Source organism: Diadema setosum, chromosome 15, assembly GCF_964275005.1.
Source record: "Diadema setosum chromosome 15, eeDiaSeto1, whole genome shotgun sequence".
NCBI classification, from domain to species: domain Eukaryota; kingdom Metazoa; phylum Echinodermata; class Echinoidea; order Diadematoida; family Diadematidae; genus Diadema; species Diadema setosum.
In genome coordinates, this window is record NC_092699.1 from 32,243,415 (window position 1) to 32,315,503 (window position 72,089).

A 72,089-nucleotide genomic window follows, 5' to 3' on the forward strand; every position below is an offset into this window, starting at 1 on the left:
ACTGTTCCGGGTCAAAAATGACTTGGAATTTGGTCATGAAGAACCCGACTGGGGTCACCCTGACCCAATTCATGACTCTGAATGGGTCATATCTGACCCCATTTCTTGTCATTTCTGACCCGGAACGGTGTGTGACCCCAAACGGACCCATAGTTCCGGGTCGCGGGTCAGTTCTGACCCGGATGTTTTAAGAGTGTTCGATATAGGCCTACTTGTCTGCGTCAAAAAGTGAAATATAGGCATACCGGTATTCATGGAAATGTGCAGGGAAGGTTTTTGCATTTTCAGACTTAAAATTCAGATATTTCGTGCACTCTTTTGTGAATTTGATTTTGTTTCAAGTAGGCTTATAAAGGTATAAGGACCTTTAGGGGAAAAATAATGTGCGGGGGAATGTGTGGGAGGAGGGGATAAATACATCTTCCCACACGAGAGAGATTATGCATTTTCAGACTCAAATTAAGATTCGAAGATCTGATTCACCCTTATGGTGAAATATTGGATTTGTTATTGAAAAAAAAAACACAAACAAAAAAGGAAAATAGGGCTTAGATAGGCCTATTCAAGATAGTGTGGGGGTGCGTGGGAGGGGAACTCCCTCCCACACCTGTGTGGGAGATTTGTGCATTTTCGTGCTTCAAATTCAGATTTCTGGAGAACTCGGATTTTTAGACTTAAAAATTCTGAGATCTTGCGCACCCTTTTGATGAAATATTCTATTTATGTTTTTTAGTATAAGAGTAAGAACATTAAAATTTTTATGTAACTCAGGGAAATGTGCGAGGGGAGGGTGTGCATGGGCGCAGGGATTATCCCCCCCCCCCCACACACACACACATATACTTACACGCACACACACACACACATACTTACACACACGAGGGGGGTTTTCCATTCTCAGACTTGAAATTCAGAGATCTAATATGATACTTTATTGGTGAAATATTCTGTTATGTTTGTGAGTTCACTTGAGCCGAAATAAAGACAGTTCAAAGTCATGATTTGAAGCCAATCACAAGAGTATGTCTGTACTCCTTTATTAGTTCAGTTGCAGTCCCATTGTGTATACAAAACATATGGATACATGTATGTCAGTATACTGTACTATCATATAGTCTGTGTCTTCAGACCTTGTATGATTAGTCTACAACTCAATCTCCTATATAACATTCCTCCCCCTTTAGATAATTATACCCGGGGATTTGTTTTGTTTTGTTTTGTTTTGTTTTTGTTTGTTTTTTAACTTGTGAAGCTTGAGGTAGCATACTCCTCATAATGTATGTGTATCCTGATATACAATCACATTATATTTTCTTTTTTCATCATACCATTAGTACCTGAAATCACTGACAAAAAACATAACTTTCACATTTCCTGGCAAACTGAGACTTACTTCTCACCAGTGCAAATAATTGAATACAACAATAACTTTGTATCTTCTTTAACCTCATAACCATTAATCCTTCACTTCCTTTCAACTTATACTCAATGTAACACATCAAAACGTTACACAACTCTTTGTACAACTCTTTTCACAATAACACTTAGTGTTTTTACTTGTACATAACATATTCATCAAATCGTTTGGGTGTTTTTGTGTTTCTGTTGGAAGTGCGTCTCTCTGTTTGGGGTGTGTGTGTCATGCCTGGCATGTCTGTATCTGTGGGTGAGGGTATTTCCTCCACGTTCCTGTCTGAGGGTGCTGCACTTGTTGGAGCTTCACCTGCTGGAGCTTCGTCGAGCAGCTCTCCAGTCATGCCTGGCGCTTCTATCGGCAACCCGACTGGCGGTTCCTCAGGTGGTTGAAATGCCTCTGCAGGCTGTGGGATCGCACGTTCCTCTGTGGTGTATTTCCTGATCTGGTCGATGTGGCGTCGGACCACTCTCCCATCATCAAGCTCAACGTTACACATGACAGGATTGATGATTTCCGCGACCTTTCCATACAGCCATGTGGGGCCTGCATAGAAATTCTTTACCATCACGTGGTCACCAATACGGAAGATTCTCTCCTTCCTCCCTCGATCCCGTGTCTGCTTCATCAACGCTTGCTTCCGCCTCACCGACTTGTTGAGATCTGGCCGCATATTGTCAAGTCTCGTGCGGACTTTCCTCTTGAACATCAGCTCACTGGGCGACTTCCCCGTGGTTTCCTGGGGTGTAACACGATATCTCAGCAAGAACTTTTGCAGCTTCTTCTCCAGGTCAGGATCTGTTCCTTTCCTCATTCCTGCTTTGACAGTCTGCACAGCTCTTTCAGCTAATCCATTGCTGGATGGGTGTTTCGGGGGCGTTTGGATGTGGCAAATACCATTGTTTGTCATGAATGTGGCAAAGTCTTCCGACACAAATTGTGTACCGTTGTCGGTAACCAACGTCTCCGGAATGCCATGTGTGGCAAAAACTCTTCTCAAGGCCGTCACTGTGGCTGTAGTTGTTGCTCGTTTTACCCGAACAGCTTCGATCCACTTGCTGTGGGCATCGACTATGATCAGGACATTCTCATCTCCGATGGTGGCATAATCACAGTGAATACGACTCCATGGCTTGTCTGGAAATTCCCATGGGTGGATAGGCGATGCAGCAGGGCTGTGTTGACTCTGCTGGCAACTTGGACAACTCTTCACTTGCTGTTCCAGTTGGCTGTCTATTCCTGGCCACCATACATAGGACCTAGCAAGAGCTTTCATCTTTACGATGCCTGGATGGGTGCTATGTAGCTCTTTGAGAATCCTTTCTCTCATGTCAGGATTGTTGGGTATGACCACTCGTGGTCCCCACAGGATGACGTCGTCTTCTACCGTCAACTCATCCTTCTTGTAGGAGTATGCCTTGATTTCTTCAGGTAGATTCCTTGTGTTTGGCCACCCTTCCTGGATATATCTCTTCACCTGCGTAAGAACTTTGTCTTTCCTGGTGGCACTCTTCACTTCTTGAGCATTAACTGGGCTCGTTTCGATGTCAGTTAACAGGTTGATGCGTGCCCTTCGAGTTTCATCCAGCTCCGCCAGATCTGGATGATCCCATGAACTTCCATCTTCTGGGATAGGCAGGCGTGACAACGCATCAGCGTTTTGGTGATGTTTTCCCTCACGATGAACAATGTCGTAGCTGTATGCCGACAGGATCATATGCCATCTTGCCACTCGTGCGGACGCCATCGGACTTGCAGGCTTGTGCTCCCCAAAAAGTCCTATCAAGGGCTTATGGTCTGTGACAATTGTAAAGTGTCGGCCATGCAGCTGTTTGTGGAACCTTTTCAACCCGAAAATGATAGACAGGCCTTCTTTCTCATATTGAGCATAGTTCATCTCACTTGGCTTCAGTGTACGAGATGCAAAGGCAACTGGGCGTTCCTCACCATCTGCATCCACTTGGCTTATTACCGCACCGAGCCCATACGGGCTAGCGTCCGTCTGTAGCAACAGCGGCTTTGACGTGTCGTAGTGTGTTAAGACACAGTTTCTCTCCAATAGATGCTTGGATCTTTGGAAGGCAGCTTCTTCCTTTTTCCCCCACTTGAACTTCGGGTCGGGCTTGCTGCTTCGTTTTCCATTGGCGTTTGACCTGTAGTCAGCCTTCAGCAGCTCAGTCAACGGCGCGATCTCCTGGGACAGATTGGGGATAAACTTTCTGTAATAACCGAGCAATCCCAGATAGGCCTGAAGTTGACTCTGGTTCACTGGCTGTTCTGCTTGGCGTATGGCATCTACCTTGTCTTGTAGGGGTCGAAGGCCGTTCTTGTCCAGGTAATGACCTAGATACTCTACTGAATCTTTCATCAGTGCACACTTTTCCTTCTTCAAGCGCAATCCATTGCTCTGTAGCCTGGACAGAACTGCTTCCAGATGTTTCAGGTGGTCTTCATCAGTCTTTCCGCTAATGATTATGTCATCCAAGTAGGGCTTGCACATTGGGATATCTGCTAAGAGGCTTTCCATTGTCCTCTGGAACAAGGCTGGAGCACTTGCTATCCCGAAAGGCAGTCTTGTGTACTCAAATAGACCTCTATGAGTGTTGATTGTCGTATACTTGCGAGCCTCAGGGTCTAACTCTATCTGATGATAGGCGTGGCTTAGATCTAGCTTAGAGAACTTTTCTCCACCTTCAAGTTCCTGTAGAAGATCTTCCAGTGTTGGCAGGGGATACTGTTCTACCTTCAACATCTTGTTTGCTGTCAACTTGAAATTACCGCAAATTCTCATACTCCCATCTGGCTTGGGTACTGCGATGATTGGGCAGGCGACATCTGCAGTCTTCACAGGCGTGATGATGCCTTCCTCCAACAATTCATCGATTGCGGCATCTATCTGCTTCTTGGCAGCATAGGAAACAGGGGCTGCTTTGTAGAAACTTCCTTTCTCTCCACCTTCCTGTGGGTGAACTTTCGCTTGGTATCCTTGCAGCTTTCCAAGCTTTGTACAGTCAAATGTCTCTTTGTGTTTGTCAAGGATGTCCTGTAGGCTGCTCTGTACATTGTGGACAGTTCCATCACGGACTGGGACTTGGCTGTGCAGTTCAATACACGACTGCAACACTTCAGGGGCTTCCTGTATCCAATCTCTACCTAACAGGTTAACACCCTTCTCTACTACAAGGAGTGAGAGTTTCTTTGATGCTTGGCTGTTGTCAAACTCAACATCCACTTTGACTTCTCCAACGATTGGAACACTGCTGCCGGTGTATGTCTTCAGAGACAGACGAGATCGAGTCAGTTCTCCTGGACTTCCCACTTTGCGATACACTCCACTGGATATCATCGTCCATGGGCTACCAGTGTCTACTTCCATTTTCGTCTGATATCCGTTGAGCTTTACCTTGGCCTGGTAAGGCTCGCGATATCCTATCCTGTTTACTGTAGCATCTTGGATATGACTCATCTCGTTCTCTGATTGTTCCAGTTCCTCGGGAGAATCACTGTTACTATCATCATTGTTCATGTGATGAGCTGCTTTTGTTTGCTTGTACTTCCGTACTTTGTCGCATTGACTCTTTGTGTGCCCAGTCTTGGCACACTTGAAGCATGTTTCGTCCTTGAAACGGCATGTCCATGGGGTATGGTAACCACCGCATCTCCAACATCTAGTTGTAGTGGAGCTTCCACTTGGGTTGCTTGGCTTTTTAAGTGTCTTTTTCACTTGCTTGGGCTGACGTGACTTCTTGTCTTGGATCTTTCCAACCGTGGACTCAGGCGTTTTACTTAGCACTTTCAATCTCTCCACATCTTGGTTAGCCACTTCCATTGCTGTAGCTGTTTGAAGTGCTTTCTTCAACGTTAGCGATGGTTCGCTCAGCAACTTGCGCTGGATACCAACATCTCGGCATCCCACCACTAGCCGATCTCGGATCATGTTATCGAGTTCTTTGAAGTTGCAGCCTTCGCTTTGCTGTCTCAAGTTTGCAACAAACTGTGGAATTGTTTCGCCTGGGTTCTGGACAGTTGTATAGAACTTGTACCTCTGGACTATCTCGGTTGGTTTAGGCGAAAAATGCGATTGCAGTGTCTCTTTGCACACTTCATATGTCTGCTCCGTTGGCTTGTTCGGTTGTAGCAGTGCTCTAAGTGTGTGATAGTTCTTACAACCAACATTCGTCAAGAAAATTGCCCTTTTCTTTTCACTATCAGACACAGTATTGGCAGAAAACCAAGCCTCCAAGAGCTCAATCCACTCATCATAGGTATATCCCTCTTCTAACTGGGGCACGTTACCGATCATAGTCTGCGGGGTTGCCATCGTTAATTCACAGTGCGTACGTGAACAAGACTATTCTGCTTGTGCTACTTCGTTTGCTTTGCCCACATAAAACGAATGTGTAGTTGGTACCGTATCTATACACATATATTAACAATCAGTAATTTCACTGAACCACTGCCAATTGTACAAAACCATTTAGTTCACAGTGCTTACAAACTGCAACTATAGACCGACTATAGGGCCTACCAATCAGCTCATAGACTTGTAGTGTACACGTACCACGTATCAACTTACAACCCGTAACCGTTGGGCCTATGCACTATCATTGGTATAGTACATTATGAATGAAAATACACACAGTATTTGTCTGGTCCAATTACAAGGCTAGGCTTGGACCAATTTGAGCTGGTAGGCTATTTGGTTTAGACCATTCACGGGCTTGTACTTAAACTAGAACACCTTCAGGACTAATTAGGCTGAACTTTGGTCTAGTGTAATCAATTTGGTCCTACTTTGATAGGGCTTGGACTAACTCTTGTCCACTTAATTCACTCGAGCTATAGGACTTGCATGGTCCTATATGACTAGGGCTAGAACTTTGCGGTCCTTTATCATGTGGGCTTAATCTTTACCACTGGACTAGGACTAAATCGTCCTTTACGGGCTTACCACTTAGTCTTGAAAATGATGGACCAATTACTTGTATCTTTGGTCCTACTTTGGCTTATCAAGCCTAAACTCAAGACTTAGCAACTAAACTTTAAATTGCTGAACCAAAATCGTCGTATATTGTTCAACAAACTTACCACCTTGTTGCACTAGGCTGGTGTTGCATACATTATGTCTGTACCGGTACCTGTAACAAAAGTTTACAACTTTGCATCCATGCAACAATAAACATCAAGCAATACAACTTGTTACAAAACTATGTTCAACTGAGTCCATTGCTTAGTTCATCAGATAGAACTGCATGCTGTAACAGTTAACATTAGAGTCTATGTCACTATGTGTATGTTGCATGACTTGGCTGGGCTGGCTGGACCCGTTGTACGGTACTAGGCTCGGCTGGTCCTAGGCTGGGCTGGGCTTAACAGCTGGGTCCTCGTTGCACTAGGCTCGGCTGGTCCTAGGCTGGGCTGGGCTCCGGCTGGGCTGGACCTTGCTGGGTCTCCGTTGCACTAGGCTCGGCTGGTCCTAGGCTGGGCTGGGCTTCGGCTGGGCTGGACCTTGCTGGGTCTTCACTGCACTAGGCTCGGCTGGTCCTAGGCTGGGCTGGGCTGGCTTCGGCTGGGCTGGCTTCAGCTGGGCTGTCTTCGGCTCGGCTTTATAGCTGGGTCTTACTCTTGGCCTTCCCAACTATGCTGGGCCTGGAACTGCTTTGGACCTCTGTGGACTTGGGCTTGGGCTGGACCTCAGATTAGATCGAACAAACTACCGTTGGAGTTAGACTTCCATCTGCAAAGCGTCTCTGAACTACACAAGTTCTATCAAACAAGTCTAGACACTCCAACATTCCTAGCTAGGCATGCATGTAGCTTACTGGATTCTGTTAGATCTAGCTTAATTAGGGTCTAGCCTTTTAACATAGAAACCTACTGCAAAGCGTCCATAGCCTAAACCGCTGTGGTGTCTATATATGATTATGAATGGATACTGTGTAGCCTTTGTATCAAATGCTGCAAAGCGTTCATGACACAATCTCGTATAGCTGGGACTGTTCATAGGCCACCACTGACTGGATCACAAATTTCCCGTTGCACGATCCAATCTAAATCCATTCAAATCCACCTTTTCTCTTGGTCATCCACAAAATTGAGTTGTTCCAGGCAATTCTCTGAAGAAATCCCATCCTCGTCGCCAAATTTGTTATGTTTGTGAGTTCACTTGAGCCGAAATAAAGACAGTTCAAAGTCATGATTTGAAGCCAATCACAAGAGTATGTCTGTACTCCTTTATTAGTTCAGTTGCAGTCCCATTGTGTATACAAAACATATGGATACATGTATGTCAGTATACTGTACTATCATATAGTCTGTGTCTTCAGACCTTGTATGATTAGTCTACAACTCAATCTCCTATATAACATATTCGAATTTTGTTTCTATCAAGAAAGTAAGAAAATATTCAGGGAAATATGCGGGAAGAGTGTGAGAGGTGATTTCCTCTCTCACTGACGACGACAATGTTGCATTTTCAGACCAGAAAATGTCAGTCGGTGCACATTGTTGGTGAAGTTTTGTTGCTGTATCAAAGGAAATTAACCTGTTCCATACGGGAACCTCGTAATCTGTGTATTAAGTCTAGATATGCGGATTTCAGAATTCAGGATGGAACAGGTTAAATGGACCCAAAGTTAAATTTACGTGGATTGAATGACAGTATTTATCAACATTGGTAGAACACATAGTGAAAGTTTGAGTTTGAAAAGCGGACAATCTATGCAAAAGTTATAATGAATTTTTAAAGTTTTGGTATTGGAACCGCTGGATGAGGAGGATACTATAGGGGTTATGACGTCATTGCGTGGACAACAATATAAAGAAAATATAAATGGAATTCACACTTAATTTTCATGAAAGTTACACATGCCACCAATATGATACTGACATAATATGTTAAGGGTACCAGAACTTTGAAAATTCATAACTTTTTGCATCAATTGTCCGCTTTTCCTCAAACTTTCACTATAATGATTGTGTTCTACAATGAAGAGTTTGTTCGCAAAACCCGATAAGTCCATTTTTGAAGATTTTGAAGTACGGTCTTTGTCATAAAGTACAAAATAATACCTTTTAAATGATATATTGGTCACTACATATAAAAAGGTACATTTTTGAAGTTATGGTCAAAAGAAGCAAAAATTTTCTTATTATTCTCTTTATTTTTCTTGACCGTTAATCGCAAATCTCTCCATTTGGCAAATATGGACTTATCGGTTTTTGCGAACAAACTCTTCAAATTATTTTGTGCTTATACTCAATCCACATTTCTCTTTGGGTTTGGGTTTTCGTTAAAATTGTAAGTAGCTATACATTAGAATAAATATCATCACGTATGCGGTGAGCTGGGGGAGGTTGTTGGAGGTACCCCTTGCAATAATTATTACTGGTCCTTATTTGTAACTAATCCTCCGAGTTAAATAAACATTTCCCAAATAATATACACCAAAAGTCTGCAGGAGCATGAGAATATGTTCCATTCAGTTATACAAAATGCATAAGCTCGAGTAGAATTGGAGTTGAATAATCCCTCCTATACATCACTCTCCCCCTTATAGTTTGAATGTACAGCCCCCCCCCCCCCCCAAGAAAAAAAAACCAACAACAACAAAACAAAACAAAACAAAGAACAAAACAACGAACATGAGTTGCACCCCATGAAACATTTTCTGAGTATAGAAAGGACAGGGCCCTCTGCCACTGACATTGCATGGCTATACCGTTTCTATGATATCATAGCATGATAATTATTATAATCTTTCGCGTTCTTTACCAGGAAGTGCTCAAACCCGTTACTGCTGAAAGAAGTATTGATGTTTGTTTGTTTTTGTTTGTTTGTTTGTTTGTTTGTTTTTTCAGCAGCATAAATCCATCAAGGATGATGCCGAACATAGCAAATACTCAGTAGTTCTTCATCATGTGCAATACAATATGATAGGCCCCGGAAGATGTAAACTTCACTTTATGGCTAATACACACGTCAACTCCCCCCACCCCCCTCCCGAAACAAAAAATGAAATAAAATGATTTTACATCTTTAATGCCCCAAAATCGCTGTACGGTCTAGGAAAGGATATTGATACATACTTACAATCATGCATACTTATATTCTGTATTCTTGTATACTAATGATGCATTTATAATTATGTTTTAACATTGTTATTGTTATTTTTATTGCTATTATTATTATCATTATCATCATCATCATCATCATCATCATCATCATCATCATTATTTCGGTGGTTATCATAGAAAGGTCTGCTATTACCGATTTTGACCCCCCCCCCCCTCCCTCCCGTGTATTACAAAAGATGGAAACAAACAAAATGGTAGCCTCAGGTCTGGTTCGTAAGTTGCAAAACCCATTAAACTGTCCTTGAAAAAAAAATGACTTGAATCATTTAACAATCACGAAACTTCCACGTCACAAGCTCCACGAATTCATAGGTATACATAAAAAGTGTACTACAGAAGAATGATATAACAGGAAGGTACACTCTGACTAATAATAGGCGGACTGCCAATCTTATGAATCGGAAGTACACGCACTAAAGTGTATTTGAAACCGCACCGTTCTGTTGAGGCAAAGGTTCCCCTGAATGGAGCACTGCAAGTTACATGTTAATGGCTGTGCAACCGGAACATGAATGTTCCAGGCCTAATTAGGAGACACAGTTTTGCCCTCCCTTATAAAAAAGTACCATGGTTTTACCATAGTACTTTTACAATGGTAATACCATAGTATTACTATAGGATGGTAAATTGACAGATGAAGGCAGTACATTTACCATGGATTTACCATGGTAAAAATACCATGGTAATACCATAGTATTACCATATATTACCATGGTTTTACCATAGTACTTTTACAATGGTAATACCATAGTATTACCATAGGATGGTAAATTGACAGATGAAGGCAGTACATTTACCATGGATTTACCATGGTAAAAATACCATGGTAATACCATAGTATTACCATGTATTACCATGGTTTTACCATAGTACTTTTACAATGGTAATACCATAGTATTACCATAGGATGGTAAATTGACAGATGAAGGCAGTACATTTACCATGGATTTACCATGGTAAAAATACCATGGTAATACCATAGTATTACCATGGTTGTACCACGGTAGTACCATTCATTACCATGGTACTTCCATGCCATGAGTACCATTCTTTCATGGTAGCACTTCCACGGTAGTACCACGGTAGTACCACGGTACTACCACGGTACATCCATGGTAGTACCACGGTAGTACCACGGTACATCTATGGTACTACCGCAGTACTTCCACGGTACTACCACGGTAGTACCACGGTACATCCAGACGGTAGTACCACGGTTCTTCCATGGTGGTACCACGGTCCTTCCATGCACAGTACTTCAAGTATCACATAGTATCACATCATCCACAGAACTACACTAGTATATAACTGTACTAGCACAAAATAATACTTTAAGTTCAACCCACTCACCTCATATCTTATCATATATGCTTTGCATGGCTAATTGTGGTAGCTTGAATGAAATGCTCATTATAAGCAATAATCTATGCCATTGCACGTCTGCATGACCTTGTGGAGATCATTATGAAGTAATATGATTTAGTGGGTTTGGTGCTGTTGTATTTCGATGTACTATGAGATACCTAGCAAGTATTAAATGAGTGTGTGATGTCAGATGAAACGTAACCAAAAGTATTGATCACTGACTTCAATAAATTCACACACACACACACCATTCACATGTTTTCTCAGTGCAGCTCAAAGTAAAAAAAAAAAAAACAACTAAAATCCAAGGACTCCACATGCCCATTCACCCCACACTTTTGATCACGGGATTCACAGGTAGATTTCTAGGCTTTACACTAAATGTTACACCACGCAAACGAAGGCTTTGGTACTGGTCGGTATACTGTTCAAGATATCTGGCTTAAACCATTTTTATTTATGAGGCATCAGCCATCAAAAATAAATCCAGAGAAAACACAGCGTGTCTACAGAGTTCTTAAATTGTGGTTGACAAGTAAGCTGTGGCTCTGTTTATATAGCGGAAGGCCGCCGCTTAACCTTAAAACTGGTTGACAAGTATACAGCTGTGGCACTGTTTATATAGCGGAAGGCCGCCGCTTAAACTGTAACATTAACGTACATATGTTCTAATCACAATGGCCGACAAAACTGAGACTAAAACAGTATAGACTAACGTTAGATAGCCTATCTATACCAGGATACAGACTGTAGGCCCTACACTACAGTACGCACGTTAACCAGCAGGGACTGTTACTTGGTATAGTAGTACAGCTTAACTACAGGCACTGTTTATATATAAGCGGGAGGCCGCCGCTGTTTACAAACATGGATTGTAGTACATGGTTGTACCAAGTAGGATCTATAAATCTAAGACCTAATAATAAAAGCTACCTGCTAGGATAGTCCAGCACTAGCGCGGTAGTCGATATGTCGGTAGCAGTCCCGTCGACAGTTAGATCTGACAGTAACACAGCCACAGGAGCTAGAAATCATCCGTAAAATCTTGGAAGAAAACTCTGGCCGCTGACGATGAAACTAGGAGGGTGGTATTCACTGTTCACTGATGTTCACTGCCGTGCTGGGCGCCCGCGTCGTCGAAAGAAACAGCTTGAAACCAAGAAGGGACCCTGCTGTGCACGAGTACTGCAATGATGGCAGGTTCAGACGTCAGTGTAGGGACCAATGCGAGGTTAGCTCCCTACGCCACGGAGATAGCCTAGCCTGATGTGATACTAGTACTGCATACTACTGTCAATGTCCAATCAGAAGTCTACGCAGTGCGTAGGCTAGGGCGATGTACGACTGATAAAAAACCTTGGTAGATTCTAGCAGTAATCTAGCGTCACAGGAGTGCCTGCTATTCCGGGGTTGGAATGATCCAAAAATAATGCTCAGTCCAAAATATGAATCCACCAGTGTAGGCCTATAGGCAACTGTGCAGAACACAACTGAGGTCTACGTAGACCGATCGAGTAAATGACCTACAGTGAAGTAGCTAATCTCAAAGTCATTAAAAAAATCATCACTGACAGTATCGTGTGCCCGAGTCACAAGCACGTGCCAGATCTATTAAAGCAGAATAGAGACGCACTGGTCATCACTCTATGAAAGTTGCAGCAGGACTGACTAAATTTTGGGGCCTGCATGTACCCTGCAAGCGCAAGCGCAGCTCTCAATGGCCACAAAGGCAAAACTATGTTGATTGGCTAAAGAATACTGAATATATTACGTAACTTAAAATGATTGGCTGTCATAAAGATAATTATTCATTATTACCTCATTTGCATAAAAACCAGACATCACATGACATTGCAGACAGGAAGTGACCTGGGCATCCAGGGTACGTCTAGCCTGCAATGCCTGTACAATGTATACACACAAATAAGCATCCATCTACAGTAGATGTTGAAAAGCTATGTACACTTGTAACTGTGTATGTGTGTGTTAGAAAAAACCTACAGCAGTGTATATACATATGCACACTGCATATCACACTGTATATTACAACTACAACAAAAAATATGCACTGTATGCATATCCTCTTCATGTATTATCATAATAGATACTAGTAGACAAATGTTGAGCTACTACAACCTTAACTCATGCATTCATCAACCTCATGCAGGTCCACTCATTAGGATTCTTTGAGGAAAACTGGCATTTCGAACTTAATAATTCTTTTCTTAATGTAAATTGCACAAAGGAGATTGGCGATGAGGTGGATGAAAGCACTGTACGATAAGATATGATGGTTTCACCAACATCACACCATGAGCCGTTTCAAAATCAACACAGACAGCAACAGTCCTTAGGAATCTGCAAAATAATCCACAAACCCCAAAAAAAAAAGTAATTTTCTGTTTTTAATAAAGACTTACTTTAACGTTGTAATACAACTGCAGAAAAACAAGATTTGATATTTTGAATGATTTCATGACAAATAGAACACAGTGAATACTTTGGTGGCACTTGGCAGTTGGCACATAATACTGGTGTTTCATTTAGCACACAAAGTTACAATACTCATGGTAATTCCCGTAATCCTGGCCTTAAAATTACACACACACATACATATTAAGAAAAGTGCATTTCAATTATGCAACTGTATCTAAGCAACAAATAACAAGACTCTAGTGGGTCTTGTACTCATACATTTCACTCAAAGGGGAAAACTTGATTTCACGCATCCAACCCAGTTGATAAAGTACAGTAAACCTTGCCTAAGTCAAATCGAAAGGGACTTGAAGAAATCCTTCGAGTTGCGCGCATTTCAACTATTTGAAGTAAAACAGGGCCTGACACAATCACTTGCACACTTTCCCGGGGCTAGTAAAATCTTATATCGGGCAAGTGAACAAATTAAAATGAAGAAATTCACTTACCCATAGGCAAGTAAAATGTAATAAAAAAATGAGGAAAAATGTGGAAATCTTTAGGCTGTTCAATGCCTAATTCATAGTTTTTGCAAACTACAGAATCACTTGTATAACAATATTCCAATGCTATGAAAGGCCAAGCTTAAGTGATTAGATTATTAAAGAGGAAATTATCATTTTCAATGTTTTTGACTTTCTTGGGGCAATTGTACAGTCAACTTTGCAAGATTATGGTAGCAGTACCATATGCCAGTCAAACAAGTACCATAAGGTACCATGAAAGTACCATAGAGAACTGTGAAAGTACCACAAAGTGCAATGAAAATGTCCAAGAGTACCATGGAGTACTATGAAAGTATCACAGAGAACCATGAAAGTACTATGGAGAACCAGGAAAGTATCACGTGTGAGGATGGCACTCTGTTCAGTATAACATCAACCATATAATAAATATTGTAATTTCATTGTAATACCGTAACATCTATGGTACATTCATGGTAGTACTATGGTACATTATGGTACTTCTATATTTTCAAATAGTACTTTCCTATTCCGTACGGTACTTCTGTGGTAGTACTATGGTAGTACTATGGTACAAATGAATTTACCATGGTTACTATGGTAATACCATGGTAATACCATAGTAATACCATGGTACTTAATGGTACTTTTTTACAAGGGCTTCTTTCTTTTGTTTTATTTGCCGACTATAGTCTCATTGGGCATTCTCTTTAAACGGTACTTTGAACGGTATTTTGAAATTGGTAAAGTATCACGTTGGTTTAAGTCCTATAAACTTTCTTTAAATGCTTGTAATTTGTATACATATACGCCGATAAACAGTAAGATTGATCATATGACATTTGAAAAGAAAACAAATTCTAAATTCATGGGAGTAAAATGTACACGATTGATAAAACTTTGACGCACACTTAAATGTCTTAATAAAAGGTTGGATTAGGTACCACTTTGGTTTGTTTTGTTTGGGGATATCTTAAAGCCTTTTCAATACCGATTTTTATCAAATTTCTCTTACTTGTATAATTATGTCCTCTAATATTTCATATAAGTAGTTTCTTGCACAAATTTTAAACCTGAATCCCAATCTCAACCAAAACAATACCTTTAAAAAAGGGGGAAGGTATATTTTGGAGAGAGCAGACTGCAACCGGGCTGTAAGAATATTTGACCAAAAGATCGGTCTGTAATCTGGCTGTCGGGGATAAATCACAGAACTAAGAGTTCTGTGGGATAAATACCGGTATAATACAATGTACATTATGTATTAGGTTCCGCGGAGACTGCGTACTCAGTTTATTGGACTGGCTACAGAACGGGGCCTCCAACCACGGAGGTGGAAGAGAGGTCTCCCTGCTCCAACGTCAAAAATGAAATACTCCTCCGGACAGACGGATTTTTTTTTCTGTCAACAAGAATATACAATTCATCAAACGCATAACATTATGATTTTTTTTTTTTTACCCCTGAGATTGTGCACGTGCATCGTTAGGGATTCTTCGTTGAACCAAGGAGGTATGGTTCTCTCATACCTCCTTGATTGTACATAATAGCACCGCATGATTGCAGCCTGATTGAGCGTTCGGCGTAGATGGCGCCATACACTCCGGCATAATCAAGATGGCGACTTGCAGGGGCTCCTCGTTCTTTCAATTCATCGTGGTAGCAGTCATTTTCGGAGCTGCTTGTGCCCTTTATGAGGATCAGACAGGAAAGTTTGATTGGTGAGTGACTAGAAACGTGTACTAATTTGTACATTGTAATGAACTGTGCGGATAGGAATGCTGATTAGCAAATGCGCATGGCCTATCTTCTCGGCAGTCACTTCGGCATACTCGTGAAATAGGCCCCACCACTGCGTATCCGTACAAATACTACGGCGGCTCGCCTGTTTATACTCGTGAATTCAGCCCCACCGTGTGGCGTTCATCGGTAGATAAGCACGGCGGTGGGGCTTTCTTCCACAGTATGATACTCGTGAATGCGGCCCCACCAAACGGGGTTTACGCGAGATACATACGGCGGTGGGGCCGATTTCCACAGCATAGCATCGCACGGGTGCACGCGCACTGCGGTGGGGCCTATTTCACGATTTTGCCGTCACTTCTAAGTTAGCTCGCTTAGCTCGCCTCAATACTCTAATACTAGTGGCCATGCATGTGTCTGCACTTGCTGTTCTACCGGGCACTGCACTGCACTGCGAGCGAGCCTGTGTGTGCATGCTGTGTCTGTGTTCGCAGTCAGCCGGCGGTCGCGGTCACGGTCCGTCCCCATGGCCATGGCCATGCTATATCCGATACTGTCCTAGCTAGTAGTAGTAGTGAACATGGTGAAGCAGTGTTTGGTAACAAGCAACCTGTGTAGCTGTGCGTAGAGCCAAAATCTGCTGTGGTAAAAACAGGAATCAGGCAAAATTGTGAAATGGGCCCCACCACTCGCTGCCTAGCGGCCGCAGTGCGTGCGCGTGCATCCATGCGTTAGCAAGCAAGGTTTTATGTTACAAATGTAGGGTAACATCCCCAGTATTCGGTCACTTAAGCTTTTTTGCAATATTTTTCAAACTAAAATAATACATACATACATCATATCTACAGCAATGTATGTGAAATATATCAAATTTCTTTAATCTCAACTTTCATTTCGTTAAATATCTCACAGAATTGCACAAAATCGCGAAATATTTCACCTTGAAAATTCCCCAGTATACGGTCATCGGCTCCAGTATTCGGTCACGCGATGTGCGCGTTCAAAGTCAATGCGTGTTCAAGGCAGCTGAAAAACGCGCGCGCGCGCTACCTTGTTGGCGCAAAATTGCATCGGGGAAGTTGCGGCGACCGTTGGTGACCGAATACTGGGGCCTCGGCACTTGCATTCAACCCTTGTACATTGGGACACTGTATCGGCACGTACGGACATTTTATTTTTCTTTTGCGTTTTTGAGGATACCATTACACTCCAAGCTTGCGATAAGCGAAAAATCCCGCGAGAGAACGGCATATTTCTCGATTTTTAGCGCTTTTTCGGCGACCGTACTCTTAAAACTGGGCCTCATCCACGCGCGCTTTTGGAAAGTAGCGCCGATTCTGCACTTTTGACGGTAAAATTTGGGATTTTGGATGGATTTTTGGAGGAGGCTAAGGGAGTTTCCTGTTGTGAATGAGTGTGTAAGTATGTGAATTAGTGTGATTTGCGTGTGTTGTGACAGTTGAACTTACTAGCTGGTGACTAGTGATAAGTGACCGAATACCGGTGCCTGACCGAATACTGGTGCCCTTACCCTAGGTATAATATAGGTTTAGATTAGGGTTATAAATTAGAATGGATCTAGTAAATTACTAATACTAGGGTTGTAAAGCAAGTGGCCCAATGTTCGTCATCATAAGCAGCGGAAGCATAATAGCGTGCATAATCCGAACGCTTGCGCTGCAACCATGGTTCGGCCCCCTGTACTCATTGTTCGGCCCCATATGTCCGTGCATCAACATGCGCGACGTACCGCGCTGTGCGCTCGCCCTGCCTATGTGAATGTATCAGCGCGCGGGCTACGCGGGGGCGAAACCGTATACATACTGTAGTACATCGCACTACGAGAGCGCGGTACTATCCTTATACTCGCACGCTGCAGCTGTGCGAGAGATTCAATGCATTCACGACACGTTGCGTCCGAACCTTGGTGATGCAGGAAATTCTGGCACGGGTGGCATGCAAAATATAAATATCGCGTAAACGCTCAAGTTATCTCAGAAACGGTTGCAATCATGGCTGTAAGTGTACTTGTTGTATAGATTCAATGCAGATAAACGGACTAGTAACTTTAAAACTTGGAATGAAACGAGTCTATATGTGTTGCTATGCAACTTTACTTACCTGTTACTTACCCGTTGAACTGCTTGTGCGAGTTGACCCGGGAGGGTTCAACAACGATTTCGGGGGTCCGGCGACGTGGCCCACTGTTGTGCTCTTCGGAACACGTGTGGAGATAGTTGCATAGTTTGAATTTCGCACTTGATATGCGCCATTTTTTATTCATGAATTTCAGTGAATTTTTATTTGTAAGAGTGGTTGATTCATGGAACCCTGCCGAATCATGGACCACTTGCTTTATTTATGGTTGAATTAGTCGAGGGACTTTGTCATTAGGAAGTCTTTCCGAGAATGATAGGGAGAAAGAAAAGAAAGAATAAAGGAAAAAAAGGGAGAAAGGAAGGTCGAATTATGCATGCTGTGCTGTGGAAATCGGCCCCACCGCTGTATCAATTGTGCACAGACTTTTCTAGATACCCTAGTCTAGATGCCGTTTGGTGGGGCTGCATTCATGAGTATTGTGCTGTGAAAGAAAGTCCCTCCGCTGTGCTTGTCTACCGTTGAACGCTAGAGTAGCGGACCCAGTTTGCGGCAGGTTAAGGTCTTTTCAAGGGTATCGTAGTATTCTGGTAAAACAGGCAACAGAAATTAAATAATTTGTTCTTTTATTGGAAGAAGTACCAAAGGCCTTTGACACTGCATCACAATTTTGTATGGTGGACAATTACCCTAGTCATAATAATCAATTTTGTGTAGAAAATTTGCAACCACCAAGAGGACCCGGTTTGCGGCAGGGGGGGGGGGGGTCCAGTTTGCAGCACCCCACACAAAAATGTCCCCTGGTTTCTTCAAACATTAAAATTTTGCAAAAACCAAATATTTTCTGATGGTCCAACTAGTTTTCAGCTTGTTAGAACTTTATTTGGATTCATTATCTCGATCCTTCACGATTTCATAGTTTTTCAAGATCGCATGTATTTCATCAATTTCCACCCATTTTGACGTAAAATAGCACTATGTGTGTAAATCCCATAGGGGTGCCGCAAACCGGACCCATCCCCGACATTTTGGTCACTGTTGCAATCCTCAAAACTGACAAAGGAAATTAATTTTAGAATATTTAACACAGTTACACAAGGAATCCTTACCATGCCAGGCCTCTTTTCATAGTAAGATTTTGTATAAAGATACAAACAAGGGATGATGGTGGTTGCCTAGCAACAGAACAAAATCTTAACGTTTTGTTAAGAAAGTCATACTTTTTTAAAAACAGTGTGACACAGATGGTTTAAATTAGAATTATGAAGGCCACCATCCAAATTATTTCATGATTCTGGTATCAAAAGAAAGCTCTTCAGTTGCTCTTCAAATAAAACAATTTAGGAAAAAAAAAATACCCTTCTACTTTTGAAGATATGGTTAGATATTCCTAGGGGTGCCACAAACTGGACCCCTGCAGCTAACTGGTGCCCCAACTCTACTTGATGGGGCTGAATTTATTAGTATAAACAGGCAAGCCGCCGTAGTATTAGTACATACACGCAGTGGAATGGTATCACGAGTATGACCAGGGATCTAGGGATTTAACGGCGATCGCTGTCATCACTGTCCTACTCCTGCTTAGCTGAGTCCTGCACAGGGCTGCTGCACTAGCTGGTACACCATGATTTCTATGCATTCAACCATGGCCATAGAAATCTAGGGCCCAGAGATGGTCCATGCCTTGGACAAGTCAGTTCTGAATTCTGCTAACTCATGCTCCCTGAATTGCTGAATGAAACTATGATTGAACTTGAAAATGTCAGCTTTTTAGTTTTATTTTCATATCCTCAAGATCTAGACTCTCTGCTCAGCTAATTTGAGGTTACAGTCCCTACACAGTACATATGTAAGACCATGTCTCTAAATCTAGCCAACATTGAACAGAGCAATCAATATTTATTTGCTGATGAGCAACTCAATTCTTGTAGGCCTGCACTAGTCATGGTTTTTGAGCATATCCCAGTGGGCTGCGAACAAAGACTGATTCAACTGGGCAAACATTTTCCCCCTTGTGCAGACAACAAAGGACCCACATCACACGTCATGCTGTTCTGTCCATGCTCTCATGCAATAGTGAACTGTCCCTTTCACATCTTGCACATTATCTGTCACACATACAGGAGGCACCAGTATGTTGGAAGTGTGAAGTTCTCTGCCTTTGAACAGAGCAAGCACAAGCGTCAGATCTTCGTCGCCACAGAATCCAACGTCCTCGCCAGCATCAACCTTGCAGGTCAGCTGAACTGGCGGCACATTTTGCGCAGAGGTCAGGATGGGGTCATCAGCACCATGATTTACTCCCCTGCAGATGGTAAGGAGATTATGTGTTTTATTTTACTTTTGACTTCAGCAACTTTTTTTTTAAATGCTCTCTACACTGCAACATAATAATTAACAAATGAGCCAACTAGCAATAGATTTTGGTCACCAAGAGATAAGAAGATACTCAGTATAACAACATGATATGGTAACAGCACTGTTAAATAAACGATATTTTCAAAATGGGATATATGTGTTTGAGTAAACCATTCAGTAAACAGTGAGCATCGTAGTTGTAGTTATCTTGATAATGACAGCATGTTTCTCAAATCTTCTGTACGCTTGACTTTATGTCTTTTTCATGCCTTTGGACATCATCTTAAGCTCAGCCAGCAAATTTTAATGATTTCTGAAATTTAGCCACCATATTGTTAAATGGTGTCTTTTAATAGACATCCTTAAGATGTGTTATGCATACAGGCAAGGCCCGTTGCAACAAAGTCCTCGGGACCAGTAGTTTTCTTTTGTTATTTCAAAATTTTGTTGCAGCTGAACAAATAAAGTATGTAAATAGTAATAATAACTTGGGGACCAGCATTCACGCTTTGTTGTAATGAAATTTTGTTATTACTGTGCTAGATATAGCATGAGTGCACTGTATAATACATATATTAAGCAATAAGGAAAAATAACAAAAGAGACATTTTTTTTTTCTTTTAATATAGTGTCTTATCACGTTAGGGCAGGTCTGAGTTACAATCCAGCTCAAAGCCACCAGATTGTAACGTGCCAACAAATGCATTTTAGATTTCCTGAAATATGAACAACACAGGTGATTGTGTTAGGTTTTACAATTTCAAATCACAAAGTCTTGAAATGTCACGGAGATCCAGCACAAACAGAAAAGGCAAATGGCAACATTATGCTGTAGAAGTCCATTCATTTATCCTGCATGTGCTGGTGTCTCTCCCGCCCCCCAGCTGGTATCGTGACGCTGTCTGGTCGAGGTCGTCTCCTTCGAGTGTGGAATTCGACGACGGGATACCTGAAGTGGGAAACCCCTGTCTCACCGGGAAGCTCATCACTCCTCAGGTAAAACTCGGATGGGATCCATGGCAAATGACTCTCTCTCAAAAAAATAAGAAAATAATTAATCAAGATGGCCCTCTAAATATGATTAGGATTTCAAGAGAGGGGTATTCTTGTGACCACTTGTTCAATGACATTTACCTGCAATTCACACATTTTAGATAAAGACAATCCCTTCACTGCGTTTTTAGGTTTCATCAGCAATGATAAATCTTTTGCATCTCTGTACAGTAGTGCATCTCTGAGGCATTAAACATTATATTTTCAACCATGGTTACCTGAGATGCACACATCACACCACAGCTGTGAACTGACTGTTGTGATGTCATCATTCATTCATTCCCAATTACAATTCCAGTCCCTCGGTAGTTGCATCCTGCGATTATGTCCTCTCTCATGAGGGCATAATGAATTTTGAGAATCACTGTTAGACTGCAGATTTTACAACACACAAAAAACTTTGCAAACGGACAGCCATTAATGCACCTACAATAGCCTTGGTGTCAAATCTTGCAAACATCATCTCGCCAAAATGTGTACAACTTCATTCATGAATATATCTGTATGCGAAAATAAAAGATTTTACAGTAGTTCTTTGAAGAGGACTTAGAGTCATTGGTCCCTTAGTGGCATGCTTATAAGCACTCATTGCTTCTTTAGCTGCCATGTATCAAAAACAAATCATAGTACAAGTAGCAGATATTAATACAAGGGCTGAAGGGAGAGTACAGACAGAACATTTAAAATGCATACACTACAACTGTTTTCTTCTACTGTCCTTTTTACAGTGATGGAGCAACTGCTATGCTTGCGGTAGCTGACTCAAAGAACATCATGATGGCAGTGAAAAATCATGTCTTCAGCTACTCCTTTAAGACCGGAAAGAGGGCCTGGATGTATGCTCACCAAGAGAGGTGAGATTACAGCTCTGCGTTCCAGTGTGCAAACATGTCACATTAAAAATATGACAGTGCTTCGTACCAACCACAAATGTCACATGAAGTGTCACCCAACCCCTTGTGTCCCTTAGGCGGTGATAGATGAAAGTTTGTTTGCAATGGTATAGCACGTTGACATCAGAGTGTGTTTTCTGTCATTATGCTTATCAGAGTAGAAATAGATGTGATGGAGACTGTATAGTGTACGTATGCAATCAGGTGCACAGAAATATATCGGTGACAACTTCGATCTGGACTTGTATAATTACTCTTTTTTTCTTTTGCCTCTTTGGTAACTTCAATAACAAAATTGTACAATAAAGTCAGCTGCCAGATATTTTACATTCAAGCCATATTCATTTTCTTTCACCTCTTATGAAATTATGTCCAGTTGTGCTTTCTCTCTACAGAATATACCTGATTTTGTGGAAGCGTTTCCTGGATTCATTAGCCCCATGAATCATATAATTTCCAATACTGTGCCATCATTGGATAAAGAAAAATTATTTTTGTTTCAAAGCAATTAAAGTACGTCATTGATTTTATAGTCAGCTTGTCTTGTGAATTTACAGAATTTCTTATGTACTCAACACATGTCACAAATTTATATTTGTGCATTGCACATCAAATGGATTATTTACAATGGAAGGCCTCAGAGAATATGAACTGACAAATTACTGTTGTGATCTTCTACCTTCTTCTCCAGTGACTCCATTGATTTCCAGTGGCTGTACTATGACAACCAGCCAGAATCTCCATTGTATGCCATCGGAGTGGTGGAGAATTCACACTTTGTTATCGCCGCGCTCGACGCTCAGAATGGTGACCCCATCTCACAGGTATTATAGTGACACATGTTGTTGGAAGAGTGAACAAAAGAGCTTGTTATTCATTAGTTTGTGCAGACTATGAAAGTTGATGCATGTCAAGTTGACAAAGTCTGTGCTACCTCCTCGGTCTTTGATGATCCAAAATACTAAGAGACAAAAGAGAGATTTGATATAACAAAATAACTGATGTAACAAACAGTTTTCTCATTGCCCAGATGGAGCAAATTCTGTTTTCCTGTGATAAGTGATATAGCAAATTACAGGATTCAGTAAATCATTTTCATAAGTCTATCTAGAACATATTCCTTCGAGTTTTGTTGTTGTTGCAAACTCATACAGTATACCTGTAATACCCGATTTTATGATCATAATTTGTCAGTTTGAAGGATCTCATTATACAAAGTGCTACTGCTGGGTTGAATTGATTTTCTTACAACATGCAACTTTCATTTAGAGAAGATTATTTTGAAAAAAGATTAAAGGGTTGACAAACAACTGCTATACTTTGCGAGTGAGGTCTGACGATATTCTTTGCTTGGCCAATCCCCCCTTCGTCTCCAGACTCCAGTCTCGGCCGTGTGGGTGGGCAAGTCGCCAAACTGCATCGTGGTCTCCGGTGGCTACTTTGTGTGCGTGGAGTCGGCCTCGGGCACCCTGCAGTACCTCTCCATCGGGGAACAGAACAGCTTCCTGGCAAATTCACCAGCGGTGAGTGGTTGATATTCTCGTCCTGTTTTTGTGGACATTCTCCTGTTTGTATTCAAGTGCTTTGCATTGGTTTTTGTCGTCATGTTATCGCAGTGTCTGCGCATCGAGAACGCTAGAGTATGTTGTATCTTTTGTTGTCTCTTTCATTCTGAATGAAGAAGTTCCCATTGTGATTTCTAATAAACCTTGGGTAAAGACAGAATATGACAAGGGAAATGACAGCAGAAATTGAGTTAAAATCAGCAAAGGTCACAGGCGAAGGTCAGATTCTGACACCTCGCAAATGATAGATGTACTGTGTTTGAAGTAATAGCATTAGACTAGGTACACGACTGTTGTGAATTTTTTTGTACTTAAGTTCAGCCTACTTCATATGGGCTGGAAAGCTGGAAAAATGACACAACCTTTATAAAGCCAGTCAGGTTTTGAGTGTATGCCTTTCACCATCATAGATCCATTTTTCTTAATTTATTTTTGTTTTTAAGGATTGTTGTTTTATGTAAATGTCTCAAGAAAAGGAACGGCATAACTCTTTTCTTCTTTTTTTTCCAGGTTGTTTTCATTTATTTGTCTGATTTCAAGCCTGCCTCCTCCTTGCATATGCACAAATTCTTTCCTGTTGCTTTCATCTGTACCCAATCTTATCCGGCTAGCTGAGACTGAGATTTGATTTCTTTTGCCTGTTTGAATCATTTTGTTATGTTTTGCTATTTTCTTCCCCCAATCTCCAGGGATTGGGCCTGGCCCAGCAGTCCAACTCCCCTTTCCTCATCAGAGGGCTGTACTCTTCCGTCTCCGGTCCATCCGTATTCGCCCTCCAACTGGCTGCGGACCATCATGCACTGCTGGAGGTCGAAGGTCAGAGCTTGTCTCTCCTCAGGGACCTCCCAAAGGTGAGTTACAGTGGTTTTACAAAGTTTTGTGTCACGACTTGTAGTCACATACCTCAGAAAGTTTGCAAAAGATTCTGTTTGATGCTTCGCTTTCTCGATTTGGAAAAAAAAAAGAGAACTTTTTAGACTGAGCGATATGCTGTGAAAGCAGAATTTTTTTGCATGAGTATTTTGTGTGTGTGTGCTAAGCCAGGTAAGACTGAATTAAGCTTTAGATTCTGCAGAAGTCAGATATGTAGAATAGTATTGCATATAACAAGAAAAACAATTCTGTGCTTGTATTTTTGCACTAGTTTCATGTTGCCCAAAGTGTGCAAAATTTTCCACTCTGAAAAATTCCACTGTTAGAGTAGATATTTTCAAATGGATTAAAAAAGCAGTGTGTAACCTGGCTTCTAGGTGACAAGGATAACAGCAATGCACACTCCTCCGTAGAAAAGAAAAAGAAGAAAAAAGAAAAATTATGTGGATGTATGTTGTATGTCTAATCTTGACTTTACAGTGTTAAAAAGGCCTGGGATATCCCAATTTTAAAAACAAAAATTATATATCTGTCTATTCCTTCTATATTTACTCCAGACAACTGCTGTCAGTGGCACTACTCTGGGGGAGAGATTTGTGATATCAACAGCTGCGAGCAAGGAAAAGGTGAGATTAATGATGTTTTGTGTCTGTTATTATTCTAATTTTGATGCACAAAAAAAAAAGTAATTTCAAAAGCAAGATTGGCAATGTGAATATTAGCTTGCCCTTGGCTAGGTGTTGTTGTTGTTATTTTGATTTTTAAGGTGCTTGTCATTCAATTGTGAATATTTACACCATGCTGGAAAGGGGCTTAGCCTTTGTCCAAGGCCTTCTTTGCTGTCGTGATTGCAAAAGAAGCAAGTAGAGTGTCTCATACTGGACAAGTCAAGCCACTATTTGAGAGGCAAGTTCTAGGGAGTTGAAATTGTCAAGTTGTCACCTGGGCTGACAACTTTCATAAAACAGTCCCCTGACCTTTAGGCATCGGGTGAGGAGATTTCGGAAGTCACGACTTGAACACGGCAAATGTCTGGCAAATGATAAGACTATTCATTTTGATGATTAGAAATAGCTCTTGGGGTACCCTTTTTCAACAGAGCGCTTGAACGCACCTGTAGCTTGACTATGTGAATCAATCATTTTGCCCTGTTTTTGTATTACAGATCATAGAACTACGGTCAGAATATTTGGATGGAAGTGACATTCTTTATAGCAACGACGTTACCTTGCCTGGAAGCCACGGATCAGCAATTCAGGTATTTAAACTTTTTAGACAATTTTCAGTTCACCAGCATGCACCTTGAAATCCTCAAACACGAGTAAATTTTACATGCACTTGGTTTTTTAGGTGTAAGAGTCTTGAAAACAGCTTACTGTAAAAGTGGAAATTTTCGCGGTGTGGAAATTTTCGTGCATTTCGCGCAATCAGAAACTAGCGTGAAAATAAAAGCATGCCAATACTTTTGCTTGCCAATTATGTTCCTCATATGTTCCTGTAGTTGATGTCTTGATACCGCGGAATTAAAAACGTGCGAAACTCTTCTTATCCTGCTGAGCACGAAAATTAGTCGCACGAAAATATCCACTTTTACAGTATATTATCAAATTAGATTATAATAAAATCAAATTAATTTCAATCCATTATCATCTTCATTAAAGAAATAAAGAAATTAAATCAAAAACGAAACAAAACAATAACATAATAAGTTGTTGTGGTGCCTTAAAAAATAGTGTCTGTATGGAATAGCCCCATAATTTTGTGGAGACTGTATGATTGTAGCTGTAGCAATAAGATGTCTATGGGAAATGTGCATTAAATCAGCTCGCCCTCAATGGGGTAACTTGAATGAGAGGTTCTCGTCGTTATAATACAGTCAAACCTTTCTTTGTGACCACCTGTCTATAGTAGCCACTTGCCGGCCGTATACGACCACTAAATTCAATTCCCTCTAAGAGAAAAAGCATTTTAGATAACTGTCTATAGCGGCCACCTGTCTATAACAGCGACTTTTTTCATCTCCTCTTGGATGGCCTCAATAGACAGGTTTGACTGTATCTTTTAAACCTTTTGTTACATTGATCACAGCTTGATGTGGACCTCCATGAGATGAGAGACAAGACCATCAATGGGCGTGTTTTGATCAGGACTCAAGATGATGCCATCTCCTTCATCGTGGGCTGTAAGTCACATCTACCAAACAAAAAAAAAAACAAAACATAATTGTCATGCCCATGGCAGGATGTTGTTAACCCTTGCACATTCCCACAGCATAGTGACAGTCTGCCATGCGCAGGGAAGTGCGTTAGCAATAATCTGCTATGTGCATGACAATTTAAAAAACAATACAAGCTCTCTTTAATTAATATGTAATAGAGACTGTAGAAAGACCAGTGTGTATGGTTTTGAGAGACAATTTAGATTTACTGACAGACTTAGCCCGGTCAAAACAAAATAACCATATGGTGGACCATAGCGTGGCACCTTTAATGAGGTAGGGTAATTTTGAGGTGTGACATCCAATGCCCCATAACCATTTTTCTCCAATTCTGCCCCATTCTCTATATCTTTCCCTTCTCTTCCATTCCTCCTTCTTCCCTCCTTGAGCTTAAGTGTTATTCTGCAATTAGTGAAAAAACAGAAATCCTCTAGTGCATTAAACCTCTTGCTAATAGCCTATTGTTGCCCCTCTAAACAATGTGCACTGAAAATGCACCAACTTCCTGTAAGAGGTTTTGCTCTGTATCCATTGCCATCAAAAGTTCCTGCCATGTATTTTGATGTGTTTAGATATTGTATTTGTCATCCAGTGCCCCCACTTCAAATTGAAGCTGGTGTGACAACACCAGCAAACACTATATATATATTTTTTGTGCATTACATAAATTTTTGAGGTCTCATAGATTATGCTTTGTAATTTCTCTTCATTAAAGATAATAAAAAGTTTTGGTACCTCAAAAGTTTCCCTGAATTTCCTTGTCTTGGTTTGTGTTTCACGTTAAAGTACGTTGTCTGTGAGAATTACTCGCCCCAAAGTGCTCTCATGTCTTAGTAATCATGCAATAATGGTTTCGTACCAGAGCCGTCGCCGTACAGCGTCGATAAATATTGTACGAAACCACTGACTGCGACCAGCAGCGTGCAGCCCATTGTACGCATAGCTAACTGCGACCAGCAGCCCCATACGCATAACGTAATGGGGCTTCGCATTGTAACATTCAGGATCATGACAGAATTAGTATCGCGGGTAAATGTCAATTTAAAATCCCAAAATTTCTTCGATTTGAAGACTTACCAATTAAGTTGAAGTATTGAAAACAGGCTTCGAACAACGTTTGGTTCTGCCAATAGTCCCTTTCTTTTCGAATTGATGACTGAATGTGACTCGGTCGAGAGGACCTTGGGAGAGCTACATACACCATGGACCGATGCATACACTGACTACTACGGCCAGCGCATGCGCACACAAACATCTTATCCGTTGATATGGGATTTGAAATTTGTGCGCATGTGATGTGTTCGCATGCACTGGCTGTAGTATTCAGTGTACATGGTGTATGTAGCTCTCCCAAGGTCCTCTCGGCCGAGTCACATTCAGTCATCAATTCGAACAGAAAGGGACTACAGGCAGAACCAAACATTGCCCGAAGCCTGTTTTCAATACTTCACCTTAATTGGTAAGTCTTCAAATTGAAGAATTTTTGGGATTTTAAGTTAACATTTATCCCGCAATACTAAATCTGTCATGATCCTGAATGCTACAATGTGAAGCCCGATTACGCTATGCGTATGGGACTGCTGGTCGCTATGCGTATGGGGCTGCTGGTCGCAGTTAATTGCATGATTACTAAGACATGAGAGCACTTTGGGGCGAGTAAGTCTCACAGTGTTAGTTATATGAAAGGTACTTTAACCTGAAACACAAACTAAGACAAGGAAATTTTTGAGGTACCAAAACTTTTTATTATCTTTAATACGTTTTACTAAACACTTATATCATTACTATGGAGCCTACATTCTGCAAGCTTCTGCTTTTTATTAGGTTCCTCATATTACACGTTATTGATATTTGCTTGAATATTTGTTCACTTCCATCTCAAACTGGCTATTTTGTGTTTTACTTCTCTCTGGAAATCAAGTGGAATGTAAAATTGTATGAAATGTGGAATATGGAACAATAGAAAAAAAAAACATAAGTCATCTGTTGAGATTGAGAAGGGCATTAAGTTGTCTTGAACACTATGGGTTTAGTGGCAACTTAACGCCCTTATCATTCTCAACAGACGAAGTGTGACAAAAAATAAGAATGCATCTTTTTGTCAGCCTGGAAGATAATATTGAAATTTTTCTTCTTTTCGTCAGCCGAGGAGGAAGTAATGTGGGTGAGGGACGAGTCACTAGCGGACACCGTGTCGGTGGAGCTGGTGGATCTCCCCGTCTCTGTCACCGAGGCAAGATTCGAGGACGAATTTGGAGGCAAGAGTGGAGGTAAAAACAACCAACGTCTGGAATCAAATAAAGCAGTATCATATCAGTGGAGTTAAAGAGCAATGCAGAGTTAATATTTACAAAAGTTATGGATGTTTACAAGTACAAGAGACACAATATTAAAAGTGTTGAGGTCATAATGGACTTTGTCATATTGTGACGGAAGTAGACAATAGATATTTTCTTGATTATATCTTTGTGATAGTTACTTTTTTCCTAGAGAGAATCATGTCAAACACTACATCCATATTCAAATGATCATGAAAATATGGTTTCCCCTCCCTCTTACAATTTGTAATCACTTATATTAAATGGGTTAGTCAAATACCGGTTAGTGATTGGCTAAAGACAGTCACGTGATGGAGGTACATTCGTTATGTTCGCCCATGGGCAGAACATTTTTGTAATGTTCTCCCATGGGAAAACATTTTCATGTAACAAATAACACAAGGCCCAGGACCGTGTGCGCACAGTGAATTTGGCTCTGCGCTGCGCGACCGAGCGATCGAGTGCGTTGTGCTGGTGGTTTGGTTGACGTTGACGTACGTATTTGATGTATTTGACTAGCCCGTATAAGATAACAGATGATGACTTTTGTTGTCGGGAACATGTACCAAACGTTTCACCCTCGGGGTTTGAAATGCTATTTCGGGAGGCTATAAGTCCCTCGACTTAGTCTCAGGACTTATAACCTCCCTAAATAGCATTTCAAACCCTTCGGGTGGAACATTCGGTATGTTCCCTCCCCCGCCAGTCATCATCTATATGTGACAGTGCACCTCAAAACGAACATAAAGTCGCACACACTAATATTCTGTGCAGGACTAAAAATAAGTGAAATGGGTCAACCTAGCCGAACTTGACTTTTTCATATTTTCTGAAAGAGCGGGTCTTCTTTTACATTATGCTAAAATTTGGTATCATAAAACGGGCAGGAAAGTGTGTTTTTTTAGCAGTTTATCTTGAACATTTTTGGTAGAATAGTGTGATTAGGTGTGTCTTTAGAATCCCTTTTTCATTTCTGAAAAAACCTTGTCCACACTCTTCACTTTCAACCCTAATAACTTTTGAAAGGATAGTGCTACTGCTTTGAAAGTTGGCATTAATTATGGACAGAATGTGTTAATGAGGCATGCTTAATTTCAGTTTAATCTAATAATCCCTTCATTGTTGTTACTCTGGTGGTTTACTTCTTGTTTTTTTGTCCCATTCATCGCACAGCCAGCACAGTTTGGTAAAGATGAAGCGCTTGAATAGACACTGTACTTCAGAGCCTCTTTTCTCAGTTCACACTTTTCCTGAGTTTGTGCTTTCTTTCCAATATTTAGATAGGTTAGGAGAGTCCATTTGATTTGAGTTATACATCATTTTAAAGCTTAAAGTCTGCTCTTTCAGAATATGGTCTTAACTAAAAATTCATGTCTGGCGACTTTTTGTTTGTTTTGAGGTGCAGGGTCACATATGATGTGACTTCTTGATAACAAAGGAAACAAAATGTCTGACTTGCTTTCCATGAACTGCTGTATGGGAATTGCAGGATATTTGTAATGTCGGTGCTAGCCTGTCTTCCACTGAGAAAATGAAGATGTTAAGAGATGTCAGTTAAAGGACAAGTCCACCTTCATATACATGTGGATTGAGTGAATGCAGCAACATTAGGAGAACACATTAGTGAAAGTTTGGGGAAAATCGGTCAATCCGTTCAAAAGTTATGAATTTTTAAAGTATCTGCACAGTTACTGCTGGATGAGAAGACTACTAGAGTGTATGATGTCATATGCGTACAATGATATAAGGAAAATATAAAGAGAATTTCACAAAATTTTACTTTTTGAAAAAAGTGCGCATTTCCTCGACTCGTCACTGACGTATTTTAAGGGTAATATTATTTCCCCTGCGTCCTGTAAGAGGGAAGTCAAATGTTCCTTTATTATGCGAGAAAAGTAAGAATATCTTGCAATTTTCTTTATATTTCTTTACATAGTTGTACACATGTGACATCACAAGCTGTAGTAGTCTTCTCATCCAGCACTGACTAAGCAGAAACTTCAAAAATTCATAACTTTTAAACGGATTGTCCGATTTTCCTCAAACTCTCGCTGATGTGTTCTATTAATATTGCTGCATTCAATCAATCCACATGTCTATGAAGGTGAACTTGTCCTTTAGGATTAGGTGCCTACTTGTTCCTAGATATTATATTTCTCAAACTCATTATTTCAGAAAACATCTTCAATAAGTTCACCAAGAGACTCAGCACACAACTTGCCCAGTTCCAGGTAAGCTGCTGTTTCATCCTTTTCAAGTTCTCTAGTTGTCGAGCCCACCGGAGAGGTGTGGGGAGACTAAGGGATCACCTGTGGGGTCTGTCCGTCCGTCGTCTGTCCGTAACGCTACAAAAACTTGAATAACTCTCTACTGAGGACTTCAATTTCAATCAAACTCGGAGGGCAGAGGGGTTATACAAAGTTACGCATATTATCAAACATGAAGGTCACCTCGAGGTCAAAGGTCACAGGCAGAGGTCAGTGAACTTAAGGGCCCAATGTTAAAGGGTGTGTACAGTTCTGGTCGAGGTGAGGATTTAGCTTTTAACGTTTTGCGAGATACTCAGAAACTACTCTATGAGATGTCAAAGAGCGTGCAGTTCTAAGGGGTATCAAAAGTTTGGCTGAGATATCCAAAAACAAGGTGAAACAAAGAGATCCTGATAAAGTTGTGGCATGTTGCCTTTTATTATTAGCACTTTTTTGGATATCTCAGCCATTTGAAAACCAATTTTCATCAAATAGACGTTGAATAATTACTTGCATGCTCTTTCATATTTCATAAGAGGCTTTTCATTATCTCACTTAGGAATGTTCAAAACATGAATCCCCACTTCAACCAGTCCTTTTAAGTTTTTTTATGGCGCGTTTCGATTATGGCTCATAACTTTTGATGTATTTGTCCGTTTGTGACCAAACTTGGATGGTAGATATCCCTTGGGGGGGGGGGGGGGGGGGGGGGGGGGGGGGTTTGAAGGTCATTACAAGGTCAAAGGTCACAGACAGGGGTCAACGAACTTTTAGGGCCCAATGTTAGTTTTTAACACCGCGTTTCGATTATGGCTCATAACTTTTGATCCCTTTGTCCGTTTGTGTACAAACTTGGATGGTAAATGTCCCGTGGGGAGTTGAAGGTCACCAAAAGGTCAAAGGTCATAGGTGGGTCAATGAACTTCTGGGAGTTAGAAAAACATTAATTTCTTCTACGCGAATGGGCGAGACACAATTTGGCACTTGCCGTGTTTTGATTACGACTCAATACTCGGAAGTCTTCTTTGTGTGTATGTGTTTATGTGTGTGTGTTTGTGCATATGTATGTGAGTTGTGTGTGTGTGTGTATGTGTTATCTCATTCTCACATTCTCATTTTTAATCACATTGCTCTAGAGAAGATCATACATACATGTAGGAACTGATGAGAATATTTTCTAGGGGGGGGGGGATGTTCATTTTCTATGTCAGTACCATGTATCTTCCATATTCCCAAAGTGCGCATTAATTGAAAACATACAATTTAGCAAAAAGACATCCAGACACAGGGTATTCTTGTGTATGTTTTATTTTATCCGTATTTTTGTCCCCGCCAAACGAGTTCGAGCAGGGGACTATGAAACGGGCTCTGTACGTGTGTGTGTCCGTGTGTGTATGTGTGTGTGTGCGTGCGTCCGTGTGTGATCAAAATGTTCAATTTGCTACTTCTCTGTCATTTATGAACCAATTTTGATTCTGTTTGCTTTATATGATAGCACTATATGGGAGCTTTGAAACTTCAACACAGAATTTCAGTTGTGACCTTTGACCTTGACCTTTGACCTATATTGTACATTTTGCTACAAAATGCTACTCCTTCGCCATTTCTAACCTGATTTTGATTCCGATTGCTTTATGGGATGGCACTAGGTGAGGGCTTCATAACTGCTACACAGAATTTTGACCTTTGACTTCTTTGACCTTTGACCTTGATTTTTGACCTATATTGTACATTGGCTACAAAATGCTACTCCTTTGCCATTTCTAACCCGATTTCGATTCTGTTTGCTTTATGTGATGGCACTAGGTGAGGGCTTCAAAACTTTTACACAGAATTTTGACCTTTGACTTCTTTGACCTTTGACCTTGATTTTTGACCTATATTGTACATTTTGCTACAAAATGCTATGGGACATATATTACGCACCGCGTAATTTCTACTTTTCCTTGTATTTCTTCCGACAGTTTTACATGGCCCACCTGAAGAAGAAGATTGAGAGCCGACATGAGTCGCACTCCGCCGACCACCGCAGAGCGGGCATCACCCACGCTGGACAGCGGCTGCTCCTCAGGGACGAAGAGGACAGCGACGACGACGACTACCTCACCAGGGATGACTTCAACCTCCACAAGATCATCGTCGTGGCAACCAAAGCTGGGAAGGTGAGAGGAAGATGATAGAAAGGATGAAGACGAAACTTCATCTGATGATCATTGACCTTAATAATTAGAGTGAACCCAAATAAACAGATAATAAACCCAAATAAAATGATAGAAATTCAGTTAGGGTTAAGGTGTTTCACATTACAGTATTCATCGCATAATCGGGCATCTGATAATCGGGAACTTCGCTTAAATGACATATGCTTCCCAGAAACATTTTCAATGCATGTTATTTTCACTGGATAATTGGGCGGGGACCTCTGATAAACGGGACAATTTTTCTTCAAGCGATCTTTGATTTTGTCGATATTTTGCACAAAAAATCTACCAAAATACCACAACAATATTTCAAAGATTCCCTATCAGTTGTCGTTTACATCGAACTTACAAAGCAAGCTTCGGACTGGTGTGTTTTGACCTCCGTCCATCCAGTACACGTACATGCATAGCCACGAAAGCGCCGTGTATAAGTATCCATGCCATTGCGAAACACATGCTTTCGCGAACATTCTTCTCCCCTACATAAGCAAAGCCATGTGCTCGCTTGCAATTCCTACTCACATCCAATAAAAAACATGCCTTGCTCACACAGCTCAGGCTGTGTACGTTGTTTAATCTCAGTCATACACTTTGAGGGCAAAGTCCAAATTCCTCGTTTTTGAGTGTTTCAACTTTCAATACACTGATCTGTGTGTACGTCACAATCTTCCACAGTTGTGAATGAGCTAGAGGGTATCGCCAAGGGGTAGCGTGGTTGTGTATTCATGTACATGTACAGTACGTCAGTATGTGTGTGTGTGTGTGTGTGTGTGTGTGTGTGTGTGCACACTACATAGTGCATGTCGTATGCCGTTAGTGTATGGTGAGTGCTCATCGCGAAATCGGGCACCCCGCTTAAAGTGGGCGTGTTTACTACTCCCAACCTGTCCCGATTATGCGATGAATGCTGTATTTTTTAAAACAGTGACGTATGTCATGACCCCATATGCAAATTAGATTAGATTATTAACGACCTAACTGTATACTGCATACACCATATATGTATATATATATCACAGTGTTTCTACTTAATTTGCAAATTTTAATTGTTGGAATACTGCAGACACCATATTTATTGAGGTGTTTCTACTTAATTTGCACATTTTAATTGTCGGATGCTATTTTCAAATTTAACCCTAAAAAGACTGGGCTATTTTGGTAGCTCGAAAGACTGGGGGGGGCCTAAAGGGCCCCCCCTTAAGATCTCGGCCGTGAATCGCGCGATCACCGCGGAAATTTGCACAATGGTAGTGTGCCATGTAATCTACAAGATCGTATATTTAAATAATACAAAATAGTCTTCTTTTATTTTATTTTGATTAATTATGCTAATTTATGCTAGAAATCAGACTCTTTGATCTAAATCAGTAAATAAAGCTCCAAAAGTGCTCATTTTTTGGTCTAATTATTCTTTGTGGCATTCTTAGCAAATGTACTTGAAAAAAAATTCGGTATCAAAATCAATTTCTTATTTATTTTATTGTTTTATGAATTTCTTATGTATTTCTTTGTTTTTTCGACCTTTTGTTTTTGTTGTTTTTTTTAACAAAATTTGTGGCAGACACTTTTTGAAGCATAATACTCCTAAAACAAATTAATTTTAGCCATTGAGAGTAAAAATAAGCATATTTATATGAACCATGTGAAAAAACTCAATTTGCATTGACTTTGTACACAAAATCACGTTTTTGAGCCATTTTCGGCCTCACGTGCATGTACAAAAAGTTATGTAACTTCAGAACCGTACCCCCGGGCGTCACAAATTTGGTGTCAAAATGTGCGGGAAACTCGAAAGAAAAAAGTCATGGAGCATCGTGGCGAGAGCATTGCGCGTTGCAGAGTTATCGCGTGAAATGTCGAGGGGGGGGGGCCTTTTAGGCCCCCCTCCCCCCAGTCTTTTTAGGGTTAACAACATGCAAAAATATCAACTCTGATCCTGCCATGAATGCGATATGCACGCATACAATTCTCCATACACGCGGGTAAGTACTCCATGATCATGAAATTTAACCACACATGAAATTGTCCCAAAATCTCAATGCAAGAAAATTAGACTTGCTAGATGTGTAACAGATACCAGGAATGCTGTGAGTGGATTGTATAAAAAGATTATACACAAAATTGTGTTTCATAAAGCTGTTCGTAAAGTTACGAACAACTTACGAGCTACTGGTGATCGGTTCTGATGTGCTGCACTTCTCAGAATTTCAATAATTCAGCACAAGAACTGATCACCAGTCGCTCGTAAGTCGTTTGTAACTTTACGAACAGCTATTAGAAACACCTCCAAGGTCACTTTTTTTTGTGAGTAATTTAGCAACTGCAACTGAATACACACCCAAAGCCATAACTCTAACTATATTCCCTGGCTTCCTCTCTCTCCTCCGCCAGATATTCGGTCTAGATTCCCAGGATGGCACCATCGTGTGGGACCACTACCTCCCGGACCTGGAGCCGTTCCACTCCTCTGGCCGTCCCTCCCTGCCCCTCTTTGTCCAGAGGACGACAGCGCACTTCCAGATCCCACCGCAGTGTAATCTGATTGGTCAGAGCAAGGTAAGGGCAACCAAGGGGATGTGAGATTCTTTGGTACAGTCCACTATGACTGTTTGCCTGTATACCTTGTAAAAAATGGAAAAAACAATATCAAACTAAAGTAAAGCAAACTATGTGGCAAGTTAAGCTGAATTGCTTGAGAGAGTTAATAGGATTCATTGTGGCAGAAAATAGAGACTGGAGTTACAGTTCCCTGCTATCTTTCAACAACAACATCAAAAAAATAAAGATATGCACTGAAATTCATAGGTGCCAATTTGGTGATGAAAAGGTAATGATTTTAGCAGTAAAAAAAAAAAAAAAAAAAATCTCAGGGCTTGATGATCAAGCCCCAATCATTCCTCCTTTCGAGTGCATTATCAATCTACGTATATTCTCTCTCTCTCACAATACCAATGTGTACAGGCCAGTGGGAATGTTATCTCCTTCACCTTTAACCCCATCACGGGCAAACCGACCCAGGAGGGCGGTTGGCAGGACAACACCCTCCCCTTCCGAGCCAAGCAAGTGGTCATGCTCAACCTGATGACTGAGAACTTCCTCAAGATTACCATCTTCCTGGACACGGAAAATAACGTAAGAGAACAACTAGATAAAGGAAATCTTTTCTGGTGGGTAGCTCAAGATGACAAATTACTGTTACGTACCTAAACCGACACGCCCCATACAGCTCCTATTAACCGGAGTTTATAGGTCTATTTATGGACACATGCCTCCACATAAATATTAACTCTGTTGGCGTTTTCTTTGAAATACGTTCTGATGGTTTTTGGTAGGAATTATCGTCAGTGCTAGGGAATGCACAGCTGTACAGAAGGTACATGTTGTTCCCTTGGAGGCCTCGGGGGCAGGGCCATTGAGGGCCCAAATTCTGTAGATTCCAATTAAGGTGCTTCTACGCAGTTGTACAGGTAAAGTTTAGATATCCTCTTATGCAAAAAAAAAAAAATATATATATATATATATATAAATAAATAATGTGTGTGCACCTATTCTTTGCATATTATACAGTAGTCTGTAGAAGAATCAATTTTGGCATAGCAGCAGACACCTCATAAAAGTTCATCTTGTGCTATTAAAATTTATCCTGTATTGTAGTAAAGGATGACTCCCAACACGATACCATCTTGCACTTTGTAACATTCAACAAACTTTTTGCTCCGATCCCTCAAATTCTAAAAAGGTCCATGTGGTTCCATCCTCCGCCGAAGAAATCGTGAGGGAGAACTCCGCGAGTATCTACCTCTTCACGGCAGACGTAGAGTCCGGCCAACTGACCGGCTATCGGCTGGCCCACAATGCGGCCACCTCGTCCGGCCTGCAAGCTCGGCCAGTCTGGGACGTCCAGCTGCCGACGTCCCTCCAGAAAATCACCCATGTGGTTGGAAAGAGAAATACTGGTAAGTGCTTTCGACATCAAATCATACATCATGCTGATTCACATCAAGCATTCTTCTTGTGTTCTAATCAAGGACCAATGAATGCATTCTTGTATCTTGTCTTTCTTTCTTTAATATTTGAGATGTATTGATGCATTGTTTACTATTTCTCCGTTGATATGGAGTAAAGATTCAGTCAATATTTCTTTTACATTCTATCTTGCTCTTTCTTCATCTGTTCTTTTATGAAAAACAGTCTAATAGATGTGCATGTTACCCATTCTTTCTCTGCAATGTGGGTGAAGATTAAGACAATGGCTGTCACTCCTATGTCTTATTTCTTTACTACAGGGCAATACGATAGGAAAGGCAATTACAGAGTTTGGTGGTCATAGTCTGAATATTATGTAAGAGGAGCTTGTTGTTTTGGAAAAATATGCTACAAAGTCACTTTGAATCTGTTTTGTCAACCTTTCGTACATAGAACATGTACACTCCCAGGGACGTGTGCTTGGGGACCGTTCTGTCCTGTACAAATACCTGAATCCAAATCTTGTCGCCGTGGTTACGGAAGGAGAGGAAATTGGCAGTAAACGTAAGTGAATTAAGGTCATATCTATTCAGAAAATTCATCACCAATGAGCATCTATTTGATTACAGGTAAAGGTAAAATGAGATGAAATCTCTTTATTTTAACGCCAAGTACATCAAGGTTGTAACCGTTAGTCAAAGTAAATAAGAACCTCATTTCATTTATCATATTTGCCATTTCAAGAACTCTCATCAAAATAACAACAAAAAATATGGAGATGCATTAAATTTTTACCTTTTTTAGGGCCATCTTCAGAAAAAAAATGCAAACAGCAGGCCATATGTTCCCTCTTTGTTGTGAATGTAGCTATTTCATAGCCATTTGGTTTCTGCAGAGAATTAAAAACCACATATGTTCATATTTTAGGTTTGGAAACAATATTAGAAATCAGAAACCTTGACTCTAATTTTTATTGTAATGGCATATGAATTGTTATGATTTAGATGAACAGATTACTTGGTAGACGCCAATTGTATCAACTTGCAAATCACAGTGCATTTCTGAAATACACTGTAGATGATACTGCATTATATTACAGAATTATCATATTGGAATAAATCTACACGCACCAGAAGAATTATCCCACTAATCTATATAATACAGTGGAGAAGCTGTGTGTGCTTCTGCCAATAGCCAGAATTTTCCAGTAGTTGATTTAAATTGCCTCATAATTGCCGTACAATTGCCTGAAAATGACCAACTTGCCAGAGGTTCGTATACACCTTGGTGATCCTACATCCCCTTTGTAAAATGTCTTCCTCCCATCCACAGCCCACATAAGCGTGTACCTGATAGATGTGGTGACGGGAGCAATTGTCTTCAGTGCTGACCACAAACGTGTGCAGGGACCCGTTCACATTGTACACACAGAGAACTGGGTAGTGGTAAGTTTTTATCATAATATACTCCTCCATTAATGACCAAGTTCCATGTATATTGCCCTAGTGTTTGTTTGTATGTTGAATATCAAAAGTTGGGAATGCACCTTATAAATGGAACTTTCTGGGACACCGCAACAAGGCGGGAAATCGGGCGACTTCTAGCACACATACGTATGGGTTGAAATCACTGATCTCTTTGAAAGAACAACATCAGTGGTGAAAATGAGCTGCTTGGCGCAGGTCTGCGCTTTCAGAGTACTTCTCTAGTTGTTCATCATTTGCTGACCAGTAGAAGTAACCCTGGATGAATCATGAGGGGGGCGGTATCATTCACCTGTTCTTAACCCGTTGAGGACGAGTCCCAAGTATACTCGGGCAGGTGTCTATGGGAAATGTGCGTTGTAGCAATATCAGTCCGTCCTCAACGGGTTAAACAGGGGTCGCACTTAACTTTTTTTTTAACTAGCCAGGCGGACTACTTAGAATCAATTTTGACACTGAAGCAATGTTTTGGCTAGCCAGACAGACTAGTAACTTCAGAATTTTATGATTTTTAGCTAGTCCGACGTGATTTTGGGTGGCCAATGGCCAGCGGACCATCGCCAATTTCGAACCCTGTTAAGTGTGGGAATGACACACATCAAGGGATTTGCAACCTGCTTTTAGTAGAGTCTTTTGTGTGCAGGATTTGTAACTATCTATCACACATGATTTCCACTTTATTTCCTGTTCCGTGGACAGAATGCTTTGTCTTTTAACAGAGTGAATGGCATGATAATGTACACATTTTGGTCAACTAGTCTCAATGAGTTTAAGAATGGTTGTGAGCCACATTATAATGGTATACAGGATCGCTGAATGTATGCAGTTATCAAGATACCAGAATCTCACTTCTTGAAAGGCATCATGATGGCAATTCTTGCTGGAATGGCAACTTCTCGTATTGCAACAGCCAATCAGGAAGCTAGATTGTTGTCATTGCCGTGACACTTGCCATTGCTGCAAGAGTTATTATCCAAGCAGCTTTTTATGAAATGCAACCTAGATCTTATCTATTATATCATGTCTTTAACTGTTTGCTTGTGTTGTTTTTGTCTTTTCGTCATAGGAGTTTATTCCTGAATTACAGTGCACCTATCTTGTATATGGATATTTCGTTATTTGTGACCGTATAATGTGTGGCACATAATTGTGGTTTGTCTCCTGCAGTACCAGTATTGGAACAGTCGGTTCAGGAGAAATGAGATCACCGTGTTGGAACTCTTTGAAGGCAAAAAGCAGAAAAATAGGTGAGTCGGCATGCCTGTAGTCTTACTTCAATGCTCTTCCTGTACATCATCCAAATTCATTATGCTGTTTTCTCAAGCGATATTTTTAACATGGTGTCGGGAAGAGAATCTTAACGTGACATATCACTACATATCATTATGTTGACATTAACCTAAGATATTATGAACTATGTCATGTACTGCAAATGATTGTAAGGTTATGAAAACTCAGCAATGATTTGGAGGGAGAAGGAGCTATGGTTGCTAGTGTCAGCTCAACACATCTTTACACTGTATTCTACATTTACACACTACTTGGAGGCTTTATGAGGCAGTGATATTATTGCCTCGTCCAATCATCTTATATCGTTGAAAATAATGTGACTATTTCAGGAAATGGTGTACAAACATTTCAGCACTTTCTTACAAAACGTCTGATTTTCACAAAGCTTCTACTATTCTGTCAGTGTGATTAAACTCTATTTGTTAATGTTCTGTTCTTTCATCTTTCACAGCACGCTATTTTCCTCCCTGGATCCACCAAACATTCCGCTGGTTGAGAGACAGTCGTACGTCCTTCCTGTGTCCCTTCAGGCAATGTCTGCTACCTACACTGAGAAGGGGATCACTGCCAGGCATCTACTCAGTGAGTTCTAGTTTCTTTAGAATTCTATGATTTCTACTTTGGGAGTTCTAGTTTTATTGGAATTCTATGACTTCTACTCAATTCCCATTTCTTAGGAGTTCCCATTTCTTAGGAATTCTTCTGTGAGTTCTAGTTTGTTTGGAATTTTGGAAAATCTGCTGATTGAGTTCTAGTTTCTTTGGAATTCTAAGAATTCTCAATTCTATAGTATCCTTTAAATTCTAGGAATTTTCCTCAGTTCTTAATTCCTTGGAATTCCACAAATTTTACTGGTGAATTCTTCTAGTCCTTCGGAAACTGGGAATTCACAGTTCAGGGTCCTCATCGCAATTTCCTTGTGAAGTTACAGAGTGGTAAGCTTCATTGAGATCCTTGAGCACGAGTGTAGAAAGCATCTTGAAGGCATTTCCCTCTTACAATGTATATGCAGATCAAGTTAGAAATCGCTGTTACTGCCATTATCATATTTTGCTCGTGAAGGACATTCCGTGAAATCAAGCTGAAGAAGCTCAATAAGCTACTGTTATTCCACCCCCCCCCCCCTCCCACAGTGGCCCTGTCTACCGGAGGTCTCCTCTCGCTTCCCAAGCGCTTCCTTGATCCCAGGAGGCCTCTGGAGCTGAAGGCGGAGCACAGGGAGGAGGGACTGATCCCATACCTACCGGAGCTTCCAGTCGCCCACCAGTCCATGGTCAACTACAACCAGTCGGTGAGTCCACGTACCATTGGGGGTTGTGGTGGTGGGGGAAGTGGGAGGGCGTGGCAGTCCACCACCTCTATGCTAATTTTCTCCTACGGAGGCAATGCATGTCATGTCTTCGTCATTCATTGCAAGCTGTTGGATAATTGGAAAATGGACAACAGTGTTTAACCATGTTTGCATGGTGGACACATATTTAGCTCATCTGAGCCAAATAGCTCAAAGCGACTTATTGCAAGCGTTCACTATCCAACATCCATCATGAGGTACGTAAACTTGTTCACATTTTCATCTCTGTCTTGGAAATTGTTTGCTAGAGTTGTGACCGAACTGGGTGGAGTCATGAGTTGGGGGGGGGGGGGGATCATAGTTTGTACAAATGCCAGTTACGGTAGTGTACCCCAAGTAAGGAGGGTGTTGCCCAAGGAATCTGCAGCAATCCCTGAATCCTGAGAGTTTGTTTGTTTTGTGTTTTTTTTTGCTTGCTTGCTTTTTTTTTCTTCATTTTTTAATCTTTTTTTTGTCTTCTTTTGTCTTCTGTCTATCTCTGTATTCACTACTTATGTAAGGTAAACCAGTTGCTAGAATAGAGGTGGTTTTCCAAAGAACCCTGTTTGATATACAAAACACATAAATATGATGATTCTATAACAATACTAGTTACACACCGCATCTCATTTTTGGTTTTTTATTTGTTCTGTGCTTTGCTTCTGGATTGACCGTTGCAGATATTTGGCGTAACTGGTATACAAACGGCCCCGGCGGGCCTGGAATCAACATGTCTTGTTCTTACGTATGGATTAGGTGAGTCTTGACCAATGCAAAGGAGATTTCATTAGAAATGATCAAACTTAAAACAGTATCTGTATTACGAAAGATCATTGTGCAGACCTTATGAATATTATAGTTTTGTGCTATTTGCACTTATTTGTTTTACTTCTCGAGGTACACATTCATTATGTACTTGTGTATGAAGTATTCCAAAATTGTTAACTAGAATGTTTCAGTATGTAAACTGTGTGACTGATGTATGCCAAGTAAAAAAGATGAGATGTACCGCAGTATTAGTTAAGTATTTGACAAGGAAGGGGGATTTACCCCAAATGTTTGTGTGGACTTAGTGAATGCAGAAATATTAGTAGCAGACATCAGTGAAATGTGAGAAGAAAAAAAAAATGAACTACACATTCAAATGTGTGTCCTGTTTCTGAATGGATTGTCACATTTTCTTCAAACTTCATTCATGTGTACTAATATTTCTGCATTCACTGAGTCTATATGTTTCTTTGAGGTAAATTCTCCTTTCAGGAGGTTATTTTCCCATATTTGTCTTTGGCATGTTTCATACTTAGTTTGTACAATGTTTGGAAGACTAATTTTTTAATCGACCCAATGCGCCTCGAAAGCTTGTCATTTGAACACATGGTTTCGTGATTATGTATCAGTGTTCTGTTGTAAATTGTGCCTAAGCATTATGTTTGGCTCTTTCTGTCTGAAGTATGATTGTGATGACATAGATGATAATAATAAAAAAATGTTATTTGAATGAATAGATTAATTATTGAATGAATGTGATTGATATGTGTGTGTGTGGGTGTATGTATGCATATGTGAGTGCTAAGGTACCGGTACTCCAAAATTTTAATGGAAAAGATTGGATAAGGACATCCGTGAAAATAACAAAGTCTCTAGGCTTGTTACTTTTTCCTATACTGTTGAGCTACTACTATACATCATCAATGATTACATCATATCATTATCTCTTCATTTTTGTCACTGGAAAATTGTGCTACAGATTTTTACTTCACACGTGTGATGCCATCAAACCTGTTTGACGTCCTGAAGGAGGATTTCGACTACATGTTCATCGTCATGGTTCTCATAGCCCTGGTCGTGGCCGCCGTCTCGACCAGGAGGTTAGCCTCGCTGAAAGCCTTGCGACAGGCCTGGAGATAGCCCCACATCCCTTCTGTAGGTTAAACGCTGTAAGGTAGATAAGTCCGGAGTCCCGGTCACAACTCTCTGCGCAGATTGTGTATTTGTTTGTTCTTTTGTTCTTGCGTATGCGTGTCTGCAGCTGTGTCTTGGTCGTGGATCCACTCCTGCAGTGGTTGTGTCCCGTGCAGGCGACTTCTTGTTGCCACATGAAAATTCCTCCCTTCTCTTACCAACAAGAACCGACGAGATGAATGTACATACAACTCCAGTGCAAGTGCCACATGCAACTGTAACTTGACTCGACATTATACAGCATGGTACGTGGCCAAAAGGTGTCTCTCCACTCAAGTGAAACCACAGCAAGGAGCAGAGTGTATAATGCGATTTCCTCCCTACGACTACACGTTACCCTCGTTCATTCAAAGCAGAGCGAAATTCAGAAATTCATGATTGGATACATCCAGTAGCCTCTTACAGCTGTTTGCGTACACCTGCGTGCCTCCCAAAACTTGCGAGTCACATGGGTTTTTGGCCGTGAACCAGCTGCAGACTGCAGAGCAATGCACAGTGAGTTGTGACCGGGACTTTGAGTGAGTACTCCAAGGTAGACCCTGAAAGGTGGACTCTTGAAGGTAGTTTGTCTCATCCTTATTATTGGACTCCTGTCTTTAAACTACCGTCCTGCAAATCTAATAGCAATGTGAGTTGTGCGTGTACAACAATGTGATTATGGACTCGATGACTCACTTGTTATCAGGAGAACTTCACTCATACTTTTGCCTGAGCCTTTTCTTTTTGAGATTAAGTTTTGATGTGAAAGCTCCTGTGCTAAGTATGACTGGTAGAATGGAGTACTTTAAAATGAGGAATGTTCGCATGCATTTTAATTTCGTGAATTTCGCGAGCACCAAGATTCGCAAATTTAAAATGCATGTGAAAGTTCTTGTCTACACTATATGCATTGAATGCCAGTGGCAATTGGCGAAAATTTCATGCCGCGAATATATCATGTTTTACAGTAATGTATGCTGTGGATAGAATCTTCACCAAATTCAAGATTAGGGGTCAGATTAATATGTTGGGATGAAAGGAATTGATAGTCTTTGATGCATCTTGTGAAATGATGCTGCTTTGACAACGTAAGGCTAACTGCCAGACAGGGAATTTCTGGAGGTGGAAGATATTTCGGTAATTGTCCAACCACACTAGGCAAGAAAGTTTGAATGACTCTTATAGCTACATTCATTATGCATCAGAAATTCAAGTCAGAACATTTTTTTTTTTGACAAACTTCAAGAATATAGACTTGATGTATGGCTGTGTTTGATGGACGAGTCCAACCAGGACTCAAACTCTGGGGTGAAATGCCACCTAGGCAAAAAGTGACTGTGAGAGTTTACTCAAAGTAATTCATGGATGCTGTTTTATGAAAATCCTTTGTCCTGGCATCAATCAATGTGAAATCTCTCACAACCAGTGATATGACAGTTGTTGAAATAAATGACATATGTTAAACTGTCATGCCGTTGGGTTCAGGGTAGGATTAATGTCTGCAAACAAAAGTGCCCATATTTGTATTCTATTTCACCATATATGTAGAAGGTAGTTAGTTTGTAGTGGATTATATATCAACACTTGAGGGATGAAGTTATCATGATAGGCTTTTCATTTGTATGTGTGGACTATGACCGTATCACAAGTGATTTTGACTTGCCAAATGTGTGGAATTTTTCAGAAATTTAGAATTTGTGGATGTACGGTGGGGTTAAACTCAGTGTGACAACATGTTGGAAGCCAAAGGTGAAGAGATGGACTTGGTGTATTTTGAAGTTTACTTGACATATTTTGTCACCAAACAAGAGCTATTCAGTCCTTACTACAGGCTGATATTATGAGCCAAGTTGTAGCCTCTGTCCAAGGCTTTCTTGCTGTGCTACTTGGCAAGCGAAAGAGCCATCACAAGAGTCAAAGTCAAGCCGCCAGTGAGAAGCGAGCCAGGCAAGATGGCCCTTGGAGAATCACTGGAATTTAAAAAACATTTTCACCTGTGAATTACCGATTTTCACTACCAGCGTTTGGCAACGAGTGGCATCCAGTTAGTGGGGCTCTCTTTCAAGAAGCTTGTGCATGATACATTTCGCACCAACAGCCAATGGCGTTAGGCAATTCCATTGGTCGAAGTGACAAAGTGAATTGTTCCATAGGACTTTCTACTAGCTCATTCATAATAAAGACATGATAATGACAACAGATCTCAAAAGACCTGTAATGTGCGTGGCTTCCATGCTTTTTGCTCCCAACTGTCAGTGCTAACAGCGTGAAGACCTTTGATGAAGTTTAGCCGAATTGTGTATGACTGTAAGAAACATTTTTGTTCAAATTTTAAGCCCCAAAACGTGGGCACGTTCCGTGCAATTCTGTGTACATTCTGCACAGGCCTTGAAACATTCTTTTGAAATGACATCATTATTTGAGAATTCCTATATGATATCATGACATGAAGGTTTGTTCATTATATGCATACATATTTCAACTAATCTTGCTCGTACTGACTTCATTTAACCTCGGTTGTCATGAAGTTAATTGCGATTAAAAAACAAAATGAGATACAGTGGATCCTTGTTATATGAGAGGTTAGATGCAACAAAATTGTGTAACAAGGAGATTTACAGGTACCAAATGTATATATTTCTTTATATTTGTATCCTGCAAAAAGTAAAAAAAAAAAGAAAAAAAGAAATAGCACTCCTGATAACAAGGTTATTGTCATGGTTTTTAGATCCCCATAATAGGAGTGTCACAGTTTTCTTGGCTTGTATGCTGAGGTAGGAGCCATCAGACTTTTGTGTCATGCTTCAAGTCAGTGCTGATTGCCGTGGTTCAAGTTACATGTGACTTCACATATAATTCTGAAAAAGAAAAGGAGTGTTACAAACTATGTGTGTAAAGCACATTCACAAACTAGAGGGGTGAGTTCATCCCAGCTTTAGTCTCTCATTGATGTGCACCAAAATCTTTGCTATCTTTCCTTAAAAAAAAAAAAAGGAGAAAGAAATCTAATTGACAGAAATTGTTAATGTCTTCTAACATTTGGTTATTCTTTTGTTGCACTGGTTCAGCAGTGATAATTCTCTGTAAAGGAGAAGTCTCAGTTGCTACATGAATGCCCAAAATAGACAGAAAAGACTGGATGGGAAAGATTTGAGGTGGAGACATCGTCATTTCATATGCAAAACTGTGAGAGATATAACATAAGAACTGAATTTTTCATAACATTTATCAGTGAAACTTACTGTGGTTTGTTTGACTGTAAGTCTGTTTGTCAAAGTCAGCTTTTTAGGTTTCAGCATCCTAGTTGCTCCCTGTTAAAACAAATGTGTGAAATTCATACTGCCATACTATGAGACCTCTGTTCAGCAATTATGGCCAGAGTAAATCATCACTTGTACATGTATATCAACTTTGGTCAGAGGGCATTTCTATGAAAAATACCGCCCCCCCCCCCCGAAAAAAAAAAGAAAGAAAGAAAGAAAAGGAACCAAAATACATGTATATTGTGGTTTCGAAATTTTAACTCCACTTAATTGTCATAAAGATAATGAGTGAATATTTCCAGAGGGATCAGAATATGTCAAAAAGTACTCTCATGAAGATAATTGCAAATGATTGTAAGTTCACTGAAATTTTGCCCAGCTTGAAAAGATATGCAGGCGAAAATCTCAACTTTTACAGTGTGCTTGCAGCATTATTTAAGAGGGTGTGTCTTATTCTGGTATTGAGTGCCGAAAGAAATGTTTGAAATCGCATTCCAGATGTACTAGTACAGTATTTGATGCGGACGCACAAGTGTAATGTACCACAGATTAATTAGTCACCAATTAATTCTTTAAGTTGATTTTCTTGTTCTTGATGAAAGGTCTGTGAATTGTAGCTATTGATTTATTTGTATTATTTATGTGATTAGACAGTGGAAAGAAGTAGGGAGAAAATGAAAATTGTGTATCAAATTCTGTGATTGGAAAAAATGTTGCAATAAATTTACACTGTATTATGCATTTTGTTGGTAGGCACAGAGATTTAGCAGATGACCCAACGAAACATGAAATCATTTGGTGACAGCTAAATATTTTGTAATTCTTTGTACCGTCTTGTTTTGTTTTGTCTTTCTGAATTCCAGACTGTATTATTGTCAAAGCGCTTTGTACCAGGAACTGGTGCATTTTATGCATATGATTATGGTGAATAGTTTATGTTGACATTCACAGAACATTAAATATCATGTTTGGTAAGAGAAACATGTGTTTCGAATGGTTATTTCAACTGATTTTGGCATATATTTGCATGATAATGCAGTTTATTATTAGTGTTATCATTGTTATTCTTTCTATATTTGTACTTCATCACCGCACCAGGTGAAATGTACATACAGTCAACCTTGCCCAAATCGAATCTATTTGGACTGAAGAAATAGCTTCGACTTTGACTTATAGGATAAGGATTAAAATCAATAGAATATAAAGAGAAGAGGACTTAAAAAGACCTTTGACTTACATGGTTATTCAATTCATGCGAGGTCGACGTAAGCAAGGTAGACTGTATCTCATTATGATAAGATGTGTGTGTGCGTGAGTGTGTGTGTTTGTGTGTGTAAAATGAGACATTAATGTGCAGACGGATAGACAAATACATGTACATAGGATAGTTTACAATATGAATACATCTGTATGATGACATAAATCTGAAAAAATGTTTTAAAGACAGCCAATCCCTTTTGCATGCAAATTTTTGAAAAATTGGTGAGAACACTTGGGTATTGAAGAGAACACCATTTGGAAACCTGTAAATTTTGAACTCAAGAGGGTCTTCATTTGTTTAGTTAAATTGACCGTTAAGATTTGAATAATTTTTGCGAACTTCGCAAAAATTACAAATCTAAATACTAGTCTAGTTTTACAGACCTGTGTGATGCACTTAGTTGTACATGTAGTTCATGTAAGTGGTGTGTTGTTATTTGCCATTGATAACAAAGTAAGAGAAGCTAGTGTATTCTTCTTTTCTGACAGCTTTAACATGCATATCTGTTGTTCGAAGTACAAGTATCATATTACAACCACAGGAGGATTAATGTATGCAGCTGTGCCTAGTACACAGAATACGTTACAGTGAGCGTTTGGTGCATTATTTGAATTTTAATTGCTAACAACCTTCAAATATTACAGAAATGTTCTAGATTTACAATAGTCTTGTCATTCTGGTGGAATGTATCATGTTCTGTGCTATTTGGGAAGGAATGCAAAAGGGAAGGGGCATCTTTAAAGGGTGTGTACAGTTCTGGTCGAGGTGAGGATTTAGCTTTTAACGTTTTGCGAGATATTCAGAAACCACTCTATGAGATGTCAAAGAGCATGCAGTTCTAAGGGGTATCAAAAGTTTATTTGATGAAAATCGGCTTTGAAATGGTTGAGATAGCCAAAAACAAGGTGAAACAAAGAGATCCTAATAAAGTTGTGGCATGTCGCCTTTTATTATTAGCACTTTTTTGCATATGTCAGCCATTTGAAAACCAATTTTCATCAAATAAACGTTGAATCCTTCTTAAAATTACATGCTTTTTCATATTTCATAAGAGGCTTTTCATTATCTCACTTAGGAATGTTAAAAATATGAATCCCCACCTCAACCAGTACTGTACAATCCCTTTAACAGCAACACTTTAGACAGAGCTGAATCTGGAAAATGTTCATTTTTATCATTGTGTCATATTGTCCTATGCAGTCATCCTTTGGTGCACATCTAATTTTACATCAATCAGATGGCTGCTTTTTAAAGTCATTGGGTAAATGATATACAGTGTAGTCTGTTGTGAAAAGTTGTGAAATACAGAACAATCTGCTTATCTTCCATCGAATTTGTCAGAAAAGGGATGAAAAGAATCATTGGTACCTTCTAACTTTCAAATCTACAAAAAATTACAAAATTATGTGTAAACTTCTGCCAGAATACATGTATAGCCATGGTGTTTAGTCATATCCTGACTGAACTGAAATGCACATGACAAAAACTTGTTTTGAAAGGAATGAGAATACAGAGTAATACAGTAGTTTCCTTCTTCAAAAAAAGATTTTTCATATATTTTATTAACACATTTACAGCAATATGAATAAATTACATGATACACAATAATGATGTCCAGTACAGTCATCAGGTCATTTACAATACATTATTCATTTACAACTGGCAGGCATCGTACCATCCAGAGTAACGTGCTAACCATAATTTTTCAAACAAAGTTTGTGGGCTCCAAACTTTCACAAAAATACCATTCCCCCCCCCCCCCAAAAAAAAAGCACTAGCGAAACCCCCTCCAAAAAACAAACAAACAAACAAACAAACTGTTTAAACAAAGAAAATAAAAATAAAGAGAGCTAAAAATCTTCTGAGAATCTATATGAAGATGCTTTACACCAGACTCCCATTCTTGTTCTTACACACTGTTGGATGTAGCTGAATCTTTTTGTAACGTAACACCTTGAGACCAGTGAAATCAATTTCTTAATTTTGCAACATCACGTTCTAAAAAAAACAAAGAAATTCATACCATACGAAAAACATGTTGACTTTGGAGCACAAAAATGTACTTTGTTGCAATGAGATTAGAGTAATTAAACCTCGCCAAAGTCAAATCCAATGGAACACTGAAAAATCCTTTGACAGGTGTGAACTGCAACTTACACGATAGAATTAACACATGTTTATTATACCCATCCGAGGTAAAATTTGTCTTCACTTTGGTTGATTGGTTATTGTCTCTCATCCATGAAGATTGCTGCATATGATACACATACATACTTGACAACATTAGTTGGAGGATTAAGATTATCAAAAATTAGGATATAGGGGGAAAAAAAAAGCACACAGAAGCAAATTTTACTTCTGAATGGAGGCCTTCTCAAGATCTGACCTTTACATGTGACATTCTGATCAGAGTATGAGACAGTCCTGTAATAAGCAAAAAAGAAAAAGAAAAAAAGATACTAAGAAAATTACCAGCTGCAGGTGTATATCAAGATCATATGAATAGCTTCCATAGTACCCATTATAGAATTGGTTGCAAGAATCCTGCAATCTCATTGGTCGAGAACTGTGTGTGGATTTTCTACTGGCCACACGCTCTCTCACAGTGGTAAACATGCTATCGTGCACTTATAGCAAGAGTATGCGCACTTGTAACAAAGGTTCGCGCACTTCATGTTAGATGCCTATTGGCTGAAAAATCATGCATCCAGTACTTTTGCCATGCATCTAGTAATTACTGGATGCATGAGGTTCGGGCTTTCATCTATGGCAAGCCAAAAGGAAATGCATCCAGTAAATTTGCCATCGGGTAACATGATCGAAAAATGGATTTTTGGCAGGAAAACTGTCCCCATTCTATAACACAGATGACGCACATGTCTTTTCATGCGTCAGTCAGAATATAGTGTGCATGCGGTAACTATGGAATTTAGCCTAAACTGTTAAGCGTTCCATAGTTAACTTATGCACACAATTCGGACTGACGCACTCAGACCTGTGCGTCATTTATGGCCTCATTTTCAGTCACATTTAAGATGATTTCGTCTTGAAGTCCAACACCTGAGAAGCACTCTCGTGTCTCCCAGCAATGCAAACAAAAGTTGGGTTAACTTCATTCTGTGATTCTCAAGGACCATCCCTCGAAGAGGTGACGGAACCATCTCCACAGACAAGACAAGAATCTTTTGATGTTGCCACGATGTTCTCTTCTTCAGTTGTCAAGGCAGACTTCCAAAGACATTTTCAAACAATGAAAAAAAAAATGATGAGGTATGTCAAGATCACTTCAACAGTTTGCATGGTACCCACCGATGGCTTCGTTCTCTCTCACATTCGTGATGACCTCGTCTTGAAGTCCTACACCTGAGAAGCATTGGCCTCATGTCCCCCGGCAAACAAAGGTTGGGTTTACTTCATTCTGAGATTTTCGAGGACCTTCCCTTTAAGATGTGATGGAACCATCTCCACAGACAAGAAAAGAATCTGTTATGATGTTCTCATCTTCAGGTGTCGAGCAGATTTCCAGATTATGTGTTCAAACTGTTCAAAAACCAAATGAGACATGCTACATCCTCGTCACGAGATGCTACAACTTTGGCCGTTGCACCACCATTGGTTGCCATGGCAAGCTCCTCCTGACCTCACGAGATGGATGAGCATCCTCAGTCAGTCTTGTCATGACGTCATGAACTTGTCCAGAGTGGGCAGGGGATGCTGGCAGGGCTTGCCTGAGGGTTTCCGCTTCACTCCTCGAGGAACCTTCTTGAGATTCGGTCTGATGATTGTGGGCTGAGGGAGCGAAAAGGGACCACAGGAAGGAGGAAAACAAACAGAGGTGAGAGGAAGGGGAAGTTAAGGAAATCAACGAAGCTCCACTGATTAAAATTACATGCTCGCCAGGCCTTTCATGAAAATGATGCAACATGAAAAAGTTTGGAATACTCCATAAGTTTTCAAATACAAAATCTTGCACAGGCAAAGTTCACCAAGTTTGGACCCACACAGAAACTTACGTAAAAGTTGCCACAAAATTATAATGGGCAAAGTCCACAGAGATTGACCTAGCATAAAAAAAGAAGATGATCATTTCAATTGCATGAATTTCCTCTTTTACTTTATTTGCTGATGACATACAGTTTTGCTTTTCAATGAATGCATTACTACCATATTTATTGATCTGTTTTACCGGATGACAGTACATACACAAATCCTTAAAGTTAATTTTTTTCCTTTAGTTTCTTATGAAATGTATGACAATAGTATGATGATTGACATCATTTATCCTGGGTAGATTGTAAGTGCTAAAACTGAGGGCCCTGCCAGTTTTATTTCCCAAGCATATCGCGAGGTACCCATTTGAACACCTGTGTCAAGAGAAACAGAGTGGGCAAAACGTTTTGTCTGAGAACATTTACAGCGAGGCAAGACTTGGAAGTTAGGAACTCCTCTGTATGAGTTCAGAGCCCTATTTACTACACTACAGTGCTCCAATATCATACAAAAATTTGGGGTGGTGAGGCATTGAGTTTTTACAGAAAGTTTGCACTCTGTACCACAAAGGTGAAAATTTTACACACTTAAAAAAATCCTTGCCACTCACTGCATTAAGAGGATTTTTTTGTGTTTATACTGTACATGTAGTTAATGGTGGCTGTAGATGTGCTATTAGAAATAGCATATGTTCATGCCAACAAAATATAGTAAACAAAACAGTTACTGTATATGCCATATATTTCGCGAGTCTAAATTTTCGTGAATCGGGAATGTGAGTTTTCGCGAGTGGTTAAATTTGCGATCGTTGAGTCTTGTACTGAACAGAGAAATGTACACGTGTATGTCACATCCACATTGGGATCAGAGTCAATATTTTCGCGTGTCTTTAATTTCACGAGTAGCACCTGACTCACGAAATTGGCGAAAATAGAAACCCCGCGAAATATTCGGCGTATACAGTATATGATTTAATTCTTATGCTGCTGTCTCATCATGCTGCAAAATGTGAAGAAAATACTGTATCACAAAATATTCTACATTCATGACATCTGAAATAGTTTGAAGGGGTTCTTGTGCAAACAAAGAATTGCCATATCCCCTTTGCGTATCAGCCTCATATCTTTTGGGGTGTGGGCAAAACTTCCCTATACAATGAAAGATTCCACATTTCACTATGTTAGAAGTAATTGAATTGAATTATGATAGAATTCAAGGGATACATGTTGGATGAAGGTCTCGTGTCCACCCAAGCCGTCGTAGCCCTTTCTGATGCTACACTGGTTCTTTACGGCCTGCAGCGGTCTCCTCTGGTTGAACAGACTGGAGGAGGCCAGGGTGCTTCTCCATGCCGACGCCTCGGCCGCATCACTCTCCGTCTACAGCGGATGGTAACACGACAATGAGAACACAAGGAATGGTGAGCGGCAGAAAAAAAAAGAACAAGAGAAGGGGGTGGGGCGAGGCAAAATGGTAGATCATGGAAAGGTCATGTGACAAGACAGTATTGCACGAGTAACAAAGTGATGTTGTCTCAGTCTTTTGTTACAGCTTGGGTTGGAACCAGGTTCGAGCATAAACACTCGGGCCATGCAGGTGAGGTTGTTTAGAACCAGTTTCCATGGCGATGATTGGCTAAGACATCACACCTTGGCACTCTATACTCATAGTGGACGAGACAATTGCTGATAGGGAACAAGACAAGCAGTGACACTGGAAATCTGACAAAGCTAACAGCCTTTTCCTACTCGGCTGATGATGCACGTTTCAAGAGAACAACACTGCATGGTCTTAAAGGGACAAGAAATTTCGTTATCACAGTAGATCCTGTCAAATTGTCACTACCTAGTAGTCTTGTCGACACACATTTCTTCTTTTTGTTTGTTTCCTTTTTGTCTTGTTTGCAGATACTGTGACTAAAAGGATTTTTTTTTTCAATACATCTCTCTGTATCTTCAAGGCAAATTTTGCCCTGTAATGAAAGAATTAAATGTCCCTGCGATGAAAAGACCTCACATCTCAATTGGAATGTATCTAAGGACCCTCCAAACTCCATTTTGAATATGAAAAATACTGAAAAGAGTTTTAAAACAGAGCAATTATTAATACACTTCAAAACAATGTTCACACACCATTTGACATCAAGACTGATATTATTTTGCGAAAATGTTTCCAAAAACTGAGAAAGTTTTTTTCCTCTCTTGAAAATTCATGATTTTGAGATGCAAGGTCTTGTCATAACATAGACAAAAAGCAGTGTGTCTGATATCTAGAGCACACTGCGAGCTTAAGTAAAATATTCCGCTCCACACCTTCTTCTTTTTGTTGGCCAGGGAGGTGGTCTTGACGAAAGGAATGCCCAGCTCTCTGCAGGTGTTTTTGGTCTCAACGCTGGGTGAGGGCAGGACAAGGTCGGGGGTGCTGGGGTCACCTGGGTCAAGCACAATGTCATCCCCCTCTTCGGGAAGACTCAGCCGTGGCTTCTTGCTCATGTTAATGGGTCTGCCGGAAAAATAAAATGACAATATGATTTCAGAGGGGGAGACTTTGGTTTTTAAGCCCACTTTGATCAATTTTACAAGATGAAAATGAGAAATTAGCCCCCACTTTGCCCCCTGGTACTGAGCTCAAATGGAGGCAACCCTAGATCTGACAGACATAAACCTGAAACTGCACTCACAAACACTCTTACTTATAGCACTGTAACTCTATGTATCATTTCTGATTTTAAAGAAGCCTTTTTAAAGATTATCTAAGTTGGGGGTTCTGGGACCCCTGGAGGGCCCCAAAGTGGGGCATGGTGTCCATTTGTACAAATTAGGAGGGTACCCTGGGTCTGCCAAGAACAAACTTGAAACTACAGTAAGGTTGCCAAGAACAAACTTGAAACTACAGTTATCAATGTTCTTACTCATAGCACTAATTCAGCTCTATCACTTCTGGTTCTAATGGAGGTTTTTAAAGATTCCTTCATGGGGTTTTTGAAGAGAAGTTGCAATGTTGCATGTGAGCTAAAAAATTTCAAGAGGTGGTTACACACACAAACCCATACACACACACACATCGACATACACAAACACAATGCCATTTCTTCTGACACATAGCACAAGACTAACGTGATGCACAAGGCTTGCTGAAGGGGCGTGGCTTTCCCACCACCATGGGCATCCAGGAGGCCGCTCATGACCTCTATCCTCTCTTTCAGCTCCGCCCGCTCCGCCTCCAAGCTCTGGACGTCATCCTGGAGCGACACCACTGAGTGCTGTAGTGCCTCAGTGTCCTTGGTCCGTTGACTTAGCTTGGGGATGGTGTACAGGAGAGAAGTGGTTACATTGAGGTTGAAATGCAAAGCTCCTGTTATGAACTCTAGAAAAAGAAAATGCTTTGACAACTGGTTATATTTGTATAGAAGCAATGCAACTTCCCATTTTTCAAAACTACCAGTTTTCGATCTCTTGTTTTTTAATTTTTGTTTTTGTATTTGACAGTATAGGCTTCAAATGAAAAGCAGTAGCATGATTTGATTCCATAAGCTAGAATGTAGTTCTAATTGGTACGTAACATGAAAACATTATGCTAGCATTAATCATATGCTGCACAGCTCATGTACTTCAGAGGGATTTGTAATAATGAACATTTCATAGACATTGCTTGCATTTTACTAAGCTAAGATGAGCTAACATCTCCAAATTCCACAGATGATATTGTATGCTGAGACTACTTTTGCAAATTTTGATGGGGGTATAGATCAGACAAGGTTACCTAAAATGGCCTGATACTCACCAATCTGCTTTGTTGCTGCATGTTTTTCTTCAGCTGCCCGAGTTCATCTTTCAGCTGTTTCCTTGAGTCTTTGATGTTCTCGAATTCCCTGAATAACAAATAATTGCATCAACAAAATAACAATATCTACACATCTTTTTACAGTACAGCACTTGCACTTACATAAACGTGCCAATGACTGTAGGCTTTGATGCATTCTTTTTTCTTTCTGCTTACTTTCACATTACACCTCAGTATAGGTTTTTTTTTTTTCCTACATATGAGGTGCAACTAAAGTGTGTTGCATTATCTTCATTGTTACACACCTATATCATGCATAAAACATAAACAAACTAATTCACACTAATCTATCACACTTGCAACAAAGTCCATCTATGATGATGCATCATACATTCTTCTGTTTTGACAGATGTAGAAACATTTGATACAGACAGAAAGGGCAGAGAACAAGAGATATGGGCTGCGATATGGGGGGGGGGGGGGAGGAGAGATAGAAGGGGAGCGAGGAGTACAGGAAAAGTGAACAGCGAAATGATTCAAATACCTCTTCAGGGAGGTGCAGTAGGTTGCCAGTTCTTTCACTGCTCGTGGTCCATCACCAACGTCTCTTAGCATGTCCTCCACTCTGTCTGCATTCTGTGACATCACAACTTCATACCTGTCACATGGAGACAACGAAAAAAAAAAAACCCTAGACACATTTAATTCTTTCTCTGCTTTGTTTGCTAATTGGCACTTGTTCAGAGACTGGCACATAAGTACGGAAACTAACTATCTACAAAAAGCGATTACCTAATCCCCTAATGATATTGTATTACCATGCCCTTCCTGTGGGATTATATCGCTTCAACTGAGAGGGCTTGATGACTTTTTGAGTGGGTCAAGTTCGGAGGGATTACTGAATGATGATTAGAAGGCTTGGCAAATTAAGTAAAGTGCCTACGCACATTAAAAAGCATCACCACAAAACCTCATAGTATCACATTGCTTCTGCAGTCTCATACAGGGATATAAGATCATTGACATAAATTAAACCTGGTGGATTACATAAGTGAATTCTCTATTGTTTTTTTCTGACTCTAACTTGAGCAACTGAAGATCAAAGCAGAAGAACTCCATGTCTCAGTTTTCATTCAGACAAAATAAACCTGGTTTGTAATACATTCGTACAGAGATCTACACACTTCTTCAATAATGCAATGAAGCCATTCAAGAAATTTGTGGGTGCATAGTACTCACAAAACATTTTTCTGGGTCTTGTTTTCAAGTCATTTTAATATCACCCATTCTCAACTACAGCGTAAACAAACTTCATGAAACTAATGTCACATAATCAGTATATATTTCACATTTCTTCTCTATTTTATATCCACACTCTTGTAAAACTGTAAGATTAATGCATGATGCCACTGTCAGAATGTGATGTCCTAAAATCCAGTGGGACAATGTCTATAAATGTTGCCGGCATTAGCATCTTCTTCTCCATGACTGAGGATAACAAAACATAGAGTCAGTGGATAGAGAAACAGAATGAAGCTGACTCTGTGCCTCCATCATCATCTGTCCGCTTCTCAATCAGTGATGATCGGCTGTGCAACAGAAAAATGCACAATTTTTGCCAAAAGCCATCATTTCCAGGCATACCATCTTTCAAATCGAGAGTGAAGATTGTCACAGATTATGAAAACACTTGCATAAAACCAGTGAAACACAGCCAGACACTTTGTTCCCCCACTGACCTTTCAAACAATTGCAGCTTTTCCCTGAGTTTTTTTGCCTCCCTCTTGGCCTCCTTAGCTTCATCCATGCGGTAACTCATGACAGATAGTTGCTTCTGCATTCGAGAAAGCAACAGAGAAACAAGAACACACAAAAAGTAACAAGTGGAAAAAGAGAGAATATAGCAAGTAAAAAACAACATATCATTATATGAACGTTCAAATCACTTCCTTTTCTGTCTCTCGCATTTTGTTTTCACTGCATTTCCCCCTGAAATGTTCTAGGAGTAAATCTCATTTAGTGAAGCAGATGACAACTTATGGTGTTGCTTTTTCCATGGATGTAGCTGGGCAATATTCATCTCATCACAACTTATGGCAACTGCAAATAGCATTAACAGTGTACAGAGGTAATTCCCTGATACAATGTATATAAATCTCTTTCTAAGAGGAGACAGATCTTGTTTACATGTGTGACAATCCTACTGTAGAAATGTCCTGAAAACACACACAAAACAGGTCTTGCACTAACCTAACGGTCACCACCTCCCCCCCCCCCAAAAAAAAAAATAATAATAATTGCAAATCGTAAAATTTGTATGCTTCATTAAGTTTTGTAACAGATTTCGATGGAATGGCCTCACACTGACTTCCATGTTCCCCCTTAAAATCTTATATTGGTTGCTGACTTTGAAGACCAAAAGTCAATTTGAATAATATTACATGCACATATGTAACGATGATTGACAGCTGAGACAAAGTGATGACTTTCCATAACTTTCCCTTCACTTTTCCTGATACATGTCACTCTTGAAGAGGTAACTAAGAAGATGAAGAGAGGTTTACCTTGAGGGCTTCGTTGGTGGACTGCTCGTCCGTCAGCCTCTTGGTCAGCTTCTTGATGTTCTTGTCCAGGGTCTTGGTCCGATCGCTGAGGTGGTCATTCTCCTCCAGGAGGTCCGACTTCTCCTTCTGCTTCTTGCTGAGCTGTGCCTGGAGCTCGCCCAGCTGGTTCTGGGAGGGACAAGCAATGATGGATGATTAGGGTTATACAGTCCTACCTTTTCTATCCGGAATTGTCAGGATTGGGGCTAATCTGGCCGGATATTGGAGACTCAAAGTTTAATACACACAGCTGCCGAAGAACGATTGCCTGTACTGTGCCTTGATTAAATGAAAAGTTTTCTGTGTGTTCTTGCAGTGATTTGGGGGTAGTGAATGTCTGAATGCATGTTCTTTGGATGAAAAATTAGATCTGAATGTACGCTAATTATGTTAAGAATAATATGTAATTCATCTGCAGTGTGTTTGTGAAGGAATTTTGTTTGAGTTTGAAATCCCTCTTTCCCCTGTATTATTAGATTGAAAAAAAAAAGTCACACCGAGATCGCATCCGAATAATAGAGAGATCCAGATAAAGGGAGGCCCGATTGGAGAGGTTGGACTTTAGTATGAATTCTCACTTGCAAATCTGAAAAAAATTATGATGAGAATCACGAAAATGATATGGGACCCTGATTTTTTTTTCCCCCTTTGATGTTTGCCTAATCTCCCTATAAATCATGCTACTGATAATCAGTTATCAACTTTTGATTTTGATGTGGACAAATATGACACATTTCTCTTCAGATATTCCTCTGATATTCAGTCGACATTCATAGTAATTTCACAAACAATCCGAATAGACCATTTCGTAAATCCACTTTGCGCATGAGCAGGAAAAGGTCATTAGTACAAACAGGAATGTTACTTTAGCTTAAATTCACTGAGATAACCTCAGAAAAATGGTTTCTCGTCCTGGATTAAGTGGTGGTGACTGTAAACTGTCCGCCATCTTACCTTGAGTCTTGTTGGATCAAGCTGCCCATCCTCCTCATCCTGTACCTCAAAGAAGAGTCGGACGATGCTTCTCTGTGTGGTACGCTGTCTACACTGGGGGCAGGTGGAGGAAGTGTTTACCCACTGCAACAGGCTGCAAATAATGTGAGATGAAGACGCAGTAGATTAATGCATCTATGACTAGTGAACTGTATACCCCATACTTTTTTTTACAAATACAATATTACTGAACTGAGGTAAGACAATTTCGTGAGTTGCTGGATATGTGATGGAATACGACAGTGACAATAAAGAAAAGGTGTAATCCTCTTTGACGAGAAAAGTTAAGAGTTTCGAGGTTATATACCTACTGTACCATGCATTGGAGTTGGGAGGCAATATCTACAAGAGATATCAATTTTGCAAAATCAAAAATAAGAGGCAAAATGCCCTATGTTTATTTATTTGATTATCAACTACAAAAATGTCCATCTGAAAAGAGGAAAACATTCTTTTTTATGACAATGCAATGGACCAAATCAATTTCTTATTATATTAAAGCCTTGCAATAAGCACGATTTTCAGATATTTATTAAATTTATAGGAAACAACTTTCACCCACCAACAAGTACTGTATACGCCGAATATTTCGCGAGGCTTTTATTTTCGCGAATTTCGCGAGTCAGGTGCTATTCGCAAAATTAAAGACACGCGAAAATATTGACTCTGATCCCTACGTGAATACGACCTATGCGTGTACATCATTTCTCTGTTCAGTACAGGACTCCACAATCGCAAATTTAACCACTCGCGAAATCGTCGGGAATTCCCGATTCGCGAAAATTTAGACTCGCGAAATATATGGCGTATACAGTATATCATTTCACTTCAAGGTGATATGAATGCAATGCTGCAAGTATTGTCAGAGTTTTGATAAACTGTCTGAATATCTCCTTTGAATATCTAGGGGGGTTCTGGGACTTTGGACCCTGTGGCTGTGCTAAATCTGACTCTTTTAACTGTTAGGCCTACTACTCTGATTAATCTCTGGGCGTTATGGACCTGAGTCAGTCCAGACATGTGATTTGAGATGTGGCTTGCTGAGACAACTCAGTTGAATTTTCTCACCAATGCTCATGAAAAACGTGACCACAGGGGGTCGCAACGACGACGTGATCCGACTCGAAGAAGTCAGCGCAAATCGAACAAACGGCAGGAATCATGCTTGGCTCATCCTCCCTCCGGCTCTCTCAGTCTCATGATCACGTACGTAGTTTGTATACAGCCTAATAGGACTCTGTTGGGGAGATCTACAATACAAAGTGAAAGACAATCAAGAGAAATTGCAACATTGCAACAACTAACAAGTTACTTTCCTAGTGCTAGCATCAACAACACAGATGATTCCCTATTTAAACTGCGACAAGCCCCAACTGGTTACAAGGAGCGCTCGGGCCGGGGTTAATCCTTCCCCTGACGTTACTATAGGCCATAAATTGCCTTAGACTCTATCAAACGAACAGTAGGCCTAGGGCCTAAACCTTATGGATCTACAGACACGACAGACAGTGTTAGTATTTACATAACCAACTGGTTGTATGTGCACCATCACATTTATAATAAAAATTAATTAGGGCCTAGGCCTACTACCTGTCAAACTCAAGCTGTCAATCAAAAATGACAATCTAAATTATAGGCCTAACGGTTAGATCCGGTTCTACCTAACAATACGTTAACACAGTCACAGTTCGTCTATTCATCATCATCATCATCAAACTGGTGAATCTGGCTAAGTATCACTCAGTAACCATTTTAGTAGTTTTAACGTTAAGTAATTTTATTAAGTAACTTATGTGGGCCTCAAGTTGTGAGAGGCATTTGCCATTTTGAGATGTAACTTAGAACATAGAGCTAACGTTAGAGATCTAACCGTTCTAACATTAGGCCCTAATTGTAATTAACGTTAGGCCTACAGTTTTTTTTTTTTTTAGTTTTTTTTTTTTTACACCACTGTACTAAAACTAACGCTAGTACAGTATCAGTAACTTGCGTGTCAACGTGTCCAGATTCAGCGTAGATTTCTAGAGTTCTAACCGTTACCTCTTGTTGTTTCTTCACTCAGTTCACGGGGAGATTAACTGCGACCGGCCAGCCCGGCTCGGAGCGCCCCGCGCCCGGCGGTGCGGGTGTTGGTTACCGCGGGTGCAAATCCAGTGACTGCACCGTTTATATAGGGGCCAAAGTACACCACATTTCAGGTCTTGTCTAAAGTCTGGTAAATTGTCTGCCGCGCCGATAAATGCAGTCTAACGTTAGGTTTTCGTAACTCGGCTGACTTCTGAAGTTACCGGTACCGAATACCGAATCCCTTTCACATGATCCGGCTACCATATTACGTGTAACGACAGGTAGCAGTCGTGTAATAAGCAAGCTAAGCATGCACACAGCTGTACAGTACGTACGTGTACATACCTCATACATGCAGTGCATACAATTTTGATGAACTACGACCTTGTGTAAGCTGATTCGTAATTACGCGCCATAGTATCCCATAACTGAGCTCCGAGTGCTAGTGGAATGAAAATTCAGTCGACCGTACAGTCTTCATTAATATGCAGTAGATGACGTCATAGAGTTGCACTGTTTTGTGCTGTCTGCTCTCGACCTCAATCGAGTACTATTGTTGTTGTTATTTTATACTAAAGTATGATAAAACCACACAAAAAGTACATACAGATAATTATATACAGCGTGATAACTTCAGTATTTCAATGAATAAAAGAAATGAGGTAATGACAGGAAGGTTTTACATTTTGAAATTTGCATACATTATTTGACCGAACGATCAGTCTGTTATACTGTACCGTCAGGAAGATAATTCCTGACTTGTTCCGCCGAGAAACTCCTCTGGGCAGACAGATTCCTGTCTACTTTATTTTGTAAAATTGTGTCCACAAGATACACTTTTTCAGTTGGTGTTGTTGTAGTTGTTTTTTGTTTTTTGTTTTTTTCTTAAACAAGGAGTCTTTCAAACATTGAGGGGGCAAAATCCTGCAGGGGTAAAATCTTTCTTCAATTTTACTTATTTGAAATTTGTATGGCTATAATGGGTTGACCGCCATTTCGTACAATCTTATTAGCCCGCAAAAAAAAAAAGATGAATAGATTTAGGCTCATTACACATCGATGCTTGTCCCTCATTTCAGTCTTGTACAAGAAAATTAATCATATGTGACATAGGCTCTGTGAAAAAAAAAAACAGATGAAAAAGCCTCAACTAAATTTCACAATAAGTGTTATAGTTTTTTGTCCAGTCAACATCTGATTTATTTTCATCTCTTATCTTATTCAATTTTACTTCCTTCTCCTCAAGAGAATCTAACATCAGGGGCCTACACTTTATTGCAGGCATTATTTTGATTTTTTTTTTGTCGCTTAGAATTTTCTAGACTCTCAGTATTTTGCTCAGTTGGCGATTCAATTTGTTTTAAATATATAGTCTTACACTTAATAATATGACGACCAAGGGGTCAATACATGTAAATGAAATTTTGAGGATATTCAATTCAATTCAGTAGAATTCGTTTCCATCATCAAAAAAAGAAAAAGAAAACTAGAACATTATTCTTTTTAATATTAACAAATTACAATTCTTTATGATATCATTATAGTCACTTAAATACAATGAGTTTACTTATAAACCACTCAGCAGGCTAGTTTTGAGCCGTAGAGAAAAATCAAATATCGATCGTATAATAAATCCACTGTATTATATAACTATTCACACAAGAGAGAGCATTTCAATTTATCTTGACCTACTTTCCAAAATAACAATGCTTTATTCGAGAGTTTCTTTGAAAATACAGAGAGATATACTGATAATCATATACTGTATCATATACAAAAAAGAAAACACTATTTTTGGTAAAATCTAATTTTTCTATATATAGTCTGTGTCATTTCGTTATTCATAATAACCTAATATAAAGCATAATTTTGTTCATTCGATTCTTGACTATTGATTATGGTACTATCTTTTAGGTATAGATAATGAGCTCCTTACAATTAAAAGTCTATTATAGGTTTTCCAGGTCAATTTCATAATTTTATCATTCACGTACCTATATTCCGAGCATTCAGTTTCACCCATTCCACTCGCAGCACTGAATCAACAATCAAATCTAAAAATCTGGTAGTTCAAATTCACTATCGGAGCAATATTCTTCTTTTGCGTAATTCAAATCTAAGATTATGGGAGCATTTATCTCAGAAATGATGGATGAGCATCATAAAATTCATTTCATGCCGGCAATGGAATCTCGTCGGTCATTCGAAATTGTGAAAAGGCATGTTCCAAATAAGTGCATTCAATCACTAGCTTCAAAAGCCATGCCAGCTAGGTTCATTTAAGTTAGGGCCTATATAGCTTTTGGTCGTGTTTTCAGTAGCCTACGTGTGCCTCTTTCACTTACCTCTGAATAGATCGGGCTTTGATGATGAAAGTTGTTTATTTTGCCATAGGGTGGTCCACCTGTTCATTCTACAAGCATGACGAGGGAATTATAGGCATGCACAGGCACATTGCACTGTAGAGATAACAAACGGCCATAATTCAGGGAAGATTGATTGACACCTTAAAAAATTAATTTCGGCTATACATTGAATCTAGTCTACATTAATTGTATGCCTCTTGTTTGTTGTTTATTGCTATCTTATTGGTTACTTTTGCTGGACTATGTGCAATGAGACTATGTGCCAGTTTGTCTTTAAAATTGATGCATGTACGTGTGATCATCAGTGTTGGGGTGTTGTCCTTTTTATGGTGCATGCGCGGTGTCGTCAAGGAGTATGCAGTCAGTCCGCAGCACGTATGCTAATGAGCCGATCCGGCAAGATTTATTCAGCACTCTCGTTGACGATCTTTGCGTTCGAAAGGTGTCTCGTCGTGCGAGATTTTGCGAGACTTTGATAGGGCTATGGTTTTCACAGTGTAGCGACTTGTACATACATTTGTCATGGCTACAAGTCACGGTAAATTGTTTTCCAGACTTTGATCTTTATTTTGATACTAAATTTGCCCATAACATCGAATCTTATCATGACTATATAATCAGTTGAATTTGCGTAAATTTTACCTGCTTTTCACGGAAGATTTTGTCATCTAAAGTTCTTTTTTGGTTCCTGACCGGATTAAGAAACTGCTGTTTCTGATTTTGGCTTTTTCGTAGAGAGGAAACTTAGATACTCATCATATATTGGAGTCAAGGAGACGCAAGCATGATTTATACTAGTTTTACCGTTTTGAAATGTCTGTAAAATTCACTCCTAAGCCAGAAATATGCTCCGCACAAAGTGTACAGTGGTGCGAAAGAGCTCTCTCATTGGACAGTGCGTGCGTTCAGCGCTTGAACTACACGCGTGCCAAGAAACCGCAAGTGGCATGAAACCGTTATGTAGCAGCGTAATGACGTAATGCAAGCGCTGAGTGCAGGCGCTGTCCAATGAGAGAGCTTACTCTTGAAATTGCACGGTTTCAAGCTGATCAGCACTGACATCGATGTATACTTTACTGGTTCCTGACCGGATTAAGCAACAAATTGTCAAGATATTTACATGGATACAAAGATTAGGAGATGGACTACCAAATAAAGCATTTTCATTGAGACGCAAGGTGAATTTGGTATTTTTTTGACGTCTTGAAAATGTACTGCACGAATTACTTTTTTCATCATTTTCAAGCTCAAATTACGCTATGATATTTTTCATTTACAATAATTTGAGTAACATGTGACGATAGTTTACATATTTTCCTTGAATTTGATACCAAATTTGTGAACATAAGGTGTATTTTTGTAGCCGAAAGCCCAAGCACAAAATCCCCTTACGCAGCTCATTACGTATGCAAGCCTAAAGCGGGCTTGCATACGAGTTGAATAAATACGAGCGAATTATCGGGTGCTGCGGACTGACTGGTATGTCCTTGTGTTGCTTGGATGCACTGCTCAGTGGTCCCTCTACAATTTAACATTTCTTGAATAAAAAAAAATAGAAAAATTTAAACAATCACTGGCAAATAATATGCAAGCCCTATGGGTTGTGTATACCGGTGTACCGTGTGCACTTTGGCTCGATAATTTCTTCACCCCCATCCTCACTTTTAATTATCACTTATTTAAAAATCCATATCTTGTGATCGAAGTAGGAAATTGAACACGTTGCGTGAATTTGAATGCACGAGTACAAAATGCAGCACTAATCACATTTGGGGAATTGAACGCCCATGCGTGAATGTGATTAGACGAAAACGAAAAAGAGCTCCCATGAATGAATTTCATCCCTGCAGATTCTGCATTTGAATGCCTGAATATTATTTTCGCGTGCGTGCGTTAGCTTTGTGAATTTGAATGTACATTGTACATTCATAACTTTGAATGAAAAAAAGTATGAAAGTGACCGGCAAAACTAGTTATTTTGCGCGCAGCTTACTAGTATATGATTTTCGGATGAGATGATAAGACACGTCAGCACTGTACTGTACGAGTATTAAAATGTTGCGAAAAATTAATATTCATGATTTCTCACTGACGCGCCAAATTATCGAACATAAACTTAGACGCCTCTCTAGCTCTCACTTCTTGTTTGTGTCCAATGAATTCCCACCGCTAGATGGCGCTCCATAATTCCACTGTACTGCAAATCCATACCGTGTATACATCACAGCAGTGCCGTATATTAATATACGGCACTGCATCACAGTATTCTACGTACACTGTACTGTAATACGTATTGTATTGTGGGTCTGACTTCACGCAGTATTCTGTAATTTCTGCTACCCTCAGAGGGAACCACGGACGAAACTTTGACGCATCAGAGCTCCAGTTGTCATCATCACACCTGAGAAGCTACGAGAAGCAAATGCGTAGTGAGTGAACTCTCCTTCAATCTTGTCATGGATGATGGTGATGAAACGGTGGAATCGAAAACAGCTCTTGAGTTCGTAGACGGTGGAGATGGATCGGCAGCAGCTGGAAGACAACGCCAGACGAGCCCGGCGGCGGCGGCGAGCTGCCCACCTATCCCATCGGGGTATAGGCTCCGGCGGATTGGTGCAAAACCGAGCTGCGAGGGAGTGAAAGATGTTTTCAGGTTCGTTCAACAGTTAAAACAATAACAACATGAATTTACCTTGATATATAGATTTACCTCCAAGTGCCACACCTCCATCTTCACGTAACGTTAGATAGATTTCAAGTGTGGCAGGGTTTACCGTTTAGCCAGTGCAGTGGCAGTGCTGTGCCCGTAAAAGTGGAAATTTTCGCGCAAGCAGAAACTAGCGCGAAAATAAAAACACGCGAATATTTTTGCATGGTATAGGATCTATGTTCCAGTGGTTGTTGTCTTGATTCTGCAGAATTAAAAACACGCAAAATTCTTCTCACCCGGCCAAGCGTGAAAAATTAGTCGCGCGAAAATATCCACTTTTAGTATGGTTGAGGGGTCTAGATATCGCGCACGAAAATTTGAAATGCTATAGGATAATAGAAGTTATTCCATAATCGTACCTGAATTTCTCAATGAATATCACCAAAAATGCAGAAAAATCACCTCCCAGAATCTCCTGATGATACGATGACGGAGTAGTGCGCTGTCGCCGTTTGCATGTCGGACTTTTTTTTTATGCGTTCAATTTCTCGGGGTATGTAAAGATCGCGCAGCTGCCCTCTGTAGTTTCATGCGTGAAAGTGTCTGCCCCTCTGCGGCTGTAACGTGCTCCAGCTTTCGTAGAATATTTTTTCACTTGATATTAGATTTGTCCCTGTTAAGCAACAGCAGTTTTACCTAACTTGTGTATATTATTGTTATTATCATTTTATGTGTTATTACTATTATTAGTATTATTATATGTGCTATTATTATTATTATTATTATCATCATTCTTACTATTATCACCACCACCATCATCGATCATCATAATCATCATCATCATTTTCATTATTATTATTATCACTTCCACCACCATCATCATTTTATCATTCTTATTATCATTATTTTTATCATTGATATTTTCATAATCGTTAATGATTTTCATTTAGAAAGTTTTCTTACAATATTTCTAATCACTTTAACCAATAATATACACGTAATATGAAATGGAAAAAAATAAAATATGAACATATATTTTGTGTGTGTGTGTTTGTGTGTGTGCTCACCCATTCGTCACCCTCTCATTTTCGTCACCCATTTGTCACACTCTCATCTAATTTGTTTTCTTCAGTATCATCATGGCCCTCCCCTGTCACAAATATATCACAAGTTAGTGCAAGAAATCACAAGCAAATTCAAATTGAAATCACACTTCAACTTCGATAGACTGAAATATTTATTCCTTTGTAATATTATAATCGTTGTGTTAAAATTTGACTTAAAACAACATTTATTAACAGTATTTCAGCGTAGCTGGCAGTATACATTGTTCTTGTGTATGATGACGTCACGTGGTAAACGATCGATCGAACAAATTACGAATTCTATCGACTACGAACGAGACAAGCGAGACGACACGTCTAGGCTACAACATCCTTAGAACAGATTTTAAGGGAAGGTAGGTTTGTACAAGGTAAAAAATTGGAAATTTAGTGGAAAATTTGTTGGAAATCAAAATTTCTTACCTGCTTCCTTCTCATGTTGAGCGGTAAGTCAGGTATGTTTATTCCATGGGCGTATCGGCAAATTTTGCGCTTAGTCCTACGCGTAATATCGCTTGCTATACGCAGTTACGCTATGCGCGATCATTAGGTCCCTGCGCGAGACCTAGTACCCTTACTATACAATTACAGTAACTGTGACCAGCCCGAACGAGGAGCGCCCCGGGGTTATAGAAGGGTTTCGCGAGCTGTGTTTGTAGGTACCGGTAGCCCTTTAAGCTTAACCTAATTCCAAGATTTAAACAATTTTGTTTTGAATAACGTTAAGGATTAAATGAGTGTCTGTGATTGGATGACATCTTCTGGAATTCATGGAAATGTCCTCGAGTACCTTGATATGTTGCTTTCTGCCTTCTGGAAAATGGAACTTGGGTCGATGTTGTCCCATGTGTAATTGAATGAGGCAATGTGATCCAAACAGTCACTTGTTCTCTTCTTAGGGGTCAATCTTTCTCAAATGTTCCTCCCCCCTTTACGCCTTGTTTTGTAAACATATTTATTTATATCTGTTATTTTCACACATACATGTACATTATCACTTATATTTTTGTATTCATATATTGTAAATATGTTTGTACTCTCATACCCCGAGAGGGGGTCGATAGAGTCAATAAAATCTTACAAATGAAATGATAAGCTTGCAAAGTTGCCCTCAGTTTTACTGATTGTGCCAACATTCAAATATGAAGGCATGCGTAGATAAATTGATGTAACATAGATTTATCCAGCATGCAGGCAAGGGGCCAACACGCACCATCGTCCATACAAAAAATAAATTTTCAGTTTATTATCCATGCATGGAGTACAATGTATAATAATTAACAATAACATGACCCATCATCTATTTTTGTATAGCTCCTTCTATCTATCTGGAGGGCCAACAGTTAACAAGGTATCACAGCCATCAGTGCACATTGGGCCTTCTTTTTTAAGAACACCTGACAGTACACTTACAGATCAGTAAAACTTCGTATTTCTAAAAACTTTTGTTTAAAGATTTTTTTTTCCTTACCTGCAGATTTACTGTATCAAGATTTAAGTATTTTTTCCTATTTTTGTTTTAATACTAGATTGTGTGGTTATGATGTACCAGGATATTTAGTATTTAATGAATATTTATTTCTGACATCTCCATAGACTTCAAAAGTCAAGGAACATTCTTGGGAGGAACAAGACGGTGGTAGATTTCTTCTTAGACTCCACGATCTATACCAGGCTGATTTCAAGACAACACGCCGAGATCGTCATAGAAACGGATGAAAACCAGAGTCCTGTCATCACAGTCATCGACAAGAGCCTCAACGGGACTTTCATCAATGATGTTAAGGTGACCGTTAGTCAGCATGTAGATATCTACACCTGCAGTGGCGGATCCGGGGGGGGGGGGGGGGGGGGTGCACCGGGCACGCACCCCCTCTTTATTTTTGGTTAAAACAAAAAAGAAAAAGAAAAAAATGGGAGGGGTGCGTGCGTCCCCTTTAATTTTGCAAAGGTGCCTCCCCTTTACAGAATTCCTGGATCCGCCCCTGATCTGTAATGATGTCTGTACAGAATCATTATACAGATATTGCCTTTTTAGAAGTGTAACATAACATGTGGCATTCCCGCAGGAGTTATGTTTTTTCCCCTGAAGCACATAGCTCTGAGGGAAAACATTATCTTGACAGGAAAATATAACTCCCAAATGACTGTCGAGTGTTGTTGATAAACAAGGCAATATTTGATCAAATCGTATCGTCGCTGGGGTGACAAGACCTTATATCTGCAATTTTGGTGAGAATGACTTTTTTTGCATTTACAGTCAAATAATCGGTGAAGTGATGTCCTGTCCAAATCCCAGCTGGCCTACCCCAAAAATGAAGCCACCATGCCAAAGGAACGGCTGTCCCATTCGGTATAGTGCTTTGGCCACCATGTTTTTTGGCTCTCCTGAACATTTGACATTTTGTAGATTATATGAGGTCTTGTCGCCCCAGCGATGATACGGTCTTCCGTGGACTGATGCAACAAGGATTGAAATTATTTCATTCCCTGCAGGGCTTTTTCATTCTAGCCTTGTCAACAGCCAGGTAAAGTCTGGGTTATACCTGACATGATGACACTGCAGCCAAAAAACAATTTACTGGTAAATCCTCACTGCATCAGTCACATGACTGCAACATGACCAATCACTGACCAGTATCTGTGTCGACCAGTTTATATGAGAAATATTTTCTTTTCATCTTGAACTGAGCTAAACTAGAACTTCTAAGTGTTTTGATACAGTTTGTAGGTGTGAGCCATTCTGATGAAAAAGAGTTAAATCAGAATATTACCAGCTAATGTGCAGTGCCACACTCTGTTTAAGTCAGTGTAAATGAGTAAAATCAGATTCTCCACGAAAGAGTACTAGAGCTTTATATCAAGCTCTGATCAAAATTACCGTAAGATAGTTCAATCAAATTTCAAACTTTCACATAATTTCATCAAACAGTGAGCAACAGTAGCAACCACATGTTTGCATTTTGAGGTGTGCAATGATGTCATCAACTAGAAAGTCTCCTGTGGCCTGTACATACTAGATCTTCATTGAATTTTCCTTTTTAGAAATATTAGTAAAATCAGGAAGAACAAATAATATCCTTCACATCAAATTATGGAAGTGTTTGGCATATTTTACGGCAGATCAAGGACCAAGCAAAGATGGAGGTCGGGGACACGCTGACCCTTGGGCACATCCAGGGTGTGCGGGTTGAATATGGGAGCTATGCTCAGCAGCTCAACTCGGAATTCCGTTTTGCGGTGAGTGTTGCACTTGTCTCGGACCGTGATGGTGAAATGGTGGTGATGTGAATGTGAACTTAGGAGGAGGAGGAAGAGGAAGAAGAGGAAAGAGAGAAGAGGGGCAAATGATACAATGGAGGAGGAGAAAAAGGAGGAGACGAAGAAGAAGGATAAAAAGGAGATGGAAAACAGGAAGGAGAATTAAGGAAAATGTAGGAGAAGAATAAGAACTACAAGAAGAAGGTGGAGGAGGAGAAGAATGAGAAGAAAAGAAAATGAAGGAGTTTGAGAAGGAGAGGAAATAAGGGAAAGTAGAAGAAAAAGAAGGAGAAGCAGAAGTAGAAGAGGGAGAAAAAGGAGTAGGAAAGTAAACAAAGGAAGAAGGAAGAGAAGGACAAGAAGGACAGAGGAGGAGGAGTAGAACAAAAGTAGGAGGAGGTTAAGAAGAGAAAAACAAAGAAACATGATAACAGCTATACCAATGATGATAGTTTGTGAGGACAACGGTGATGATAATTATGAAGAGAGTTTATGGTGAGGCAAGTATTGATAGTGATATTAATCACATTTATCAAGAATAAAGATTCAATTTCCTGTTGTTCAACCTGGAAACAATTTTATTTGCAAGAAGACGTCTTTGATATCTACAGTATATCACCTGCTGTCAATTTATTTGTTGAAGTCAAATGCTGTATTGCTATTTTCAATACATTTAGATGGTTGTAGCTGGATCTTTCTGACTACTTACCTTGTTACTTTTGTTGAATGATGATAGATCCTAATTTGATTTGATATCCATACTTGCCTTATAAGCAGAATCAGTGCCAAATAGCATTTGCTATAACTGATTACCAGTCAGTTTAATTGAAGAACTAATTAAGCCATGTGTTTGAGATTGTATCATGGTTGCATTGAAAAGTTTCCTCATGTGAATGTAGCAAAGGACTCTTCATGTGAGTGTTGAATAAACATTATCTCACCACACTTTTCTCATGGTAAGTATTCTTATACATGTTCATATTCAATCTTTCTGTTTTTGCATTATACATGATTTTGCAGTTGGAGCATGTGGATAACACAAAGGTGAAGTCGGCTAAGGCAGCCAAATTGAGCCCTTCGAAGAACTCGTCGGAGTCGCTGAAAAAGCAGAAGGGAAAACTGCTTCGCTCGCCCAATCACAAGAGGAGTGGAGATGAGACCTCCGCTTCAACGGCGCCAAGGGCTGCTCAGGATGTGCCTCCCCCGCCTCCGATGATGCACCAGCCCGTCGTGCGGGTCGTGGAGTCAAAGGACACGGACCGCGTGATGCCGATCGCAACCGAGGCTGCGGGGGCGGAAATGAGGATGATTCACGG

General features: G+C 40.1%; 2 protein-coding genes across 2 annotated transcripts; one reads left to right on the forward strand and one right to left on the reverse strand.

Annotated features, from left to right (window-relative positions):
• Window positions 1-15,463: 15,463 nt before the first annotated feature.
• Window positions 15,464-47,671, forward strand: LOC140239314 (ER membrane protein complex subunit 1-like). The gene is made up of 23 exons (XM_072319186.1): window positions 15,464-15,575; window positions 19,818-20,008; window positions 20,937-21,048; window positions 21,834-21,959; window positions 22,690-22,822; window positions 23,375-23,521; window positions 24,253-24,414; window positions 24,994-25,062; window positions 25,602-25,694; window positions 26,525-26,618; window positions 28,799-28,924; window positions 31,148-31,203; window positions 33,186-33,383; window positions 35,814-35,978; window positions 36,384-36,554; window positions 37,162-37,378; window positions 37,842-37,952; window positions 38,721-38,833; window positions 40,040-40,119; window positions 40,614-40,744; window positions 41,296-41,453; window positions 42,173-42,248; window positions 43,240-47,671. The coding sequence occupies exons 1-23, from the start codon at window positions 15,472-15,474 to the stop codon at window positions 43,398-43,400; spliced, it is 2,994 nt and encodes a 997-aa protein (XP_072175287.1). The 5' UTR covers window positions 15,464-15,471; the 3' UTR covers window positions 43,401-47,671.
• A 1,819-nt stretch (window positions 47,672-49,490) lies between these two features.
• Window positions 49,491-60,496, reverse strand: LOC140238841 (E3 ubiquitin-protein ligase TRAIP-like). Its single transcript, XM_072318738.1, has 10 exons — window positions 60,395-60,496; window positions 59,288-59,420; window positions 58,295-58,462; window positions 57,470-57,564; window positions 56,275-56,388; window positions 55,731-55,818; window positions 55,064-55,245; window positions 54,260-54,449; window positions 53,171-53,326; window positions 49,491-51,746 (listed from the first exon to the last, which is right to left on the reverse strand). Exons 1-10 carry the CDS (start codon window positions 60,487-60,489, stop codon window positions 51,633-51,635), a joined length of 1,335 nt encoding a protein of 444 aa, XP_072174839.1. The 5' UTR covers window positions 60,490-60,496; the 3' UTR covers window positions 49,491-51,632.
• Window positions 60,497-72,089: the final 11,593 nt, after the last annotated feature.

What these genes read in the sequence shown, in the direction of transcription:
- LOC140239314 (XM_072319186.1), top strand. Translation starts at nt 15,472, where the DNA reads ATGGCGACTTGCAGGGGCTCCTCGTTCTTTCAATTCATCGTGGTAGCA. An exon ending in ATCTGATTGGTCAGAGCAAG is followed by an intron (nt 35,979 to 36,383) that starts GTAAGGGCAACC and finishes CAATGTGTACAG; the next exon opens with GCCAGTGGGAATGTTATCTC. An exon ending in CACTGCCAGGCATCTACTCA is followed by an intron (nt 40,745 to 41,295) that starts GTGAGTTCTAGT and finishes CCCCTCCCACAG; the next exon opens with TGGCCCTGTCTACCGGAGGT.
- LOC140238841 (XM_072318738.1), bottom strand. Translation starts at nt 60,489, where the DNA reads ATGATTCCTGCCGTTTGTTCGATTTGCGCTGACTTCTTCGAGTCGGAT. An exon ending in TGCAGCAACAAAGCAGATTG is followed by an intron (nt 55,246 to 55,730) that starts GTGAGTATCAGG and finishes ACCATCCCCAAG; the next exon opens with CTAAGTCAACGGACCAAGGA. An exon ending in CAGCAAGCCTTGTGCATCAC is followed by an intron (nt 54,450 to 55,063) that starts GTTAGTCTTGTG and finishes TTTTTCCGGCAG; the next exon opens with ACCCATTAACATGAGCAAGA.